General features: G+C 34.3%; 1 protein-coding gene across 1 annotated transcript; it reads left to right on the top strand.

Moving 5' to 3' along the window:
- Positions 1–56,602: 56,602 nt before the first annotated feature.
- On the top strand, positions 56,603–58,563 carry LOC145001992 (uncharacterized). The gene is made up of 4 exons (XM_078961310.1): positions 56,603–57,245; positions 57,325–57,471; positions 57,588–57,798; positions 57,901–58,563. Exons 1-4 carry the CDS (start codon positions 56,963–56,965, stop codon positions 58,283–58,285), a joined length of 1,026 nt encoding a protein of 341 aa, XP_078817436.1. The 5' UTR covers positions 56,603–56,962; the 3' UTR covers positions 58,286–58,563.
- The last annotated feature ends 13,526 nt before the right edge of the window (positions 58,564–72,089 follow it).

Genomic DNA, 72,089 nt, shown 5'->3' with positions numbered 1-72,089 from the left:
TATATTTGCAGTGTAAGGACAAAATTTTCCACTTATTATTAATAAAAGTGAATTTTTGATTTATTTACTTTATATTTCCTTGCAATTGCATTTATGAAAATTGGTGGTTATATTTCTATTATTAGCAATATTAAATATGGATTTGATTCTTAGTTATATAATTTCTGGTAGTGTCATAATTAACCAAGTGATAAAGAATTCTCATTGCCCAAGCTTCTGGTGGATAGAAATTTGGAATCATGCAATTCAAATTGTGTGATGTACGAGAATCTTGATAAATTGAAGATTATGATTAATTCGTTGATCACATGTTTATGCGAGTCAAGTGAAGTACTGAAGGATCTAGTACACACAGATGTGGACTATTCAGATCCACCATAAAGGACGATAAGTCTATTCGTCATGATTTACTAATGCTTCAGTAAACATGGTTATGTTTATAAGATTAAGCATTATTCAGATACTTTGAAAAGTTTCAAAGAGTGGCAGAACGAATAAGAAGAATCTATTATGCAGAAAGATAAAGGTTTCTCTAATCTGAAAGGAAAGGATAGTACTTTAGTATCGTGTTTTGTGATCATCTTAATGATTGTGGAACTATGTTGTGATTGATCCTTGAAGAACATCTTAGTGCAATTGTTTGACTAAGAAGAGGAATCAGATACTGTTGAAATGGTTCAAATCAAAAGATTTCCAATCAAGTTTTAGAGTAATACTCAAGTAACTACAAATCATATATTGAAGCTTATTACAAAATAAGTAGGTTTGTAACACCTCATGAAATGTGGAGTAATAATGTTTTCTTACTCTATCACATTTGGAATTGCTATTTGTGATTTTTTGGTTAAAACAAAGGATAAACTAAGACCAATTATGGGAAGTGTTTTTCTTGTTAAGAATCTACGATAACTTTTGAATATTTGGTTTTTCTTGTTAAGGAATGTTACTTGAAGAAAGAAACTTATATGTAAAGAAGTCAGTGAGATTCTTATTGATCTTGAATATTTTCAAGAGCCAATAAAAAACAAACCTTTTCCTTATCACTAGCACACGACATGAGGTTGATAACCTATCGTGTTAAGTTGACATATTCTTGTTTCTGTGCCTATTCCAGTTGAGTTGGCAACACTTATGAGTTCTATGGTTCTCATTTGACTACAAAAGTCAGAGCACGTTGGTTAGTGATAGTACATTGATCAAAATGAGTGAGCTGTTTGACAACTTGGAAGCATTGGTAGGACCTTGTGCTACCAAATGGCAAGAAATTAAGAATAAGAAAAGTTCAGTCCATGAAAGGAAAACAAAATTTGATTTTGGTTTGACCTCAACCTTATCTTATGATTGTAAGTTGGAATTGATAAATTCACAAGGATAGGAGCGCATACACCATAAAATCTAGGTGGAAAAAGGTTTCGCTCTAGTTCATGAAAATGATTATGAGGAAACACTTTCACTAGTAGATTTTAAATTTGGCAGTTGTGATAATTGCATTCTCAAATTTATATATGATTACAACATCACTTTTCATAGTTCGAATTGTGAGAAATGGCAAGAAATAGTTTAAACATTCAAGACATATTTCTATAAGTTCTGAAAGGGTTTGAACACACACAAATGCTATATAATGATGGTGTATGAGCTTGAGAAGTCTGCCTGAAGACTTATCGAAGCACCACGTATCATAAACCTGGACTTTAATGAGTAAGTCAAAAGTGTTGATTTCTAAAAGGTCCAGTTGATTTCTGGATACATGTTAAAGCTAGTGGGAGCATAATTGTTATGCTAAGTATTGCAGGTTGATAATACTAGTTGTAGGAAACGAAGATTTTAAATTTGCAAAATTGCAATATTTGGGAATTGCTTCACAACAAAAGGATTTAGGGGAGAGGACACTTATACTTCATTTCATATCTAAAAGTTTGGATTTGAAAGAACTTAGTCATGGACATATATGAATATCGTGGTGAAATGATTCAACATAGGAAATTCTATAGATGGAAATATTATAGAAAGAGGGTAATCAAGTATCATGTCTTTATGTAAGACACTATGCATCGAATCTCATATGCTTCAAATATAGGATTGATTACATATGCTATAATATTCACTTGTTATGATTTTATAAATGCCTAGGGCATTAAGAGGGAAAAGGACTAGAACTTGGTATGACTAAAGTTATTGAAAAACTATCAAGAATAATCTGACGTTATTCTAAGGGATTGTTTTCTTGTGGACAATTGGAAGTATAGTGATATTTGGACGGACCATATTGACATAATTCTGAGTTAAAGTGATTCTTATTTGTAATTGATTCTTATTCAGAATTGATTGTCGTATGGAAATATGGAAAGGTTTCCATAGTGGGAGTTGATGATTAGAATCTATATGTGAGTTAGGAACCTTAATGCAAGAAGGTGTTTAAGGAGTTATCTTGAATTTGAGACTTTTTTACCATGAAATTGTTTGAAGTTACAAAGTTTCAATGGAGTATTTTGTGACATTGTTGGCTAAGTCCCGGTGACTTTAACGCCACATCATCACAAAAGGATATTGCATGCAAGGTTAGACTCTAACACATTTAGTAGTGACAGGAATTTGGAATTCTCACACTTGTAATAAGGATTTGGAATTGCGATATGAGCATCATTGGAATTTTTTCCAATTGATCTATTCACAAACGAAGGACCATAGAGAAACATAGTATGCACGTTTAGAACATGGCATGGATGATGTTTAATTCAAGAATTTAGTTGATTAATCGAAACATTATACAATTAGTAAAGTCTAATTAATATGGTGATTAAATAATAAGTGTTTTATTTATATTCAATAGTTTTGAGGCCATAGTTAATTAGGTTATCATTGTGTTTCACTTCGCATGTTTTACTTCCCAAATAATTGGATTATTATTGAAACATCCACAGTCGCTCGTCTAAGGATAACATTGCGGATCCGCTAACCAAAGTGTTAGACAGGGAGTTAGTTGCAAAATCGTCAAAAGGAATGGGATTAAAACCCATGAACGAATAACTTATTGCGAAGGAAGACCCAACCTAGTTGACTGGAGATCCCAAGATATAGGTTCAATGGGACAACCTACTCGCATATAACATATATGGATTATTGTGGGGGTCAACCCTAACCCATTCCTATAAATAACAATGATGCATGTTAAGCTTATAGTAGTTGGTGATAAGTTGGAAATCATCGTGCTTTAGCTTTTAATGATTATGATATAATCACCTATGTGAGAAAGAAGTGGGGTCGCTTCAAAGGGAATTGAATGGGAAAGTTCCTAAGAGTTCTTACAGAACCATGCAAGTGTCGATGATCAAAACGGACACATCAATGAGAACCTAACTAGGTCAGGTAGAATCATGTGAGACATCTATTGATTATTTACAAAAATGACAGAACAGTTCAAGGACGTCGAGTCTACTAGTGCGCTAGTAAAATAAATATGTATCTTAAGAAAATGTTCAAAGTGTCAAACCTACATATCATGTGCATTACTCAACTGCTCGATTTTACCTAAAGCAGCTTGGAATTGCGGATGCTGAAGCAATTTTCATTCATGTGGGGGATTGTTGGAAAATTAATTTAATTAATTCCCAAAAAAGGATTTTCTCCATTTTTAGCACAAATTTTGGATTCTAAATATAATCAAAATGAGTTATTGATTATATATTCGTGCTCTCCTCTTTGATATCTACGTTTCGATATATCACACATCCAAAACGGATTAAAAATGAATGACAAATTACTTGTAAAAGTAGGGCAATTGGAAGAGAAAATAAAAGAGTTAAGTGGGTTTAAAACTCATCCCACATTGTTGGGAAGATGAAAAGGAAATTGGTTTATAACTACAAAGACTAGCTACCTTTGTAAGACTTATTAGAACCAAGGCTCTCTCTTACGCGCATCCTGCGGGCACGGATGTACCACCGGTCGACTAGAAAAGTTCATGGACCTTTTTTGCATTTTTTCCTTTTGGTTAACAGTTACAAAAAATGAATTAAGAGCAATTAATCATAGATTTTGGTTTTTATTTCTTGATTAATTTTCTTATTTAATTGTGACAGTTACGATTTCATTTTAATTGCATCGGTACCATTGGGTAGTACATATACAATGTATATGTGACTGATTCAAGACATCGGATGAAACGAAATCACTCTCTTCCTCTCTTACGCTTTTGCTTCATCTTTTCTCTCTTGCTGCAGCCAAGGTATAATTCGGGCCAAGTGAGAGTTCGAGCAATCTAGAAGAATTTTTTTCTACTGTTGTATCCTGGGAAAAAAACACCCATATAGGACGAATTTGTTTTAAGGAAATTGTGTTAAACACAGGCCTCAGTTAAGAATTTTATGCTTTTGTTCTTTCGTACAATTTTGGGTTATATTTTCCTAACAATGCACATAATATGTTGAATTATTATCTTGTAATATCAAAGTTGTCAGACCGTAGAATGCACCTCAAAGATTGTTTTCCTCATCATAGTCTTGTCCTCTTACCTGTTAAATAAAAGATATAAGACATTAAAGCTAATAATATTCAATTAAACTTCATAATAAGAAAAAAAATGTTTTAATTACCTGAGTCATACTCAACTTATTATTAGTAAAAACTTTATATATGGACACTTTAAGAGTCAAAGAGGATGTATCCTTCATGTGCACGATTCCAATGAATCTTTTCTTCACAATTCCAAGGTTGTCGACATATCTCAAAAGTATGGTCATTTGTTGCTTTTTCGATACATCACTAGATTCATCAACCGATAAAGCAAACACATCCTTACCAATCTAATTGTCACAACTAGAAATTTTGTGTCTTGTAATCACTACACTCAAGTAAAATGTAGAATCAAAAACTTAAGAGCATGTATGATGCTTACTCTATGAAAACAAAACTTCAATTCAATACACCATACAAGTACTACAAATAGTCAACAAGCAATTGGAAACCCTAGAAGTTCTTGTTAGGTCCATTTTGGGCTAGGACTTCCCTATTGGACTCAATGGACCAATAAACTTCCAATTTGACTATCATGGGATTAGAACCTTTAAATGGGCTCTAATTGGATCCAAATTCATTTATTTCAACATTTTGGGCCATATTGGGCCTAGAATGAAATAAATTAAATACTATGAACCATAATTAACCTAAACTAGCCCAACAAAGTATAAAAATCTCACTTATATTTTATAGGACCAACAATCATTCAACTTAACTCCTATATGGGCTTAGGGGCAATAAAGCCCAAAAATCTCTTCTCCCCTCTCCAATCTTGGCCCAAGCCCAAAGAATAGGAAGAGTTGACCTTTGTTGCCACCTCACAATTATTCAAGGGTCTTCCATGCATCTTGTCCCATATATCCATGCATACATCACTTCAAGATCTCTCTTCTTCTCCCTCTCTCTCATTCTCGGCCGAAAACACACACATACACTCACAAAAATTCATTTCATCCTCTCTAAGTTTTGAACAACATCTCCTCCCTCCTTCTTCTAAATTTTCAAGATTTAAGGTCATTCCAAGGAGATTTTTCACAAGGACTACCGTCCAAGGTAAGTTTATACTTAAATCTATAATCTAGGTTCCTTGATTTATCAAACCTCTCATCTTAACTCATAAAAATTTATGGTCTAACTCCCTAGAACCATCTAAGTCCGAAAATCTCCTCAAGAAGTTGCTAGGGCCGAAAACAGCATCAAACTTCTTCCATTCTCCTCTAAAATCGAAACCACACCCAAAGGTGAGCTTCATACCCCCTATTTTTCGGTTTTTATAAGTTTTTTTTTTGGGGGGGGAATACAAGCAAATGTGTAGACCTATGAGTATATGTATGCTTTGTATGATTTCTATGTTTGTTTACATGTTCTTATGTGATTATGGTGTTGAAACTAGTCAAAAAGTCCTTAAAATTGAGATTTGCATTAGGATGTATGAAACAAGTGTTAAACATATTATTACACACAAATCATTTCTAGAAAAATAACCAAGTTGGTTAATATGAACTCATTGGGCTAAAAATCCCATTTTTAGACTCAAAATGTTAAAAATATAAGGTTAAAGGGCCCAAAATGACAAAATACAAATTCTGATGGATGAAATGAGTCAAAACAGTTTCAATAAGGTATTTTTCTGGAAATATTCTCTTTGAAGGATTAAATGTGAAAATTTTAAGCATAATGGGCCAAAAATGAAGTTTTCGGCCCAATAAAGCCCAATACGCGAGATTTTCAAATTAGAGGGGCTAAAACTATGATTTTCTGTAAAACAGGGGACTACTAATGCTCCAAGTCCATTTCAAGGGTTAAAAATGCTTTTCATATTTAAAAGGGAACAAAAATGCAAAAAATTTCTATTTTGGGCCAAAAGTGTAAAAACTGCGAACATAAGGGTTTCAGCCGAGAAAATTTTCATTTGGTGGACTAAAACTGTTTTTCAAATAACTTTGAGCTGAAAAATAACTTTTCTACAAGTTTTGATACTAAAGTGTCAAGAAAAATGGTTTGAGGACTAAAATAGAAATTTATTTTATACAAAGGGTTAAATGTGTAAATTATCCAAAAGAAAGGGGCTGCAATAATGAAACATCCTAATGTTTTAAACAATAAATCCGTCATGATGAAATACTAGCACCTCGACTATCGGCAAATTATAATACACCTTCAACACCAAAAATCGTATCCAAACGAATTGATTCGGTCTCGAATCAATAATGAATCCGAAATTATTAACACGGCGAAACTTCAATACACACGCGGAAATTTTGGGAAGTCAATACACACGTGAGAATACACCAGACGATGATACACCATCTTTGGGCCCAAAGGTTTCAAATCATGGTTGTCGGGCCTAGCTAGCCCAATGACATGATCTTTAGGCCCGAAGGAAACTCGCTTACATGTAGTTGGGTCTTATATGACCTAATTTCGTGTAAAAGGACTTTTACAGGCTTTGTGCTGTTGGACCCCAAGGGCCCTCTGGTGCTGCTAGTAAAGTCGAGAATTCACCAAATGCGAGTCGGGCTAAGGGCCCTTCGCATTCACGATAGCCTTGAACGACTTACGAAAAATATCGGGGCTTCGCACCCTCTTTTCCTCCTTGGTTGTGGGGCTACACGAAGTCCAGGTGTTTGGATTAAGTGAATAATGCGAGCGACGCCTAAGGGATCGTTTGTATGGTTGTAAACTAGTCATTTTCATTAATGTGTGTTTATAACAATTCACAATCCATAATTAATCCAACGTCACCGGGACTCAACGAATACACCTGTCGTAACGAAATAACAAGACATAAATCATTTGATGCAAAGTATTAGGAAAACATCGGGTTTTCCTAGGATTTTCAATTAATACACCTACAAGTTACATACCGAGTTTTACAAACCGTACTTTTACATTTATAGAAACAAACAAGCATACTTACGGATCTTCACACTTTTTATACTAAGTTATTTTCGGAAAATATCGGATTTTCTGGTGATTTTCAAAGCAATACAAACCACTATATTTCAAACATTACTTATGAACTCACCAACATTTCATATGTTGACGTTTTTCAAAATACTTGTATTCTCAGGTAACAGGTAAATCTAAAAGGAAAAATGTACTCAGTAACGTCTTGCTGTTGTCTTAATTAGTACCGAACAATTTACTTTTGAGCATGTAATATTATGGATCAATGTACTGAATGTAAACGCTACCAGTTGTAATATTCCAATGCTTGGTATTGTATGATGTTATGTTTCATGTATATTCATTGTGATGGTATTCAATTGAGTCACAATAGCCCTCGGAAGTTTCCGCCGTCTGGTTCGGGGGTGTGACACTAATACTTATAAGGGTCTAGAAGTAGATGAAGGTTGAGATCTTCTGATTCAAAGCTCCAATACTCAATATTGTAAGAAACTTCATTCCAAAAGTCACCAAAATCACACAAAATGGATGAAAGGAGAGAAGAGGGGCTTAAAGTGGTGAAACGGAGGCTAAAGTTTGCTCCTAATTAAGGAGCTTTTGATGTGATGGAGGTTTCCAAATTACCCCAAAACACAAACCATTCCTTTATATATGGAGAAAACCTTACATTTTATGGGTTTGGGCTACACAACTCACCACGCCATGGTAACAATCTTATGATGTCGTGGTTACAAGCTTTCCCAAAGTTCATTCCAGCTTCAGACAATCGTAATTTCTTCATTCCAAATTTGTTTTCAGTGATCTTTATATGAACACGAAGGTATTAAAAAGCCCCACAATTTTATTGAATTACTTTTGACTTATCGAATATTGAACTTAATTCACTAATACACATAAAGAGCCTAAAATATCACTTTTCCCCATTTTACCCTTTTTGGCTCCAAAACACAATTCAAGGCTTAAATCACTTAATCAACATTATCAACATCCAACAAGGTCTAAAATTTATTCCCTTTAAGCCCAAGACCTTTAATCGATCGAGTTACGGTCCGCAACCCCAAAGTTAGAAATATCCCGAAACAAGGTGTTACAATTCGCCCCCACTTATACTGGATTTCGTCCTGGAAATCTGACTCGGTTAGAATTTCTGAAAACAACACCAACACAATACATATGCTTCCTCCAAGCACTTCATAAAATCAAAGCATCCATAAAGAAATTCGAGAGACCGCTTGGAACCCAACTGATGCCATCAAACAACCCAATCACTTGAAAAACATGCAACTGCAACAATTACCTCTCTCTCCGCAACTGTAAGGCCCAAATTATAGCAAAAACCACTTAAACCGGGAAACTCTCAAAACTAGAACTATAGACCGAATCCATCAATACATTTCACAAAACCTGGCACCCATAAATCTAAACTCCAGAAACCATACCTAAGACTGATGGTCATCCACTCGATGTACCTACCCCTAACCCCTTACTAGGAACACCACCAAACCATGCAGAATAAACACTCACAACACCTTGATCGTGAATTTCATCCAATCCAAATCCGGAAATTATGCCAAAACACCTTAAATACACACTTGACTTTTTGACAAGCCATCATTGACCCACCGTTCCTACGAGTGTAACAATGGTCAATCCAAAAATCTCATGTGACATCGAAACTCCCATGACAACTCAGGTGCACAACCATATGAAAAATCATCGAAGAGATCTACAATGACCTCCATCATTGGTAACTTAACTCACACGAAACCATTCTCATAAAACGAACAAGTATGCACTAAGAAGAAGTTCACACGAAACTACCAAAGAATAATTGTGACTATCAAACGAGTCAATAACCTGCAAATGCATGAACAAACCTGTCAGTCACTGAGCCACCAATAGCAACACCATACCTCTCTAGCTCTTAGTTATGCCAAAAGGCTAATGAACCAAGACCCAAATGTCTCATCCACTTAATTCGTAAGCTCACTGGTTGACGATAAGTAATGACACCATCTAATCATTGGAATCATAACATCACAGTTTCACTCCTTTTTTCCATCATCCAACCACGAGTATAAAGTATAACGATCATCACCTCAGTGGGGCTATAGGCACACAACCATCATCTCACTTACCTACAGAAACCAAGTCAACATCCCTCCCAACACTTGCCAACCACAACACAAACCATACAAATCAATAACACGTAAACCCTATCAAAGTGTAGACTGCTACGGACACAACACCAGATGATAACATGATACCAAAAAATAAGATAGACAATTGAACACTTGTTCCAACCGAACGCAATAAATCAAATCAAAACCATTCCAAAAAGTCGGACCAAGTGTTCTTAGGCTATCATATTTTGTCCACTTGAAATCCTCATGTCAATAATTAATGAACTGCAAAGATTACACACTCCCGAGGAGGACACACAACCCGCATTAGATCAATTGTATTCTCTCTTCATCACAACCTTACCCAAGGGGTGAAGTACAATCAGATCCAACTAATTGACGAACATCAACTGCTAACAGAGACATTCTCCTATATATCTAAAACATTATCCCAAGCCGTAGATAAATTTGAACCGATCTCCATCAATGCACAACTAACCCGCTAAAATTCTCATTCCATAGGATAATTCTTAGATCACCCAAAATACTATCAGAACCCTGATCAAATCAGGGTGGAGCACTGGTGGAATACCGGTAAAAATGAACCGATCTCCATCAATGCGCAACTAACCCGATATAACAAGTTATACTAACAACCATATTGAAGGAGCACCCAATCTATAGTTCAAGCGTAGAGGGTAGGGTGAGGATTGGCGATGTCCTTTTAATTAATTAGATAAATAAATATAAATTTGAGAACAGACAAAACAAATAAGAGGACAAAAAGAAGTTAGTTTCATCTTTTTACATGCATTTAACATAGCAATATGGATGGTAACTGCCAAAAGGATCAAACATGATGAATTTTGCAACTGTAATGACAATTGGAATCAATTTCTCAAATATAGTATCAAAACTTCAAATAAATGCATATCACATGGGCCAAATATGTAATTTAATTTATACGCTTCACACATACTTATAAAGATAGCATTTTTTTCTTAAATCTCATGCATTTGAAACCTCATTTTTTAACTTCCTTAAACAACATTCATTTGAAACCCCTTTTTTTAACTAATGCAACTCAAAAGTTTTCTTAATTATGATTTAACACTCAAAAGTTTTATAACTTATATTATGTTTAATTAGCATTTAGTAAAAAATTTACTATAAAAAGGTCAATCTATTGGGAAGACATGCATACAATTCATAAACAATTTTCAGAAAGAAAACAAAACTTAAAGGTTTTTGTGTTGGGTTGAGGTCTTATAACCACTTTTGGAGATATGATATTATATTAGAACTTTTAATATGTAAGTTTGTTATACTAATTTGTTTTTATATTTTCTTTGTCTTTGGGTTATTGTAACACAATCGTTGTATATATTGTGGTTTAATCGTTAATATATTGATAATATGTTACATAGGGTGATGTCAAAAATATTTAATTAAATATTTTAAATATGTTTTTTTTGTAATTGGACATTTTCAAAAAGACAATTAATAAAAACTCATACATATGTTATACTTTCTGTCTGTCTGTCTGTATGTCTCTCTCTCTCTCTCTCTCTCTCTCTATATATATATATATATATATATATATATATATATATATATATATATATATATTATAATAGAGGTCAAAACAATTCAACCAAAATTCATTTAAAATATAATATTTCGGATGCTTTTTAATAATGATTGTAAAATTTTCAACATGTGTTATTTAATTGATTGATTAATAAAAATATTAATGTTTTTCAAACACCTAACTCTTAAAATTATATTATTTAATTTGTTAGTTAACTAAAATATTTTTCCTACATAAAGATAACATTTTTATGTTTGGTTACTCATATTTGTTTATGTAATTAGAAAACAAGGTGTACATAGAAGAGTATTTCAATTTCACATAGGAATCAATACCACTAGAGAGGTTTGTTGTCTTTAACAGGTGGTTGGAGATCCACATACGTTTTTTAATTATTTATATTAATGCTTAGTAATATCTATTTATATTCCTATTCACATTAATTTTTTAGATACAAATTAAGGAAGAGGATTCTCGGTGCACCAACATAAAGTCAAACGTACACCTTGCAAAATATTTATATAAAATTAAATATCATATTTACTAATCGACTTATTTTAAAACTCTTGATGACATTTATGTATAATGATATATTTTGTATGACTTCATTCTTAATTTCAATGTTTAATATTTGAAAGTTCATATATGAAACGTTGGATGTTTTGGTGTAATATAAATAGTGCAATACAAAGTTTATTAGTTCAATATTGTTTATTAATAGCTCATTCAAAACAACTTATTGTCACACCCCAAAACTAGGAACGGCGGAAACGTTCTGGGGCGGACGATGTCATGTATAATATCAACAACAATGTAAATGAGTAAACAAGCAACAACATCATCCATTGCATTAATAATATAATTGTTATACAAATATGTTCTGTCAAATTTTGATAAACACTAAAGCATAAATCAAAATGAAAGATAAGTCTTGAACAAGCTCCATCTTCCTTCCTCTTTGCATCGGTACCTGTCTATGATGACCTGAGGATACAAGTAATTTTGAAAGCGAGTATCAGCTTTGAAGCTGGTGAGATCATAAGTATTTAGTGTCTTAATTTGTATGTAAGAATTTGTAAGTGTATATGGATTGCAAGTGTTTGAAAAACCCTAGAATCCCGATGATTCCTTCTAGTATATAAAGGTGTCTTCTACCAAGACCTAACTGTTCTTTGTGTGTGTGTCTCTTGTAAGAGGATGTATTTTCCAAAGTATAACTATCATTATCTAAAAATATAGTTTGTACATTTATGTTTAAGTGAGGTTATCACTAAAAATATGTAATGGAAAAATCTATGCAGTACTATGGTGTAGTGCAGAACTACAACCGTACCTATTGCCTTAAATCTAGGGTAATACTTCCAAGTACTGTAGTATTTAATATAAATAACTACATCGGTACTCAACTGCCTTATTTGAGGGATAAGGTATAATGTGATGTCTAGATCCCAGACTATACGCTCCCCTATCAAAGGGATTTTGGGACCTACCCACGACCCCTGCCTGAATGCAAGCCGTGAGCATCCACATTACTAATGATCATGTATACTCGATATAACTGTCACAATTGCGGTGTGATTCATCAGTATAGTTAGATCTTGAACTGGTTCCGTGCTATAGCCCCTAGTGACGTCTATTCTATGTATATGTAAGTGTACTCATGTAAGTGTGATCATGTAATTGTACTCATGTAAGTGTGATCATGTAATAGTACAGTAGTGTACTGTAATGTTCTACGTGTGCTAGTTGTAATGTGTGTTCTCTCTATCTAGCAAGTATAGTAATGTAATCATTCTAGTATAGTTGTATAAGTTCTCGTCCTAGTATAGTTGTATATGTAATGTACTGAAAATTTCTAGAAAGTATTGACTCATGAATGAACTGACTCATTGTATGATATCGCGTTCTAGTAATGGTTCTAGTATCTTCCTGAACTACCCATATGGTAGCTTTCTAGTAATCTAAATGGTACGTATGGACATGGATGTATACCCTTGCTACCCAAGGGCATAGGATGAACTGGAAGGACCTTTTATGACTATATATGTACACATGATATATAACTAATATTTAAACAACTTTCGGACGAATACCCAATATCCCACCAGACCACATCTCAAGGCGCGAAAAGAAAATAGGGCGGATAGCCTTCCTAAGTCTTTTAAACATTTCTTATATAACTATACATATAGAGGCATGCAATTTATAATATAAAAACATAAATAAGTTTTGTAAGAGATTTGAAATATAAGTATTATTTTAAGAAAAGATCAACTTGATGTCAATCTATAAAACAATTTGAAGGCATAAGTTTAATAAAACAGTTTAAGTATAAGGAAACATTTGTTTGAAACACAGTTGTAAATAAGTTTGAAAGGTAATGTACGGAGTAAGCTGTACAGTGTAAAAAGGAGTTTAAAACATATAAAATGTTTATAAAAAGTCATTTGAAGGAAACTGTTTGGTAAAACGGCTAATGAGTAGCCAAATCATTTGAATGCTGTATATTAATCACACGTGATTGATGTAATAAGTAATATAATTCTACTTACTAATCACATGTGATTGACATAATAAGTAGCATGATTCTACTTGTATCCCCCCCCCATAAAACATTTAAAAATAGTTTAAAACACTAATTAAGGGGTATGAACTCACCTGTAGTAAGTGACTAAAATTGAACGGGCTGTTATCGTACGGAAGGATCGGACAAGTGTTTGGTGTTAAATGGAGACTTAGACACACACAATGATCCTAATTACATATGAAAACATATGTATATAAATAATTAGTGATTATAACACTAATTATACAAGTAATAACATTTAAGCACGAGGAAGACACTTTTGGTCAAGTGCTAGGAGGCTAAAGGGTTGCAACAAAGGAGTGCAATGCCCCTAATGTGAGTTTAAGGTCAAAAGACCATATTCATTGGAGTTTATGGCCCAGGGGAGTAAGCTCCTGGCCGTAAACTCTCAACCAAGGCTTGGGATGGTACTTTCAATTACTACAACCTTAGCGGGAATTGTTTCAAGGCCTATACAAGTGTTTGGGCACCATATTGACTCCTTTGGGGAGTTTACGGCCCAAAGACCCTTTTCCCTTGGAGTTTACGGCCGTAAACTCCCTTGGGAGGGTGATTATGGTGCTTTCAAGTCTCTATAATAACTAGGAACAATTCTAGGCTTTAGTACTTGGCTTTAAGAGGGTTTATGGCACCATTTGGTACCATTTCTTGGAGTTTACGGCCATAGAACATTTTGGGCCGTAAACTCCCTCACACATGGGGTTCTAAATGTTTTTAGCTAGTCCATAACTCATCTAGGTACATGCCCAAATTGTCTCATGGCCTAAGGAAGTGTTTAGGGTGTCCTTTGACCCCTTTATGGGAGTTTACGGCCCAAGAATTACTCTTGGCCGTAAACTCTTCAACACTTGTGCTTTCCTTATGTTTTCTAGGTCCTAAATACTTTATGTTATTTGTCTAACATAAAGTCCAAGCTTTAGGTGCCTTAAAAACACCATTTGAGCATGTTTCAAGGGAGTTTACGGCCTAAGCTTTTCTTGGGCCGTAAACTCCTAACTTTGGGTGTTTCTTGGCTGATTTCTTGTACCTAAAACACTCCTATACATGTCCAAGGTAGTTACTAAGCACGGGGGACAATCTAGGCTCGGTTTCGGGAGTTTACCGCTCAAGAACACCTTGGGAAGTAAACTCCTAAATTGGATGATTTAGCTATGTAATCTATGTTATGAACACATTTAAAGCTTTCTAACACTACTAGAAAGAGTTACTCACAATTTGGGATAAAAACCCGAAGATCCGTGAGAGAGAATTTGGCTTTTCTCTAATTGGAATTCAACTAATGAACCAATTTGGTTCAGAATTCTATTTGTAGTCCTGAGATTTTTAGCAGAAAATGTTTCTATTCTCGGAATGGATTCTAATGATCTAGGGTAATGGAATTACAGTGTTGCACAAAATCCTAGTGCAACCACTCTCCTAATATCTCTTTAGGTGTAAAACCCTGAAACTGCCAAACTTATATTCTAAGTCTGAACTTTCACTGTAACTGCTCTACTTCTATTGGATTGAAATGGTTTGATTAGAATGGAAATTTCGGGTTGTCACATCATCCCCCTGTTAAAAGGAATTTCGTCCCGAAATTAGAATTTAGGCAAGGAAGAATGCACGAATGATCGAGTTGTGAGGAGAAAACTTCCTAATCGATTGGTTCTAGCGCACTTAAGTGAAATCGGGCTCTCGGTTGGCATTCCAACGAACCTTCACTAACTGGCGACGGCGTTGCTTCGTCCGCTTGACCTCTCAGTCTAGGGTCACTACGGTTCTAATACGAAGGCGAGGATCTCGACGACTGGACTTGCAAGAGTCCTAACGGAAAAGTATGGTTTCACGATCGACATGCGAAGAGTAGAAAGTATGTTACTGAGTTTGCGGAGTAGGTCTAGTTTGTGCGAGGCACAGGACCGATTCTGATAAGAATCTAGGAGGTCTTGTCTAACTTGGATTTAGCTTTCCACACTTTACAAAGCGTATTAAGCCATTCCCAGAGTGATTTATCCTAAAGAACTTGGTCACTCACTTGGAATCTCAAAGGTTCCTTTTCTTGCATAAGTTCCCAGTCAAGGGCCACCCCTTGCTGGGTCAAAGTCGTACGAGTCTCTGTAGCTTGCGAGGAGTTCTAAATGAACTAAGGCGGTAGGTCGGTAAGACCTATAATTTGGTGAATGACTGTCGGCGTCTCTGGTCTCGATAAATGCTCAACAGTTTTGACAAATCGAAAGAGTACTCAAAATTTCCCACACTACTAATAGTGGGTCTTAGAAATTTGACTCTTCAATTTCAAAACTCGTGCTTTGAGAACATCGCTAAAAGTTCCTCTGAAGGGAATGCTTTCCCATGGGTTCCTTCTTACTACAAGGGTAGACAAGCAAGCCATTACATGGAGAAATGATGAACTGATCCAGGTAAGAAAGACGTACCCTACTCGTTTTAGCTCATAAAAGCTATGGGTGTGTTGGTCCTATCCGAAGGGTATCACTACGGACTCGAAGTGTCCGTATCGAGTTCAGGAGATGGTCTTCCAGACATCTTTCCCTAACACTCGAACTGGTGATATTCGGATCCCAGATCCATTCCTGGAAGTAGTTTCTTTCTTTGCATTTGCTCAACCATTTTGTCTACGCGCGGCAGAGATAACGATTTCTAATGAAAAATCTTGACGGAGTCCTCGATAACCGAGGTACATGCAATGCGATCCGTCGATCTCTGGAAGAATATGACCGAGGTTCTCTAGGGTGAGAAACCTAGTCTTCTAATTCTATTTATGTGTAGTTCGCTAAGTTGTCCAAACTGTTCTTGTATCTCCATGGTTGTTTAAACTATAAGGTGATCTGTTTACGGGAGTCGTACTGGGTTATATGCTTGTTCTCATGACGATGTGATTACTCGTACTTAGGCAATTCTCCGTCCTGAAGTTCATATTAGAATTCATACTGAGTTTCACAATCACCCTTTTGTGTATACGAGTCGTATATAATTAAGGTTGAAAAGGTAGTCGAATAACTGGTTCTTCTTTAAGTTCACATCCCATCGGGGAAAAAGAATTTAAAGTGGAATCATCAATTCTAAACCTGTAGAACCTTGATTATATATCACTCTTATGCATACATTCCTCAGTGATAGATCAACCGCATGAATCCCTGGATTAAACTTGACGTATTGCTCGAGTGGTACTTCGGGGATTTCTTCGGAAAGAGAATAACTAATAGGTACTCCTGGCATGAGTACTTCGGTGTTCTGATGTGACGGTTTCGCTGGAAAAGTGATCTAGAAGAAAGAGGTGTACGTATGAAGTTGTTTTCATGAGAATCAAATTGAATCGAGTCGTATGAAAATGTCGAAATCATACTGAAACTTAAAGACATTAGATTTCAACATAAGACGTTTACAGACAAAACACAACCGTGCAACCATGGACAGAGTTACAGTACTTTAGATTTACCACAAGACTAATGCTACGAATAAGATATACTACAAAAGACAAGTATACGCAGCACGAGAATTCCTATACAGACAGGGTCTCGCAAAAGGTAAGACTCTAGTTGCACTAGTTCTAGATAGTTTATAAGTCTGTTACAACGAAACGCCTAAATTACATTTAACGTGGTTCCTGAGCAGGCTCTCCTACAGCTGTGATCCTGAGAATCTTCCCGTCTGCGCCAGAGTTTTGTGTTATCGGGCAATCCTTCTGGAGGTGTCCAATTTCACCGCATTGGTAACATATATGGACAGCACCCACATTGGTGGTGGAATTGAAACGTCGAGTAGGAGTTATGGGGACGCGGGTTCTTTCCTTTTTCGGGCAATCTCTCTTATAGTGCCCAAACTCTCCACAATGATAGCAAGTCTGGTTCCCATCGGCGTTGGGAGAATTTTTGATCGGTTTTGATAGGCTCTTGCAGTAACATTTGGTGTGCCCCTTTTTGTTGCAATTTTTGCATTGCAAGGCTCGGCAGATTCCCTCGTGAGGGTAATTGCACCGGTCGCACTTCGGGAGTGTTCCTTTGTATGGTCTGCTCGGTATTGGGACGACAGAGGTTTCCGCTTGATGTTGTTGCATGGAAAGTTTTCGGGGTTTCTCGCGTTCTTTCTGAGTTTGACGCTTCCGTTTCTTGTTCTTTGGTTTTTGGCTTTGCGGGCATGAGGTCGTTACCGTTTGGTGACTTCCTGGATGGATACCACGATTGGAAACTTCATTCCCATCAGTAGCATTGACTGTGCTGTTAGCGCTACGGTGCGCAAGAACCGCGGTTACGGCAGCCACTACGGCAGCTGTAACTGCCGTTTGAAAGGTAGCGGCATCCATAGGAAAAGTAGAGGTCTCGTTGCTTGGCTGGTTGTTTCCGGATGACGACATGATTCTGTTAACACGAAAGAATAAAGATTTTGTGAGCGATTCTGGTTGACCCTTGATGTACTTAGATTGTTCTTGAAAAGAGTAAGAGTATGATCTCGAAAGTTTGACCTACGTCCCTATGATGCAGTCCTAGTAAAGAATGAAAGTATGTTCGCGAAGGTTTGACCTACATCCCTATGATGCAGTCATAGTACGGAATGGGAGTATGTTCGTAGAATGGTCTCAAGACATTTGTTGTTCGAGCTGAGGTATCGTGGGTTGGTGAATAACAAGATCCCACCACGGAAAGAGACTTGGAAGTGTCTCCGGAGATAAATCGCTATAGTCCAATGACTTGACTAAAGCATGATTCAGATAGACTCTTATGAATGAATGACAAGAGTACTTGAATGAAGAATGACACAGAAGTTAGCCGGCTATCAATATCTGTGATATTCACGATGTAAAGATTCTGGAAAATGACCTTGTAAAGGTCTTACATCATATCCACTAAAGATAGTTCCTGATAGCACAAAGACCTAACTAAAGTACTTACGGTACAAGATAATTTCATAGAAAATGCCACATCGGGCATAGACAGACTAATATGATTCCTCATTATAAGGAAATAAAGTAAAGCATCTACTACTGGCGACGGTCATCCCTCTGGTGAACTTCTCAGTTTAGCCAATTGACGTTCCATGTCAAACGGGTGTCTTTCGAACACCATTTGGCGTACTCGGAGTTCTAAGACTTCGGCTCGTGATTAAGCCAGTGCTTGCAGCAGGGTTTCATGGATTCTCTCTAATCTCTCGTGTGCATCTCTTAGATGAATGGTGTGGAGGGTATGCATTCTAGCATAGGCGACTATTTCTGAAATCTGATGTAGGGCTGTCCTGCCTTGAATCTCATTTCGGGCCTCTCTACGGACCAAGATTGGCAAGACTATATCTGTTAAGCCCTCATTGCTCAAGTCGTAAAAGCTTCGGTCGCCATCAAATAGCATAGGCTGATCTTGTCCTTGGCTCCATATTTCCAAGCATTCCACTCACTCAGGGCGGGCCATGAAAAGCCGGACGAGGGTTAGGAATTGGAAAGGGAGCTGCTCGGGGTAGGTTTTCAACTTCTGCTTCGGAGTTAGCATCATACGAAAAGTTTTCATCATGGTGATCATTCAAAGGGAAAAGGATGTTCATTTTCTGGTTATTCTCCAAACCAACCAGCTATGACTTCTTTAGGAAGATACTGGTTTTTCGAGGGGATGGAGTCCAGTTATGTTTTCTATGCGAGAATTTAGGGTAAGAGAATAATTATTAGACGAACTATCTATGTATAATTATTTAGAAAACCTTCATTGGTTACATCGCTATTTGTGAAGTGCATACCAGCTATGTGTAATCTAAACAGGATAGACCTTCGAATAAGTGACCTTAATTCCAAATTCACACAGAATAGGGGTAAGCCAAAATTATCACAGATTCTAAGTCTATAACATCCTAATTACATGTAGCCTTAGTGTATCCACTTAGCAACTATCAACTTAGTAATGAAGATCCCGTTTTAGTTCTCAAGTATAAAGTACTTATAGTAACAACAAATAATCATATAGTATTTTAATTTTTAATGTTATGTTCTATTGTTCTCATTGTGTTAGGGTTGGTAAGATTTTTGAATTGTTGCAACCACACACTTAAACTTAGGCACATGCTAGTCAACCCTCGGATAATATAGGTGATCAGGCTATATCTTCCCAGTTTTGACCATATGTCTCTAAGCCCACTTGTGTTGCCCAACAATCGTAATTCTTTTTGTACTGTCCTAGTGACACTGATTTTAGTATGAATGCAGCACGTATACTTACTTAAATATTTTACTATTTAAAGTATAAACTCTTGGTCAGAGTATTTTTAATCCCTTATGTATTTATAGTTAGTATATCTTTTAAGGGTTGATATACTTAATTCACTATAAACAATGCTCTGATACTAGTCTGCCACACCCCAAAACCAGGAACGGCGGAAACGTTCTGGGGCGGAGGACGTCATGTATAATATCAACAACAATGTAAAGTAGTAAACAAGCAACAACATCATCCATTGCATTAATAATATAATTATTATACAAATATGTTCTGTCAAATTTTGATAAACACTAAAGCATAAATCAAAATGAAAGATAAGTCTTGAACAAGCTCCATCTTCCTTCCTCTTTGCATCGGTACCTGTCTATGATAACCTGAGGATACAAGTAATTTTGAAAGCGAGTATCAGCTTTGAAGCTGGTGAGATCATAAGTATTTAGTGTCTTAATTTGTATGTAAGAATTTGTAAGTGTATATGGATTGTAAGTGTTTGAAAAACCCTAGAATCCCGATGATTCCTTCTAGTATATGAAGGTGTCTTCTACCAAGACCTAACTGTTCTTTGTGTGTGTGTCTCTTGTAAGAGGATGTATTTTCCAAAGTATAACTATCATTATCTAAAAATATAGTTTGTACATTTATGTTTAAGTGAGGCTATCACTAAAAATATGTAATGGAAAAATCTATGCAGTACTATGGTGTAGTGCAGAACTACAACCGTACCTATTACCTTAAATCTAGGGTAATACTTCCAAGTACTGTAGTATTTAATATAAATAACTACATCGGTACTCAACTGCCTTATTTGAGGGATAAGGTATAATGTGATGTCTAGATCCCAGACTATACGCTCCCCTATCAAAGGGATTTTGGGACCTACCCACGACCCCTGCCTGAATGCAAGCCGTGAGCATCCACATTACTAATGATCATGTATACTCGATATAACTATCACAATTGTGGTGTGATTCATCAGTATAGTTAGATCCTGAAATGGTTCCGTGCTATAGCCCCTAGTGACGTCTATTCTATGTATATGTAAGTGTACTCATGTAAGTGTGATCATGTAATTATACTCATGTAAATGTGATCATGTAATAGTACAGTTGTGTACTGTAATGTTCTACGTGTGCTAGCTGTAATGTGTGTTCTCTCTATCTAGCAAGTATAGTAATGTAATCATTCTAGTATAGCTGTATAAGTTCTCGTCCTAGTATAGTTGTATATGTAATGTACTGAAAAGTTCTAGAAAGTATTGACTCATGAATGAACTGACTCATTGTATGATATCGCGTTCTAGTAATGGTTCTAGTATCTTCCTGAACTACCCATATGGTAGCTTTCTAGTAATCTAAATGGTACGTATGGACATGGATGTATACCCTTGCTACCCAAGGGCATAGGATGAACTGGAAGGACCTTTTATGACTATATACGTACACATGATATATAACTAATATTTAAACAACTTTCGAATGAATACCCAATATCCCACCAGACCACATCTCAAGGCGCGAAAAGGAAATAGGGTGGATAGCCTCCCTAAGTCTTTTAAACATTTCTTATATAACTATACATATAGAGGCATGCAATTTATAATATAAAAACATAAATAAGTTTTGTAAGACATTTGAAATATAAGTATTATTTTAAGAAAATATCGACTTGATGTCAATCTATAAAACAATTTGAAGGCATAAGTTTAATAAAATAGTTTAAGTATAAGGAAACATTTGTTTGAAACACAGTTGTAAATAAGTTTGAAAGGTAATGTACGGAGTAAGCTGTACAGTGTAAAAAGGAGTTTAAAACATATAAAATGTTTATAAAAAGTCATTTGAAGGAAACTGTTTGGTAAAACGGCTAATGAGTAGCCAAATCATTTGAATGTTGTATATTAATCACATGTGATTGATGTAATAAGTAATATAATTCTACTTACTAATCACATGTGATTGACATAATAAGTAGCATGATTCTACTTGTATCCCCCCCCCCCATAAAACATTTAAAAATAGTTTAAAACATTAATTAAGGGGTATGAACTCACCTGTAGTAAGTGACTGGAGTTGAACGGGCTATTATCGTACGGAAGGATCGGACAAGTGTTTGGTGTTAAGTGGAGACTTAGACACACACAATGATCCTAATTACATATGAAAACATATGTATATAAATAATTAGTGATTATAACACTAATTATACAAGTAATAACATTTAAGCACGAGGAAGACACTTTTGGTCAAGTGCTATGAGGCTAAAGGGTTGCAACAAAGGAGTGCAATGCCCCTAATGTGAGTTTAAGGTCAAAAGACCATATTCATTGGAGTTTATAGCCCAGGGGAGTAAGCTCCTGGCCGTAAACTCTCAACCAAGGCTTGGGATGGTACTTTCAATTACTACAACCTTAGTGGGAATTGTTTCAAGGCCTATACAAGTGTTTGGGCACCATATTGACTCCTTTGGGGAGTTTACGGCCTAAAGACCCTTTTCCCTTGGATTTTACGGCCGTAAACTCCCTTGGGAGGGTGATTATGGTGCTTTCAAGTCTCTATAATAACTAGGAACAATTTTAGGCTTTAGTAATTGGCTTTAAGAGGGTTTATGGCACCATTTGGTACCATTTCTTGGAGTTTACGGCCATAGAACATTTTGGGCCGTAAACTCCCTCACACATGGGGTTCTAAATGTTTTTAGCTAGTCCATAACTCATCTAGGTACATGCCCAAATTGTCTCATGGCCTAAGGAAGTGTTTAGGGTGTCCTTTGACCCCTTTATGGGAGTTTACGGCCCAAGAATTACTCTTGGCTGTAAACTCTTCAACACTTGTGCTTTCCTTATGTTTTCTAGGTCCTAAATACTTTAGGGTATTTGTCTAACATAAAGTCCAAGCTTTAGGTGCCTTAAAAACACCATTTGAGCATGTTTCAAGGGAGTTTACGGCCTAAGCTTTTCTTGGGCCGTAAACTCCTAACTTTGGGTGTTTCTTGGCTGATTTCTTGTACCTAAAACACTCCTATACATGTCCAAGGTAGTTACTAAGCACGGGGGACAATCTAGGCTCGATTTCGGGAGTTTACCGCTCAAGAACACCTTGGGAAGTAAACTCCTAAATCGGATGATTTAGCTATGTAATCTATGTTATGAACACATTTAAAGCTTTTTAACACTACTAGAAAGAGTTACTCACAATTTGGGATAAAAACCCGAAGATCCGTGAGAGAGAATTTGGCTTGTCTCTAATTGGAATTCAACTAATGAACCAATTTGGTTCAGAATTCTATTTATAGTCCTGAGATTTTTGGCAGAAAATATTTCTATTCTCGGAATGGATTCTAATGATCTAGGGTAATGGAATTACAGTGTTGCACAAAATCCTAGTGCAACCACTCTCCTAATATCTCTTTAGGTGTAAAACCCTGAAACTGCCAAACTTATATTCTAAGTCTGAACTTTCACTGTAACTGCTCTACTTCTATTGGATTGAAATGGTTTGATTAGAATGGAAATTTCGGGTTGTCACACTTATTTCTTATTTTATCCAAAAAATATTATCGGACATAAAAAGTAGATTATATTAATGTTATACAAAAACTTATAATATATATTGGATATTATAAAAGTAAAAGTAAACAGTAGACTCAAAACAGTGAAAGATAAATGCCTTTCGGGTGATTGGCATGTCAAACTGAGAATCTTTGGAGTTTTCAAGACCTAATGAAAGGGTCGGTTCAAGCCAATACGTGCTTGGAGATTCGATTGCCTCCTTCAAAAGTTTTTCCATCGTCCACAGAGGGAATATGGATTTCCTTCGTTCCAAGAAATCATTCGCTTCTTTTAGCTTCTTCTTCTTTTCAATTTCTTCGTTCGTCTTACTAAGCTTTTCCTCAAGCTCTTGATCATTGTGTTTGAGTTTGGGATTTTCAGGTATGGAGGCTTTACCTTCAATTTAAATCACGTCTTCAATCACCACCTCATCTTCATCATCAACTTTCTTCTTTTTTTTGTCCTTCATACTACCCGAAGCTTCATTACCCTTCGGGTCAGCATTGACTTTTGGTTGTGGAATGGGTTTGCTTGTGGGGGTGGTTGAGATTGAACTTGAACAACATTGTATCCCCTAGTTTCGGAGGGACAACAAACTCCATAACACCCTCAATCCTACTTAATTTGTCCAGAGCAGGTCATAACTTTTCAGCCAAGTGACGTCGAGTCATGATAGTAAGAACGGAATCGTGTGCTTCCAGAAGATGCAGAAGAATAGAATGCACATCACCAACGCTGCTCTTGATGACAACTTGCTCTGTCTTGAGTTCATCGTTTTCCTTCTAAACATGGGTGAGCTTTAGAGCTTGAGTTTTGACCTATTTTGTTTTGAGAGCCAGTTCATCCCTAAGTTTCTTCTCCAGGGCGAGATCGTCTTGCAGCTTGTCAAGGCAAGAAGAGATGGATGACAGAAGAGTAGTCTGATCAGTGATAAGAGTGTCATGCACTAACTCAAATTTATGTTGCTTGGCTTGAAGAGACTTGGAAAGTGACTCAGTAGCATAATTAACCTTATTGGCATTGGACTCTGCAGCTCCTTTAAGAGTATCTAGAAAAATCTTCGCATCTTCAATTACATTTGCCACATTTTCGGATGCATTCGTACAAGACAAAGTAGAGGCATCTACCGCCTTGGTTGCCATTTGGATGGACTCATCATGATTTTGAATTGTTGTTTCAATCAGAGCTTTGATAACAGCATCAAATTAAGTTGATGTTGAGGAAGAGTAAGCTGAAGCGAGCAACTTCTCAAGTTTTCCATTAAGATCCTTTAAGTTTCGCTTGTTGAGAAGAGCATTGTCATCATCATCACTTTGAACACGATATGGGCTAAAATAAACAGAGTCAAACTCAATATCTTCTCCACCAAGAACAGTGTCAGATTCGACTGAGGGAGGGGGGGATAAAGGTTTTGAGGTAATACACATATCAAGACCGGAGGTAGGTGCCCCCATATCATATAAGTTGACATCAACTGAAGGTTCGGTTGTAATGGTAGTAGTGGTTTCCTGAGTGATGATTGATGATGGAAGAGTACCAGTCGAAGTAATTGGTGGAGTTTAAGTAGATTGACAGGTAATAGGCGGTGGACGAGGTGTAATTGAAATAGGCACCGTAGTATAAGATGGAAAAGAAGGAGGAGCTGGAAAAAATTCAGTCAGAGGTACCTCAGGAGTTGGAGAACGAGGAGGTGTATTTTCTCTTGGTGAGATTTCAATGTGAAAATCTTTACCTTCGTTTGAATTCTCTTGATCTTGATCAGAAGGAACATAATCTGAACCACTAGGCGAATTCACCTTCAGTTTCTTGGCCATCTTTTTAACCTTTCGCTTTTTATGAGCAGAAGGAGCTTCTTTTTCGGCTTTGCGCTTTTTGGGCGTTGCAACTAGGGATGATTGACCTTCTATATCTTTCTTTTTCTGATTCGGTTTCTTTCCCCTCTTTGTTGGTTTGTCAACAACTTCTAATGCACTTAGCATTTCAGGAGTCAGTTGTCTCGACCCCGTTAGTGGCAATTTCCTATAATCAGCGATAACCTTGCTTTCAGCTGTAACACATCTGTACATTGATTTAGGAATGGAACCAATTAATATGAATTTTGTGTGATCGGAGACCTGAAATCGATGATTTCAAAGCATCTGCCATGACAGGAACCTGAAAGTGCTCAATTTCTCTTTGAGTAACTAGCATCCAGAATCTTCTACAAGAAATTTCAGAGTGTTTGGAAGAGGAATTGAGACTCTGCACCAGTTGAGTCTAAATCAAGGATCCATAATCTATATTGATCCCATGGTAAAGACGATAAAGAATGGTCATAAATCCCTTGCTGGCACCATCAGACCCAGCAACCCGTTCTACTAATCCTTTGAATAGAAGAGTAAAAAGACCATTCCAATGAGAAGGAAAACAAGATTTCTTGAACTTCATTATTGTGGTAAGCACATTAGTGTAACCCATATCATAGAACATTTAAAACAACTGTGTGGTGGTGATGGAATCAGGAGCTACGACGGAGTCATCAGAAAGAAGCCCTAACAGAGAACAAAATCGGGCTTTTGAAACGGAGGACTTGTGATTGAAGATCTCAATGTAAATTCTCTCCTTGTGTTTATCATAAGAAGTAGATGAATAGACTTGGGATAGCATAGATATTGGTACCGATTCAACTTGGGTTAAGGCAATCACCTGCGGTGAATATTTGAGGCATTCAACCACCTGTAGCATGTAAGGATCAAAAAGGAATGGATTCAGTTCGATAATCAGATTTTGGTTAGGTTTGATGGTCAGAAGAGAAGATGAAGCGGTTTGTTCATGAACTGATGATGATTCCGCCATTGTTGCAGGAATGAAGAAGATGAACAGTAGAAAATCGCATGTTGTATTCTTGAGTAAGTTTGGAAGTGGTAAAGAGGTACAAGGGGTGTGAGAGACCCTTATATACCGTTTCCAAGAGAGAGATAAAAAATCCGGAGTAATGATGATACGATCTTCTGAATCGACGCCTGAAAAAGTGCGATTTGATAGTTTGGTTTCCCTAGAAAGATGTCATAGGCGTGATATTAGGAACCGTTTCAAATTCACGCGGCCGTTGCAAATCTTATCCAATGGCTCGGTTTGAAATTTTATCCTGTTACCGCCTTTTCATCTTCAAAAACATTTCAAATTCCTTTACAAACTATGACAAACCCCGTTCACTTCATATAAGGGTGGCAATGCTCGCTCCTTAAGATAGAGTACCACCATAGTAGTTACAACCGAAGCATCAAATCTGAAAAAATTGCCATTTGTACCACGAACAAGAATTGAGAAAATCATAAAGTTCTTCATGCAAGAGTGTGCCAATAGAAAATAAATAAAGCAAAGTATTTGTGGGATTTAAGTGATGTCTAGATAGACACGAAAATGTGGATCCTGGGCAAGAATCGCTTCCTTCAAAGTCAAGATAGACTTAAAAGTGCCTGTGTGGTTTCCCTTGAAATATGATCAAATGTTTATTAAGAAACATTGAAAGGCATCTTTTCAATTTTAAACTATAAAGGGTAGCTCAGCTTCAACCGAACTTCAACACTTAACATAAGACCGAATGTTGGATGAAGTACTTGTGAGATCGATGTGGCCTATAAAACAAGTAGGTTAGAATAATTTTCAGTGACTTGGTGATAATTGAAGAAATCTCAAAAACAAAAACAAACTGGATCTCTCGAGAAGAAAAGTCTTGGTAATTAGACAATATCATAAAGATCGCTCAAAAATAAAAAGAGATATCTTGGTACCTTCCATGTAAAATGAATTCGTTAAAGTATGGGTGAAAACTAGAACATGTTATTGTTCACTGTCAATTCATTATAGGTATTGGATTTTGGGTTTTACTCATCATGTGGTGAGACGAAGCTAAGATCATTAACACAGATGTTGTGTAACCATAAACTTCAGTGGTAACTTCTGAGAGTCTCAAGGCTTACGATTATCAAATGAAACGATATGGAGAAATAATGATGAGATGGCTAAAGGACCGAAAGTACCTCTGTTGTGTGAAAGTGACCAAGCAATCAACTCTTTACTCAATATGAGAACAGTAAGGTTGCTCGTGACTTGAGTAAATTTGTCAGCCTAATTGGGAAGAATCGATTGGTGTAAATCAAATCATTAAGGCTTCACTTCAAGTCTGTAAGGCTTCGATCAACATGCAGCAGCATGCTTCTAGGGACACTTAGCTAGTTAAACAATAATTTGTTCACCATATGTCTTAAATCAAAAAATAAATCATAAGCTGTTTGATTTTCTCCGATTTATCTTTTCCTAATTTACCAAACGTACACTTAAAAAGTAATTTGTCATTTTGTCCTTAGAGGGAAATAATACGATTTAAAAAAAGAAAGAATTTATTTAGTTATTTTATATTTTTGAACAGAGAAAGTATTTATTTTTCTATGTTTTAATTTTCTCAATTAGATTTTGTTTGACCATTTTTATAGGAAAGAGCAAATGCCATAAAATGGCCATTGCTTTTGATCGATATTTGTGTTATGATAATAACAACTTACCTCAAAATTCTTAAATTTTGGGACAAATTAAGAATAGAAATTTTATGAGGTGGTAGCACTAAAAGCAGTGGTGACCTTGGGGTGATGAAAATAATAATAATAAGTCAATTAAAATAGAATTGCATGTTACAAATCTCATTTATATTATAAACAATAAAAATTGTGTTTGATCAAATAGTGGACTCTTTTTGTTTTTAGCGGTAAAAATTTTCCTTAATAATATTTTACAAAAAAGGTATGGGGCCTAATTTAATTTTTCCATAGGGCCACCAATATCTCAGGGTCGGATCTGACTAAAAGGCAAATTTTGGGGGTTTTTAGGATTCTGCAGAGGTGTCTCTTCGAATCTTATGAACACCTCTGCGGATCGCTTAATTTCTCTTTGGAATGGGTATGAACAATTTTTTAAGAGAAATTTTTTTGGTGGGTTTTAAGTACTTACCCATTCATCAGAGAAATTAAGCGATCCGCAGAGGTGTTCACAAGATCCGTAAAGACCTCTCTACGGAACCTTAACACCCACCCACCCCCCCCCCCCCCCAAAAAAAAAGTTTTTTAGTGCTACCACCTTATTTCCGTAGAGATGTGTTAAGTTCATCAGAGACGTTAAACGGTTCGTAGAACCCCTTCCCTCTACGGATCTGGTGGTCATTTACAAAACTCAAAATTTTGTGGTTAAATATTTAAAACACCTAAGATTTGGTTATTTCATGAAATTTCACAATTAACAAACAGGATAATCCCAAAAAAAACTGATATATTGAGATGTTTAATTTGATTTTTTTTAATGAAAATAAAACAAAATAATAACCACTCTCACAACTAGTCAGTTACAACTTGCAACTTCTGAATTACCAAAAATAATAAAATATGGTCACCAATATTTAAAAGGGGGATAATGACTTATAAGAGTAATATATTTTTTGATTTGTACACATTTAGTCACTGACTTTTTTTGTCCACATTTATCCCTTCAACTTGTTAAAGTGTACACCTTTAGTCCTTATGACCGGCTACTCCAGCTTAGCCGGTAAAAATGATTTAATAAGGTAATATATTTCTCACTTTGTACACATTTAGTCGCTAATATTTTTGTACACATTTAGTCCTTAATATTTTTTTTATTGCAAAATAAGCTACTTTTGTTTTTGTACTCATTCAGTACTTTTGAATGATTTATGTAGGTTTTTCTCACGATATCTTACGTGAGATAGCCATATGGTGGTGGGATAGGTTGAGGTGGTCCTGCTATATGTTGTAGGCCAAGATACCTGGTGCTGGCCGGTTGTAAGTCGTAGGCATGGAGGCTCGAGAAGAGTGGTTGGGTTAAGACAACATACCAACAAACCCTAGGTATTCTAGTCCGATGACTGAGTGGATCTGTTGTATGTTGGCATTCCAGTCTGATGACTGATTGGGCGAAGGCATTCCATAAATATATTTTGAAATAAACATTTTTTTCTTAATAATTGATTTATAATTAGAGACTTTTGCCTTATTTAAAAATAAAAATGTTTGATTGTGAAAATGAGACTTTACACATAAACATCAACAACCTCACAGAGTTCATGTGTACAAAATGAGAAATAGATTACCCTATTAAGTCATTTTTCTCGGCTAACCTGGAATAACCAATCATAAGGACTGAATGTGTATAGTTTAACAAGTTGAAGGGGTAAATGGGGACGAAAAAAAAAACAGTTACCAAATGTGTACAAATCGAAAAATATATTACCCTTCTAAGTCATTATCCCTTTAAAAGGAAATCTTGAACGACCTGCGAGATAATAAAATATGGTTTGATGATATTTAAAGGGAAATCTCGAAATTTTTACATACTACAACTCAACATCAAATTCTCCCTTGGTCCTGCAACGAAGCAATCTTGTTGCTCAATACCAAATCCTTCAAAATCGGCACAAAATGACAAAACAAGTAAGGTTTATGTGCTTAATCATCATATAATCATAGAATTAAAGTTTTCAATAATAGAGACAATATTTCCATGAAAAGATTACGATATACTACACATAATATTTGCAGTTGTAAACATTGATATACTATAGAATAAGAAATACATTGGTTGAAAGCCTAAACACACACACACACACATATATATATATATATATATATATATATATATATATATATATATATATAGAGAGAGAGAGAGAGAGAGAGCAATGATCATTTGAGAACTCATATTTTCTCGAAAACTAAAAGTGGACCGTCTGATTAAAAAAAGTTAAGGGCTAAGATCTTTGATGGTAGTTTTTTAAATATATAGCAAAAAAACAAGGAAGGGTATCTTAATAAAATAAGACAAGAGCATTTAAGGGATCTCGTAATTTGCTCCCCAACCTAATTAGTCTTTCTATCGCTCGTTTCCTTCTCCCGATTCTTCACCAACTCCATCTACCTCCTCCCTAACTCCATCGAGCACCTCCCTCCGCCCTCCACCTCCAACGCCCACCCCTTCCATCAATCATCTCCTCCCTCCCTCAATCGACCACCTCTACCTCCGTCAACGATCAACAACGGCTACCAATCAATAATTAATCTGGAAGCAAGCATATGTTCACAAGTCGCTCTCGCTTGTGTTGCTTATGCTTCGAATTTCAAGCTCGAGAACTCTAAGCTCGTTAGTGTTTTGAATGATCTTTCACGCAACTACACGGATCTCATCTTGAAACCGGCTTATAGAACTTTGTTCGACTCGGATGCGGAATCAAAAGGCGAAGTGATGCTCCGGCAGAATTGAGCGATATCGCCTTAGCATCCGTCAGATATCGTCGTTGCCGCCCACGGCTTTGTCAGATCGATGTCACGACTGCTCCATCTTCTCCATCTCTTGCGCCTATAAGTAAGTCTCTCTCTCTCTCTCTCTCTATATATATATATATATATATATATATATATATGTTATGTAGAATCGATTGCGTATTTACCATCGATTGAGCTGTCATCTGAACCAATTTTTAGTGAGAATCGATTGATTCCTGAAAATCGATGGTTCGTTACAATCGATATTGATTGCTAAGTAAACAGAGGTTGGTGAAAATCAAGTTTTTGCGGTAAATCAATGCTTGCTAAGTTGTTGTGTAGAACTGAAAATTGATTGTTTGCTACGTACCACGTTACAATTACTTTCTAAAATTCGTTTCCCATACTTGGTGATTCACTTGTGATTCACATATGAATTACATGTGATTCAAATGTAAATCACATATGATTTACGTGTAAATCACATATGTATTTTTGTGAGCGTTTTTGCATCAATCAAATTCTTTTTAATTTTATTGTAGATTTGGAAGAAATTGTGGTGAATATTGAAGAGCTGGAAATGATAAATCGAAGAAAATATGGAAATATTGACACGAAGACATGAAAATACTTTGAAATTTTGTAGCACTTTTTTGTTTTTTATATTTTATATTGTATAGAATAAAATACTTGTATTGTGTTTATAGATTAGTAAATAAAATGAGTTTTCTTATGATTTTCTTACAAATATTATAGTATATGAAAAATGCATACATGCATTTGTAAAAATATGCATAAATGTACCAAATATGTTGATTTTTTTGGTTAAAAAAATATAGTATTTTTTAAATATTCCAGTCTTTTTTATTGATTTTTAAATATTTTTTTTTAAAATGTAGTGTTTTTTTTTTAATATTGTTTTCATTTTTTTTTTTTCAAAAATTCAAGTTTTCTATAAAAAAAACTAAAAAATCTGCACTTCAAAAAAAACTGAAAAATACTATTTAAAAAAAAACTGAAAAATGCTATTTTTTTAAAAATCTGCAAAAATTTGATTTTTTTTTTCAAAAATTCATGTTTTTCTTTAAAAAATTAAAAAATCTGCACTTTAAAAAATAAAAAACCGGAAAAAAAAATACTATTTTTAAAAAAATTCGAAAGTTTGATTTATTGTGCAATTTTTTAGACATTTCTATTAATATGTAGAATAACACAAAAAATTAAACATTAAATGAAATGGATAAGATTACGATCATGCCCTTAATGAATTAGTTTTGATCTTACGCTCCACTTTTAGTTCTTGGGTTCTCGGGAAACTATGAGTTCTCAACCGATCTCCACTATATATATATATATATATATATATATATATATATATATATATATATATATATATATATATATATATATATAGTAGGAATAATATTCTGGTAATGTACGAAAACAAACAAGAAATAAAAAAAAGTCGAGGCATGTGTTTAACACATTGTCCTTAAAACAAATTCTCCAACTATCGGGTATTTGTTTCCCATGATACAACAACTAGAAGTGGTTCTTCTAGACCACCCGAACCCTCATTAGGCCTGGATTTTACTTTTAATTCAGCAAGAAAACTAAGAAAATGAAATGGAGAAGAAAATAGTTTTTGTATTCTTATTGGTGTTCTCAAATGGTTGTATAGTAGTAGTGTTTATACTACACATTCTATAACCTCCCATTTAAACATCTTTTTTAATCACAAAATTAATGTGTGTTAATATGTAATTAAATTGTAATATTAATTACAATTTCAGTTACAAAGGAAAGAAATATTTGCAAGAAAGGTCCCTAATCTTTTCTTTTCTTTCTCCCAACCATTAAACTCTTTTATTTACTTCTTCAAACACCCTTACTTTAAGGATTAATTTCTCATCCATATAAATCCATTTTGGATGTTTTAAAAAATGGAAAAAAAAACCCATTTTTATAAACAGGTTAGCACCAATTTTCCAACAATCGCCCACATGAATGAAAATTGATCAAGCATTTTCAAGCTACCTAGATAAAATACAACAGTTGAATCATGCATATGGTGTTTAGGTGTTATCCTTTGAACCTTCCCTTAAGATACATATTTATTTTACTAGCGGACCAGTAGACTCGATGTCCTTGAACTGTTTTGTCGTTTGTGTAAATAATCAATATGTATCTCACATGATTCTTCCTAAACTAGTTTGGCTCTTATTGATGTGTCCGTTATGGTTATGGACACTTGCCTGGTTCTGTAAGAGCTCTTAGGAATGTGCCTATACAATTCCTTTTGAAGCGACCTCACTTCTCTCTCACATAGGTGATTCCATCATAATCATTAAAGCTAATCCATTATGATTTGCAACTTATCATCTTCGACTATAAGCTTAACCTGCATTACTGTTTGCTTTAGGAATGGGTTGGTGTTAACCCCCACAGTGATTCACAAATGTTATATTCAAGTAGGTTGTCCCATTAAACCTAGATTTTGGGTTCTCCAATCAACTAGGTTGGGTTTTCCTTTGTAATAACTTATTAATCAATGGGTTTTAGTCTTATTCCTCATAAAGACCTCTCATTCCAAGCATTTCGTTAACGGATCGACGATCTTATTTTGACTTTATGTAGTCATTAAAGATAATTCATCTTGAGAGTCATTGTTGAATGGTGTTATGTATTTGACAAATATGTCTAGACTCACCATGTACACATATAGGAGATATTGACTTATCATGGGACGTCTCCTAAGAACTTACAAAGCCCTTTAGTTTCATTAGCTACCATTGGTTAAACTTGCAAATTTGTTCTCCTACATTTTCCAACAAATGTTGACCATTATGAGTTTGGTTACTCTTACACCATAGTTACCACAAATGAATATGCATAATTGTGTCAACATAATACGATAAGCATATGTACTACATATATTTGTCAATTCACAATAACATTGGCCAGATGTAATTATGAATATTCCATATACAAGTTTCCTTGAAAATATCAGATTTTTTCATGCAATTTCTTGCTTTAACCATCTACATGTAAAATTCTTTAGGCGTCCTCTCTCAAGGATCCTACTATGTCATAAAATAGAATAACACTTTAAAGTGTCATTTATATAGATCTATTTCATCACACATATTGATGTTGAGTGACATATTCAAACTTTTGATACCCGTTGTTCCAAAGCTTGCTTTAATCATATGATCAATTTACTACTCATACGTTTTATTACTTTCCATTGGGTAAGATAACTGTTTGGCAGTTCCATGTAGATTTATACTTCTAAATCTATGTTTAGAAGTTTTAGTTTCATATCAGAATGATATGCTTCCAAATTTTGAGAAGTTAAACCACATATAATTATAAGAGCATACAAATTAAATTAATCAAGACATTCTTATGTTTGTAATCCAAACATGTATTTCAAATATGTCATCAGCTCGTACTTCTCATTTAGAATTCCACTAAATCACGGTAATCTCTCAAGCTTAATATTTCAACCAAGAGAACCATTATTAGTTTTTACAAATTAATCCAATATAGATCATATGATTCCAAATATAGAATACTCATATTTCCATTCATAGTCCTTTCAACTTCATGTTGAGTATCTTAATATTCATCAAAAACATTATCTTGTTTTGATGAATTCCAACCAATTTTATTGGATTTAGTGGAAATAGTTTCATGGAGTATAGAAGTATCATTTGATTCTAAATTTCTAAACAAAGAATCGGTATATATATTTCTATTGAAATCATAAACCATTATGTTCTAAATGGTTCTCATATTCTTTGGATATATCTACTTTCATTTGCCTCTTGACAATCCATTTATAGCCTAGTGGTTTACATACTAGAGGTATATCCACTAGCTCTCATGTGTGATTTGGAAAGATAGAAACCATTTCACTTTTTATTGCCTCTTTTCATTGAGATATGTCAAATGAAGTGAATTCCTTTTTGAAAGGTTGGGGCTCTCTTTCAACCATATACATGCATAAATCATATCCAAATGATTTCTCACTTGTCCCATTTTACTCCATCATGATTTATTTATTCCTCCATTTCTTCTTCACGAGAGGATTCGTTGTGCCCAATTGTTTCAGAGCATTTGTTTTTTATTTATCAAGACATGGAAACACATTTTCAAAGTATAATCCATATGTTGATTCCATTAGTTAAGAAAACAATAAACACTATTGTTTTGTGCATAACCAATAAGCATGCACCCAACAATCTAGTGTCCAACCCTTACAACCCTTGGGTAAGGTATCACTCCCTTTACACCCCCACATTCGAATGTATTTGTAAGATGATTTTATACCCGACCATAACTTAGATGGTATTTTTTTTCCTCTTTTCTTTTGGGGCACCTTATTTAAAAGGTAATTAGTTGACAACATAACTTCCCCTCACATTGCGTGTGGCAACCCAAACATAAGCAACAACATGGCATTCATCATTTCATTTAAGATATGATGTTTCCATTCGGTGATGCCATTTGTTATGGTGAATAAGGTGCCTTAAGCTCATGTTTAATACCACGAATTGCAAAAAAAATCCTCAAATGGTGATGCATATTCACCTCCACATTTACTCTTTTTGTTGAGATGATTCTCAACCTAACTTTTGTACAATTTAAACTTGTATATCTTTACCTTTAAGTAAATTAACTTAACAGAGTTTAATGCAATTGTTAATAAAAGTGATAAAGTACTTATATCACCGTTATATGGATTCGACTTCATATCACACACACTTTTGTGAATTAATCCAAGGGGTTTAGTTGTCCTTTCAACGAACCTGAATGATTGGTGTGTTAAATTTGACTCAACACAAGTTTTACATCCATATTTTGACTTATATGAAAGTGAGGTATGTGTTCAAGTTTGATTAACCTTCTTAATGTATCAATATTAACATGTCCAAAATCTAGCATGTCACACATTATAAATTTAAGGAAGTAAGCGGAAGAGTTATCCAACTCATTGATAGTACGCTCATTAGCCAATATATGGAATTTAAACATTCCACCATTCGCATAACACTTGCCTATAAACATACCATTTTAAGTTAGTACAAAATTATTGGACTCAAACACCAAACAAAAATCAATTTTTGTTCAACAACCATCCAAACACTAAGTTTTTCCTAATCAATTGAGCATACAACATATCATTAAGTGTTAGGTCTTTTCTATGTGATACCATTTCTGGAATGTTTTAAACACCAACTTTAAGTGTTTAGAATCACAATTTCAAGAATAGATTTCTGCCTCGACTTGGACAACCTTATAATTCCTGAGTCACTCCCTCTTTAAGCACACATGGTGTACACCACCCATATCAATCCATCACTCGATGGAGTTAGCATCGATAGAGTTTACTTTGGAAATCATTCCACTTTGGATGGTGACATTTGTGAAATCATTTACACACTAAATATAAATGTTTAGAATTCTAATTTCTAGAAAATATGTTTGCCTCTTGCTTGGACAAAACTCAAAATAATTAAAATTTATATTTGAATAATTATGAAACTTGATTTTTGATGCATGAATTCTAAAATTTGATTTCTCATGCAGAAAACTGATGCATAAATTATGATATCAGAAAACTAATGTTTTCTTTCAACAAAATTATTTAAAATGTGATGTTTTTAAGTAAAACCAAGGTGTTTTCTGATTTCCAAAGTTGTTTTACATAAAATTGAAGTTGTTTCTGACTAAACAAAGCCTTTTTGTTTTTAAGAAAGCAATGTGGTCTGTTCAAGACTGCTTTAGCCCCACTTAAACTTGTCAAAAAAAAATCTAAGTTTATAATCCAGTAGTACTGCCCCTGTGTATCATAGCTGTTAAAATTTAACCAGTCAGTCAAAATGTTATTTTTCACCATAGTTAGAGTTGTTTCCAGCTTTCGGCCAAAAGTAATGAAATGAAGTAGACTCATATACAAAACTTTGAGAATTGGTTTCAACAAAAAATGAGCAACCATGACAAAGTTATGATTTTTCAAAGATTGGGACATATTAGAGCATTTCATAGTAACACGTAAATTGTGTTTTTGAGTTAAGTTAGCTTCTTAACTCATTAAGTACTTAATAGAATCAGTACCAAAGTTGGAAAATTAGATACTTAATTACAAATACATCTCTTAGTGACTTAATGACCAAATGTGCTTCAAAATCACAAAACAATCCTCTTTTTTTTCTTATGAAAATCGTATAATATTAAAAAAATACAAGTAAAATTGTTTCCGATTTCTAGTTCGATTCGTACAAACGAATTTTGTTTCAAGATTGTAGGAATAATATTCTGGTAATGTACGAAAACAAACAAGAAATAGAAAAAAGTTGAGGCATGTGTTTAACACATTGTCCTTAAAACAAATTTGCCCGCTATTAGATGTTTGTTTCCCAGGATACAACAACTATAAGTGGTTCTTCTAGACCACCCAAACCCTCATTAGGTATGGATTTTACTTTTAAGTCTACAAGAAAACTAAGAAAATGAATTGGAGAAGAAAAGAGTTTTTGTATTCTTATTGGTGTTCTCAAATGGTTGTATAGTAGTAATATTTATACTACACATTCTATAACCTCTCATTTAAACACCTCTATTAATCACAAAATTAATGTGTGTTAATATGTAATTGAATTGTAATATTAATTACAATTTCAGTTACAAAGGAAAGAAATATTTGCAAGAAAGGCCACTAAACTTTTCTTTTTTTCTCCAAACCATTAAACTCTTTTATTTACTTCTTCAAACACCCTTACTTTAAGGATTAATTTATCATTCATATAAATCCATTTTGGACGTGTTAAAAAATGGGAAAAACTCATTTTTATAAATTGGTTAGCACCAATTTTCCAACATATATATATATATATATATATATATATATATATATATATATATATATATATATATATATATATATATATTAGAATAGGGTAGCATGTATCATATAATTAAAATAGGTCAATTAACCTATTTTAAAAAAGAAAATTTTCAGATTTTAAGTGATCATTAATTCCCTTATTCTTAAAAAAATATGAATTTTTATATTAATTCTAATTAAATTTTAATATTATTTTTAATAATAACCGATTTTATTCTGTCAGAATGACAAAAAGTCAACAATAAATTAGTAAATATATTTGTGGTTTTATTCTTGCATAATATGGTTTCATTCAATATACTTTTTACATTCATTTTAAAAAAATTATGAGTAATAATGGTTTAAGGATTACATTTATTCTTAAAGATTAAAACTAAAAATGGTTAAAAAAGAAAAACAAAAACATTAATCCATTCCGAAATAATATTATTGTTAAGAAACACTTTATACATTCTAGCATAATACATTTTGCAAGAATACAGTCTAGTTCTCCACGTTTGTCTCCTTTTCCACATCAATGACAGTCTTTTCAAAACCTAAATTCATAAAAAAAAACATAATCAACTTTCAGATATTAAAAAATTTAGAGCATTCTAAAATAATAAAAACTATAAATTCTGATAGAATGTAGTAGACATTAAAAAATTGTAATTTAACTTATATTCTAATAGAATTTATAACATCTTTTTTATAAAATAAAAACACCAAAATGCATTTATATAAATAAATTCTGACAGAATACAAGCAAGTATACTTGTTAACAAATATTCTCAAAGACATTCTTACAGAATACAAGCAAGTATACTTGATGTTAACAAACATTCTCAAAGACATTCTGACAGAATACAAGCATTACTTATTTAATGGAAACGATATAATGGACAGTGATAGTGTCACACCCCGAAACCGATGACGGAAACGTTTTGGGGCGAAGGACATCATGTAAAGTATCACAACAAATGTACATAGCAAGCATAGTAAACACGAAACATTACATTACATACATTCATTAAATTTGTTTGAAAGTGGAAAAGCAAAGTAATACAAGTTTTAGATACATAAGATTAAACAAAAGTAAAGACGAGAATTCCATCTGCTCTGTCTTCTGCAAAAGGACGCGAGATACATGTCTAAGGAGAACCTGAGAATACAAGCAGTTTAAAAATCAGCATAAAGCTGGTGAGTTCATAAGCTGTTTGTTTTTGTAAAAAGATCATATTTCCTTTGGTTTTCTGAAAAGTTGTTATCCAAGAAAATCCCATATTTTCTTATAATGACAGTTTAGTTATATATCTAAATTTTCGTTCGATACAACAGTAGATAGTTTAATACGTAAGACTATATATTGAAAATCCACTGGGAATACCATCCAGTACAACAGTAGATAGTTATAATATATAAAACTATAGATTTAAAGACCACTGGGAATACCATCCAGTAAAACTATAGATTAATAGAAAATATAGATTTAAATCACTGGGAATACCATCCAGTAAAACTATAGATTAGAGAAAATATCGATTTAAAACCACTGGGAATACCATCCAGTAAAACTATAGATTAGAGAAAATATAGATTCAAAACTACAGGGAATACCATCCAGTAAAACTATAGATTAGAGAAGATATAGATTCAAAACCACTGGGAATACCATCCAGTAAAACTATAGATTAATAGAAAATATAGATTTAAAACCACTGGGAATACCATCCAGTAAAACTATAGATTAGAGAAGATATAGATTCAAAACCACTGGGAATACCATCCAATAAAACTATAGATTAGAGAAGATATAGATTCAAAACCACTGGGAATACCATCCAGTAAAACTATAGATTAGAGAAGATATAGATTCAAAACCACTGGGAATACCATCCAGTAAAACTATAGACTAGAGAAGATATAGATTCAAAACCACTGGGAATACCATCCACTAAAACTATAGATTAGAGAAGATATAGATTCCGTGAATAAGCTTATATTATTATATTAATACGTATTGTGAGTCGGATAACCAGGCTAATATGACAACGAAACCTCCTTGACGTTCTTCAAGCGTCGGACGATATCTAGAATTTGTCACCCCAGACGTGCCCGCCTAACTGTAGCTAGCAGTTTAGGTGTGGGATTGTCAGTCCCGAATAGATCTATTCACAAATTCCACGCTCTCCCTCCAGGAGACTCTGGTTACACTTACGGAGAGGATTTACTGATAACCCCAAGGGTTAATGAAGATAATCTCACAAGCTAGTATTAAATTATTCACGATGTACTCGTTCGTTATCAAACATAATAATCATTTTAAAACATAATACAGTAAACACAATTTAATACAATGAAATTATCTGGCAAGATACTTTAAATTAAACAGAGATAAACTGAATCAGACATAGTTTATCTATTAACTTTGCGTAAAATCTGTGTCCGTAAAACAAGAACTAAAGATCCCAAATTATTACCATAATAATTTGATTGGTTCGATTGTTTCCTTTACTGTAATTGAAATCTACTTAGTTATATTCAGTAAAACATCCCTTATGCTACGCATGATACAAAAGGGGTAAAGATATCTAAAAGTTTGCCAGATATTTATAGAATTACATTAGTTTTAGGTTTCGAAAACATTTATAGTTTGCTTGTATTCCCCCCCCCCCCCCCCCCCGAGAAAACATTGAAAAACACAGAAAAAGGTGTAGGGGTATGAACTCACCAGTCGAGAAGTGTGCCGGTTTGATGCTAATTGTCCGTTCAGGGATTGAAAACACACGAGGTTCCTATGTAATATGAATAGATATATAATTGTATCTAATTAGACTTCGAACCACTAGTTAGATAAGAGTAAACACTTCTAGACGTGAAAACACTTCAATTCAAGTGTTTGGAGTGACCCGGGTAGCATCTACGGACGTATAGGGCATAGATATGGAGTTTGCTCTTCAAGAGTAAACTACTTTAGGAGTTTACGGTCCAAATGACCAACTCTCCATGAGTTTACGGCCATAAACTCATGGTGGGGGTGTTCTTGGTTGCTAAATGGCCTTATAGCACTTTAGGGGTGATGCTAGACTTGGTTTTGTGGCATTGGAAGGGAATTTGGGCATCCTAATGACCATTTGAGGAGTTTACGGCAATAAACTATGAGTTTATAGCCGTAAAATCTTATGTACCAATTCTTAATGTGTTTTGATGGTCCTAGGTTAATTGCAATGCACAAAGGAATGTTCTAGGGTTGATTCCATGGCTTAAGAAGTGATTGGGACTTGAATTGACCTTGGAAAAGGAGTTTACGGTCTATGAAGATGTTCTTGGTGAGTTTACTACCTTAAACACATGATTTTATGGCAGTAAACTCATGTTTTTCCATGATTCATGTGATTTGGTGGTTTAAGGTTAAGCATGCTAAGTTCTAGACCCATTTCTAAGCCATACAAGGTGTAAGGGCACTTTAACACCCATTGGAGGAGTTTAAGGTCTAAGAATAGGTGTTTACGGTCCAAGAATGTTCTTGGGCCGTAAACTCAAGTTTGACCCATTTGTGTATGTTTTGATGCATTTCTTCAAGGATTATAATGTTCTATACTCTCGTGGAATCTTTCTGGAGGTGTTTAGGGGCAAACTAACACCTTAAATGATGTTTATGGTCCATGAATGAGCGTTTACGGTCCAAGCATGTTCTTGGACTGTAAACTCATGTATAAGCCTCAAATGATAATATTTTGGGGTCCTAAGCTCATGCATGCAAGTTTCTAAGTCATACTTAAGCACTAGAAGTGATTTGGAGGGGTTGTGGGGCTTCAAAACCCTCTTTAGAGGTGTTCACGGTTTTGGGAGGTGTTCCCAACCGTAAACACTTGTTCATGGGTGTTTTGAGTGATTCAAACATAGATTTTCATACCAATCAAGTTAAACAACAAGTTAGCATAGAATGCTTACCAATTAGAGGCTTGAAAGGGGGGTTTTTGGATCAAAATCGGATTTTAGAGAGAGAGTAGTGAGAGAAAGTGTTTTAAGAGAGAGAAAAAACTTCAAAATGATATCACTCAATCCTTTATATAGGGGTTGAGTTTATGGCCCGGTGAAATTCTACCTGATACTGACGTTAAACGGTGCTTTTGGTCGTACCCGACTTAATTGTTTATAACCCGACGGAATAAAACTAAAATTTATCCAATTAAATATCGAAAGTGTTTTTACGTGTTTCTAATGTGTCTGGATACTTACGAGGTCATAATTAATAAAAATCTTAAATTAAATGACAAAATACAAAATGTTAACGGAAAAATCAAAAGACAAACGGGTTTTACCGATGGAATGGGTTACAGCGATGGAACAATTTACGGGTTGTTACAGATAGCATATTCTACTAGAATGTTTTTTAATTTTCCTATCTAAAAATGTTTTTTTTACTTTTCCTATCTTGACAAATAAGAAGATTGAAATTGAATTCTAATAGAATAATAGGCATTATGAGAGTTTTGACATAATACATACAACATGACCAGATTCTCTTTAAGGCATTTCCACAAACACCTTTTGTGCAACATATATAATTAATAGAGAATTAAAAGCTTAAAGTATAAAAAAACAAATATTCTCATTGTTCTTCTAATGCGAATTTAAGGAAGTGTACAACTCAGCAAAACTTAACATCCATTAAAATAGGTTGCTTCATCAATTAGGGTTTAAGAAAAGTGGTTAGCGTCAATAATTTTTAAGATGTATTTCTTATAAATAGACGTGATTATAACAATAAATTTTACATAAAGATTTTAATTATAAATAGAATTGAAGAGATAATAAGCGGAATCAACTATTATGCAAATTATATCACTAATCTATGAATTATTTTTTTTTTGCCCAGAATTGTAAAATTTACGTTACTGATTACCTAGATTTGCAACTTGTCATTAATTTCTTCAATTACTTCTTCCTCAACAACACTAATGGAGATGGAAGTGCTGGTGAAGGATTTTAAACTTAATTGTGTCTCGTTTTTTTATTTTTTGTCGGCGACGGGTACTTTAGGGTTGTTCAATGGTGGAGGCATCAACATAACCATTTTGAGGATGAATGATAACGTAGTGAAATGATGTAGGGATTTAAATGCTATTTAAGGGAAATTGACCCATTATTTTAGCGATTATAATTTTGGAATATAATTAAGTGTACATACATAATGACTAAACTACCCTTTATTATTCAATTAATGATTTGTTTTCTTAAATTCTGATTGGTCAATTCATGCACACAATAGTTGTTGGAAACATTTGAACATCTCTCTCTCTCTCTCTCTCTCTATATATATATATATATATATATATATATATATATATATATATATATATATATATATACTTAAACCGTGTGAAACTAAAAAAAAAACATGAAAGTTAACCTTTTTATGAAGATGTTGGTGCACTGGTATTGTGACGGAATGTGGAATACGAACAAGACTGATTCCAACTTTATTACATGCAATTGGATATCGAGCTCAATATGTTTGACCAGTTAGTGTAGGACCGAGTTAAATGTTATATAGATTGCAGTGATGTTATTGCAATAGACAATAGTAGTTGAGTGAATTGGCATGTTTAACTCTTAAAGAAGATTGTGCAGCCAGGTAGTCAGCGGTGGAGCCAAAAAAATTATACAATGGTACAAAAATTTTCAAGTTTCAATATAGTAAAGGCAAACAGTTTATTAATATTTAAAGTCGTAAATCATATATATATATATATATATATATATATATATATATAATTTAATAAAAATTTACAATTAAACATCAAGAACTTGCAAAAACACATATTTGTCAATAAAAATGACAAAACAATCATTTAAAACATGATCATCCATGGTATTCTACAACTTATTCTCTCTCTGCACTTGCTTTGGCAACATGAAAATATATATTTTATGTAGTTATTCTATCCAAGACATTAAAAATATGGTACAAACCCTTTAGTTGGGGATGCAATAACATAAAGTTTGTTTAGTAATAATTTGTTTTATATATAAAACAATTTATTTTGGATGTTTCAGTACCCCCACTTCCCCATATAGCTCCACCACTGCAGGCAGTCTTGTCAATTGTAGTCGCAAAACCGTTGTATTTAATTTTGATGCTAAATCATGAATTTGTGTGCTGTCATTTGGAAAATCATGAGAAAAGATTGTCACAAAAAATCCCTAGTGTGGACCATTGTGTAATGTGGCATCCCTATAATCTACGTCGGATTAGGACGTAAGGGTCATACACTGGCATGAATAGAGGGGCAAACTGTGATTGAGGATTGATACGAATGTAGGCTTGGTAGTGTGGCACTTTAAGATCATATATATAAAGACACACCTCTCGAACAACAAAGGATATGTTTGGCCGATGGAAGGTAAAATTCTATAGTGCCACTGCAAGGATACAATATAGAAAAAGGTCAGAAATAAGAGTATTGATTGTGCTTAGTTTTGTTGTCGAGTCCACTAGTTTCTTGCATGGATTTCATTAAAATATGTAGGCTTGTTCGAGAATCTATATTGCATATTGATTTTAAGAGAGAAAGATGTTGTTTCTCACTATTGGAATTGGTGACAAAATTTTCAAGAAAATAATTCAACGCTCTCAAATTAGTCATATAGAACTCAAAGCTACCAAAGGGCTAATAGCCTAGCGATATCAGGTGGTTTCCTCCCTCTTTAAGGTTGAAGGTTCAAGTTTCATGTGGACATATATGAAATTATGTGTTAGATTAAGCGTAGAGTAGATTTTCCGTTTAAAAAAAAAACTCAAAGCTAATTCAGGAAATCATTTTTTGAAGGATATATGTGTTAGATGCGGTGAGACGATGTAGTTTACATAAAGAAGTAGGTGTGCCAAGTTATGTCTATATTTTAGAGAGAAATAAGGATGAAGAAGTCTTGTTATATGTAAAGTTGAGGCGTAAGACGAGACCAATTAAGTTGGAACTAGGGTTGAGGGCCTTGTTTCAGACCCTATAAAGATTTTCGCAAGTATCATTCATTAGTGAAATCTAACCCCTAACCCCAAATTAAATCCTGAAATACCTCTGAATCATGTAACAGGAGAGACAATCAATAACCTCTAATCTGGTGAATTACTATTACTTGTATTTCTAACCCATAAAAATGTGTTTGTCTTTACTTCATCAATCCACCCAGTTATTATTATGATTTTATTATTATGGATCAAATCATTTGTAGCTTTCCATATCATCCATTAGGTAGCTAAGAAAATTACATGAATACATTTCTTAGCTTTTGGATATCTATTATAATTTTTGGATTCATAACCAATTCCTCCACAGTTATTACTGTTAAAGTTTCTACACCACCATGAGGCCATGATTTCATATCTGTTGGTCAAAAGAACATGTAACAAGTAAATAATATGTAGTTTCTTCAACAACACCACAAAGTATACACCGACCTGGAGTAATAATAGCAGCCCTCCTTATAAGGGTCACCTTGGTTGGGATTTTATTCCATGCAGCTCTCCAACTAAAATAATTCACTTCATCAAGGCCCAATTATTGCAATAATTCATATAGCCATATGGATGATATATTTTGACTTAATTAATTTTCGCATAGAACTAACCATGAAAGCACCAAAATCATCTTCAATCTATTTCCGTTGGTCATTCTGATCCAAAAGATTGATTTGACTTATCTCTTGCATGCAACTTTGCATATGTGTATGTTAACCAACCTAGCTGGATTCACGTTTCCAACACAAAAACCAAGAGATATCCTCATTGATAATTTCATATCTTTTTTCTGAGGTACATAATTTCTTAGCTTCTATATCAAGTAATAGTGGATTTTTATCACAAAGAGGCTCTATATCAACCCATTGGTCATGCCAAACACATATCTTATCGCCCTGACCTACCAAACATTTAAACATGCCCATATGCAGCTAATTTGATGAATAGCCATGATTATTTTTTCCCACAAAGATGTTAGATTTACTTTTGCAAATCTCAGACTGGCGACTCTAAGGCCACCACAAGACTTCGGGGATAAAACCTTATCCCAAGAAACTCAACATATTTGGAATTTGAATCAATTCCTCCCTAAAAAATGTCATACTAAATCTTTCTAGCAAGTTAAAGACATCCAATGGTGCTTTGAATATGGAGAAGTGGTACTTCAACAAACTACCAAGGATAGAGTTTACAAGGGTGATTCTCCTGCCAATTGATAGTGTTTTTGCCTTCCATAATGATAACCTACTTTGTAATTTATCTACCACGGTTTCTAGTTCTTGTGAAGAGACGTATTAGCTTGCGTCGGGAGGCCAAGGTACAAAAATGGGAAAGAAGTTGATTGACAATTAAGGATAAAATCCATTGAATCCAATCGAGTGTACTCTACACCGATACCAAATACCTTACTTTTTGAGAAAATAACTATCAAATCCAATCGAGTGTACGCTAAGTTTTGAAAATTTAAAGTGCTCTATTCCCCTACAAATAACGCATCATTTGCATAAAATAGATGTGAAACAATTGAACCATTGTTAATGGATTGCGTCCCATAAAAACACCAATTGATAGGTTTTCCTAATCTTAACAAGAAAAAATACATGGCAATGGAAACAACAAAATTAATTCTAATGCAAATTTAAGATCTAAACCCTACAAAGTTCACTAGTCTAATAATATGAACAACAAAGATAGTCAAGAAATACTAACCTTTTTCAAAATCGAATTTGCGTGAAGATCCCTTGTGGTTTGTCGAATTTCTTGAAGCTTTAGGAATGATTAACACCCGAAGTAGAATGCCTCTAAAGTGTCGCACCCAAAAAGCTAAGTGATAGAACTTAAAGCTAATGGTCCTAAGAGTGGCCCACTAGATTTCAAGAAGAGAAAAGAGAAAAAACCAATCTCGAAATTGAGAAGGAAGGAAATGAATCTATGAGGAGGTTGGAAGGGTATTTATAATTGAAGATGACTTGGTTGAGAAAATAAACTGATAAGGATAAATACCTAATCTAAATCCTTATTTAATCGAATTCCACCTCTTTTCATAAATGGAAGAATTCGAAAATCAATAGGGATAATCCCTAGTTGATTTTCATACCCTCTCCCAAGGTTCCAGAATATTTCAACTAGTCAACTTTTGAATAATTAATATTCAGTCCATGTACTTTTAATTTATATCAAATTAAGTCTAATCAATTCCAATTATTTCCAAATCAGCCCAAACTATTTTCTAAATAATTTATCAAGATATGACAATTTAATAAGCTAATTGTCTCTCCCTTTTAATATATATCTATATATATATATATATATATATATATATATATATATATATATATATATATATATATATATTCTCTAACTCATTTAGTTTTTCAAGGAAGCCCTAAAAGGACTTTGTTATTATTTCCAAAGTTATACCAACTAGTTTTGACATTGGACACCTATTTCCAACACCAGCATGACATACTTGCCTTATGACTATATTTAGGGCCTCGATAGAAACTATAAATAGAAAATATGAAGGTATTGATTATGTCAATCAATGATACTTATAGTATGGGCTAAGTGATCCATGATTATGTAAGTGGGTTAAACTAATAATATAACATATGGATAGTCCATGGAGGTTAAACCTATGGATAATAGGAATGTGGAAAGTCATGGATCATTAGGGTTTGCAAAGTGTAACCCTAACACTTGACACAATTATAAATAGCCCCCTCCATGCTCCAAAATTGGTTGCACCTTCAAAAGAGTTAAGTAACTTATTATCTTAGAACCTCCTTTGCATATTGGTGTTTCTGAACCATTAGAGGCATCACACTTGAGGTGCTCAAGTTTCCAAAGGTCAAGAACTCTACCCTATTCAAGAGGTATGTATCCTAACTATGCTTTGATTATATATAGCTTCAATTGCATGCTAGCTAGGGTGTATGCTTTGGAAAATGAAAATGAATGTATAATTAGAGAAAACATAGATCCAAAGCATTTAAGGTTGCATGTGCACTTAGGAAGTGTTATAGTGCTCAAAACCCAACAGTGGTATCAGAGCCAAGGATTGTTGTCTATTATATTAGATGGTTGCTTGTTTTTAAACTTGAAAAAATTAAGTTTTCTGCATTGTGATCGATGAACTTGTCGAGTCCACTGGGGAACTCGACGAGTCCATGCAGAAATGAAGCTACTCGACGAGTCCAGTTCATGGACTTGCCGAGTTGGCTAATCAGAGTGCAAAAATTCGTGTTTGGCCAAAATTGGATATGATAATTACCCCAAACTGTTTTGAATAATAAAAAATATGTTTTTTAAGATATGGTAGTGATCATACTCATCCAATAGAAAAATAATTATCAAAGTTTTAAAATAGTTGTTGTTTGATATGATAAACCAACTTATTTTATTATTGTTGATAATAGTTAGATCAATAATTATATGATAATTTAGTTGTTATACATATGATCTAATTGATGTTTAATGACCTCCATAACTTGTCCTCAAGTTTTGGAAAATGAAAGGTCTCATCATTAAAATCAAATTAAACTCATAGGTTATGAATGTGAAGAGTTTTGACAAGTTTCAAAACTTGCCCTCAAGTTTTGGAATTCGCAAAGTATCATTAAATGAACTTTAATTCCAAACCCCAGAGTTTTAAAAGTTAAAATTCAACCCTTATACTTTATAATATTATAAGCTTAATATATATATATATATATATATATATATATATATATATATATGTGTGTGTGTGTGTGTGTGTGTGTGTATGTATGTATGTATGTATAAAACAAGTCGCTCTTACTGTTAGTAGGCCTCATTCACGTAGCCGGTCTATAAGGGGGGTATAAGGTTACTACCTATAAAATGGTGGTTTAATGGGTGTCCACTCTCACCCACTGCTTCCTTGACTGGTGGAGGTAGCCGAATGGGTAGGATAGGACACTAATTCTCCCTCATTAAAAGTATAATGATAAATATAAAGTAACTAAACTTTTATTTAATTCCCAATCTTAGTTACTTTAGGAAAAAGGTGAAAATGGTGCTAATCCATGAAATTACACTTTGCACCTTGTTAAGTCGTTAGTGGAGCATGTGTGGTTAACCGACACACTAATCTAGGACTGACAATGCGTGGAAAAGGGTAGCTTGATGTTAATCAAAGATCAATGGAGTGCATATGGTTAACCGGCACATTGATTAGGTGATTTGTAACATTAGGTGTACCATGTTAATTTACATGGTTATTCACACCTTGTTTGTGATCCTCGGCATCCCAGTCACAAACTTGAAGGGCACAATTGAGATTTAAACATCCCTTTGAAAAGTTCAATTAATCTCAAAGATCTAGGAATTTCAAACCAATTAAAACCTAATAATCTATTTCATTTTTCATGGTAGAAATTGGTAAATCGTCATTTACCTACCTTCAAATATTTTACAATTGGATTACAACATCCCTCTTCGTAATTGTAGAATATTGTGTTGGATCCTAGCCTTAATATTTGATATTGGGTGTACTATTAAGGATTGTCATCTAATCTAAACTTTTTTTCTTCTTCCTTTTCAGATGTCTACCCTAAACAATGCTTCAACACCAATTCCTTCAGGCTCTTTCTCCCTCATGAACCTATATAGGAAGGTCATTTTTGATGGCTCGAATTTCAGTGACTGAATTCAAAACATCATAATGGCTATTCGCTATGAGAAAAAATAATATGTCCATGATAAAGAGCAAAAGGAGATTGATGTCACCACTATTACTCCTGAACAAATCGATGAACACACTACTCATGAGAGGGATGCCACAAAGGTGCCGTGTCTTATGATTGCAACAATGACTGTTGAGCTATATAAGTCCTATAAGGACTACTATCCCTATCAAAATATATCATGATTTGATGGAAAGATACCATCAAAGTGTTTGGCAGGAGAGGTATGAGATCATTGCCTCCATGATCACAACCAAAATGAAGGATGGTGAACCCATCACGACCCACTTGCAGAAAATGCAGAGATATGTGGACCGCTTGCTAAAATTGAATGTTAATTTTGATGAAGAATTGGCCATAGATATATTTCTACACTCTTTACCTTCTTGTTATGATCAGTTTCGTATGACTTATCATATGAACAAGGAGGAGGTCACTCTTAGCAAGCTTCAAGGGCTTTTAAGGACTACCGAAAGCAACCTTAAAGGCAAGTCGGTTGTCTGTACTCCTACTACTACTTCTGCCCCTGTTTTGGTAATAGGACATGGAAAGGGAAAGAAGAGGAAGTCTCCCTCCAAGAGCCACAAGGGAAAGTCTCTTGATGGATCCTCTTCTAGTGGGACCAAAGCTGGTTCCGTTAACCCTTCTTCCAATCCGAAGGATGCTGACTACTTCCATTGTCATGAAAAGGGGAATTGGAAACGAAGTTTCCCCAAATACTTGCAGGACATAAAGGATGGGAAGATCAAACCCTCCTTTGCAGGTATTTACACTATTCAATATTATAACTCATCACATGCTAATTCTTGGGTCCTTGATACAGGTTGTGGATTTCACATTTGTTCTGATTTGCAGGGACTAAAAAGAAGTATGGATGTGGAGCACAAGAAGACAAACTTAATCATGGGAAATAGGAAAATGTCGCCTGTGACAAAAATTGGAGTTTATTCTTTATTTATTAGAAATGGTTTAAATTTAGATTTGAATAATTGTTGTTACTCGGCCGATATGGCGAGAAATATTATTTCCTTTCATAGTTTGTACAAACAAGGTTTTACATTTTCGTTTAATAATGAAGTTGGTGCAATTTATGCTTATTATAATGGTGTTTTTTATTTTGAAGCATTACCTTGCAATGGTGTATATAAAACCGTGAATATTGTAGATAACTTAGGAAATAATGTGTTGAATATTGATTCGTCCAATGCTTTAGACAAGGCATGCTTGTGGCATTATCGTCTTGGACATGTCAATAAGAAGCACGTAGCCCAACTCCAAAAGGATGGAGTTTTAGAGTCATTTGACTTAAAGTCGGATGACACATGCAAATCTTGTTTACATGGAAAGATGCCCAAGTTACCCTTCACTGGTACTTGTGAAAGGGGTGAATGTTTGTTAGACCTCATACATACCGATGTGTGTGGACCATTCAGAACCGCCACAAGGGATGCTAACCGCTTCTATGTGACTTTTACTGATGATTATAGTAGGTATGGCTATATCTACATAATCAAGCATAATTCGAAAACTTTTGAAAGGTTCAAAGAGTTTAAGCAAGAAGTGGAGAATCAATTGAGCAGGAAAATAAAGATGCTACGATCCGATTGTGGAGGAGAGTATCTTAGTATTGAGTTACTCGACTGTCTTAAGGAATTTGGAATTGTTTCATAATTAACGCCACCTACGATAGCACATCTTAATGGTGTGGCTGAGAGGCGCAATAGGACCTTCCTAGATGAAACGCCCATAAATCTAGGCTACTCAATTTAGAGATAATAGGGGTTGAAAACGAATTTTCCACAAAAGATTATTTATAATAAATAATCTTAACAAAGTTGTAGAATATATCTCAAGGATTCCGTACATATAAAGAGTGATGAAATCCGAGTTATAACGAATAAGTTATGACCCGTCGAAGTTTCACGACGGAACCGACACGACACCGGGAAGACGTAAATAGTGATTTTATGATAGAGTGACTTTTAGCCTTAGTAATCTAAATGAAAGTCGTAGAATATGTTATCCTAAGAGCATCCATAAAAAGAACTCCTAAATCTGACTTCGTATGAGGAAGTTGTGATTTTTCGAAGTTTCAGCTTAGCAGTGTACGACCCAAAACTCAAATTTTAGTTTGAGCGGTTTTTGGCCTACGCGACCTAAATGAGAGTTGAAGATCTCACTAATAGGAACTTAACGATAAAAAGACAGGTGAAAACGAAGTCTGTATGAAGGAGTTACGAATTCTTCGCGGTCATTTAACACTCTAATCTCCTCGTACTATTAAATTTAATATCGGTCGAGAATTAGCCGACAGAGTCTAAATGAAAGTTTTTGATCTTGTTTTTACCTATGTGTGGATATAAATAATGTCGAAAACAGAGTTCGTATGCAAAAGTTATGAATTTTTGAAAATCGGATGATTTCCACCCTGTGTGCGATGCTAAGTGTCAGCACCAGGTTGTTCCTGGCTATAGCCAGCCTCACGACATGAGCACCTTAAAACTCATGACGTGAGTGACCCTCCAAACTCCTATAAATAAGAGATGAAGCCCTATTCATTCCTCATACCTCCCCTCACTTCCCTCTCTCTCTCTAGAACTTCTCTCTAGCCCCGAAACCCCCCGAAAAGCCTAGGGAACCTCCCTAGCACAAGGAGGAAGACCCGGAGTACCCGACAGCTCCAAGAAAAAGAGTCTTTCGGCTTGGGAACGCTACTCCAGCGGAGCCCGGTTTTGAGAAAAACCCGTTGTAAGTGAGCTACGCTTAACCTATCTTTAGTATAGCTTATGATTCAATATAGTAATGTTATTAGGACCTTATAATAAATACTTGGGCTATTATTATGGGTTATATAAGTATTGTTTAATGTTTATATAATAATAATAGCTAGACTATTAATTAGTCTCAGTAAATAATAGACTAAACTCTAGTGGTAATGATATTAGGTTTTGTCAAAGGAAAATTGTGTTGAGAGTAACGAAGTGCTGTCCGAGTGCCGAGTCACCACCTTTTCAAATGAGTGCATAGTTACTTTTATCTTACACATAGATATGAAATATTTTATATAAACTACGTGCTATGTGTGCATATTACTTGAATACTTGTTGTTTATGCTGGATGAACGATTTTATATATGTTTTAAATGATTTAAACTATATACATATTTTATATCTACAAAATGTGTTGGGTAGAACATGAGTAGGTTAAAGATGAGATAAATGATGAGCGATGAGAGATGAGATGCATGATGAGTGATGATATATAAGTGGTAAAATATGGTGAGAAACGATGACCTAAGCGATGAGCCAAAACGATGAGTCAAACGATGACCTAAGCGATGGCCCCGTCATCTAGCAGAGTATGGATGACAACCGTGGACTATTCTAGACAGTCCAGTGGAGCACTAGCAGGCTCGTAACCTTTATGTATTGTGAACGATGTGTTCACCGGTGTACTCTAAAAACCCATTGACATGTATTGCGAGTGGATTCTAGGAAACAATATTGCCAATAAATGAGATAACCCTGACAGCTTTGGATTTAGTGCCTGTTGAGCAAACCCTGGCAACGATGGATTTTGTGCCTATTCCTTAGGATAATCCTTAGAAAATAATGAACAAGGAATAACTAATTCTTAGGGTAAATCCTTAAGAGTAAATAAGATAATGGGGATGGGTAATTCGGTTAATTGTTTGATGATTAAACATAATAACTATAATATTGTGGGTTGAAAACCCTATGTACTCACCAGGTTTCCCAACCTGACCCACTTAGTTTAGTTATATCACATGTGTTGATATGAAGTCACATTACACTGAGAGATTAAGGAGATATAAATCACTAGTGATAATGAATGTAAGTTCTATTTATGCTTATGTTTCTGTATTGACGATGACATCCCACATGTTTTAAAATGAATAAAAATACTTTTATTCGGAAATGCCTTGATAACGTATTTTTCATGTTTTACTGGGAACAAATTCCGCAACATTTTTATTAAAAGAGGCACTCTGATTTTTATAAAGCATAAACAAAATCGGTCTATTCTGGCAGTGAAAATGGGGATGTCACAGTAGACATGGTTCGTTCCATGATGAGTCGAGCTTCGTTACCAATCTCATTATGGGGGTATGCCTTAGAGACTGCCACCCATATCCTTATTCTAGTCCCTACCAAAAAAGGTTTCCAAAACACCTCACGAGATGTGGATTGGGAAGGTTCCCACATTAGACCACATCAAAGTTTGGGGTTGTGAGGATTTTGTGAGAAAAGAAACTCACGACAAGCTCAAACCTTGAAGTGAGAGATGTGTTTTCATCGGCCACCCGCAGAAGTCCTTTGGATATCTCTTCTATAGACCGAGTGACAATGTTGTCTTCGTTGCGAGGAGATGAGTCTTTCGAGAGAGAAAAAACTTATATGCTAGAAGTATAATGGGAGCCAAATTAACCTTGAGAGCTTCAAGAGTTAAGCGATGAAGGGACCTCAAACGCTAGCACTCAACCCGAGGAGGAAACTCCGGTTAAACCAATTGACAAGTCCATAGCTCCGAGGCGTTCCCGTAGACTTAGTGCTCCACCTGTGTTATATGATTTTCATATAACAGCTGAAGGTGATACATTTATCAGTGATAGCACATTGATAAATTTGGATGAACCTAATAACTACAAAGAAGCCATGGCAGGCCCTGAGTTTGCTAAATGGAAATAGGCTATGGACAACGAAATTCAGTCCATGTATGACAATCAAGTTTGGAACTTGGTTGATAATGTACCGGGCCGTAAGACAGTCAGGTGCAAATGGATCTTCAAGAAGAAGACCGGCATGTATGGGAATGTACACACATATAAGGTGCGACTGGTTGCGAAGGGCTTTACTCAAACTCTGGGAGTTGACTATGATGAGACCTTCTCACCAGTAGTGACGATTAAATCTATAAGGTTTATGCTAGCCATAGCTGCATTTCATGACTATGAAATATGACAAATGGATGTCAAAACCGCTTTTTTTAATGGATAGTTGGCTGAGGATGTTTACATGAGTCATCCAGAGGGTTTTGTCAGTGCAGAGTACCCTAATGGAGTGTGTAAGCTTGAGAAATCCATATATGGATTGAAACAAGCATCTCGAAGATGGAATCTTTGTTTTGATGAGAAAGTCAAAGAGTTCTGATTTTCGAGAAGCGAGGAGGAGTCCTATGTATATGTCAAAGCTAGTGGGAGTATAGTTAACTTTCTGGTGTTGTTTGTGGAAGACATACTACTCATAGGAAATGACATCCCAACCTTGCAGAAGGTCAAGTCCTGGCTTGGGAAGTGTTTCGCTATGAAGGACCTCGGAGAAGCTGCCTATATCCTAGGGATAAGGATATTGAGAAACAAAAGTAAAAGACTAATAGGACTTAGTCAAAGTACCTACTTGGACAAGGTGCTGAAACATTTCAGCATGAAGAACTCTAAGAAAGGCGACTTACCTATCCAAGACAATACCAAACTGAGTAAGACTCAGAGTACGAGTACAGAGGCTGAGATAGTAGAAATGAGTCATATACCATATGCTTCTGCAGTTGGTTCAATCATATATGCTATGACTTGTACTTGCCCTGATGTGGCTTTTGCTTTGAGCATGGTCAACAGATATCAAGGGAACCCTGGTAAAGCTCATTGGACTGCGGTTAAGAACATTCTTAAGTACCTGCGGAGGACCAATGACTGGGTCCTCACCCTCGGTGGGAGTGATGACTTGAGAGTAACAGGGTACAACGATGTGAGCTTTCAGACCGACAGAGATAATTTCCACTCTCATTCGGGCTGGGTGTTTATCCTGAATGGAGGATTAGTGACATGGAAAGGTTCCAAGCATGAGACTATAGCTGATTCAACGTGTGAGTCAAAGTACATATCAGCTAGCGAAGCAACGAAAGAGGCGATATGGCTGAAAAACTTCATCGGAGACCTTGGAGTTATTCCATCCATAATAGAGCCTGTGGAAATCTTCTACGATAATGAAAGGGCGGTTGCCTTAACCAAGTAACCAAGAGATCATGAAAGATCCAGACATATCGACAAAAAGTACCACTTCATAAGACATCAAGTAGAAGAAGGACACCTCGTGGTAAAGAGGATATCGTCAGAGGACAACCCAACAGATCCCCTCACAAAGAGACCGACTAGGGTTAAGCATTTGCAACATGCGAGGGGCATTGGGCTAAAGGACGATATTAGTTTTAGTGATTAGATAAACCGAAACTTGTAATAGCTAAATTTTAATTGACATTTGATGATGAATAAAACGAGTTTTATTTATAAGTAAAGTTATTGTCTTGTGTCAATTATTTACTATTGTTTCACTTTGCATGTTTTGACTTCCAGAATAAATAAGATTTATTCAAATTATCCACAGTCGTTCATAGTTTGAAGTAGGTATAAAAGAAGATTGTCATGAGTTGGCTTGTAGGATTGTCTAAGGAGTTAGACATTGCAACAGATTTGCTACACAATTCATGAGTACTTCTGAAATAAGATTTGAGTACTGGATCAACCCGCACTCACTTGTATCACTTTATGGAATTTATCATGAGTGATCGTGAGACGATAATATATATATATATATATATATATATATATATATATATATATATATTCAAACCTAGATATATGAGTTATTGACTATAAGTTAGTCATGACGGCATAAAGATGGACTTTTGTGGTGTAGCAAGTAAGATGGTCGATTATCATAATGGTAGTGAGCTGCGACGGTAATTGTAGGTGGTGCGACGGGTACTTGTGGTAGTTTTAATGGGATTAAGGGGTTTGATTCCAATGATTTTGAAAAAGAATGAATGAGATATGTGTTGTAGAAAAGATATTGAGGACGATATGGATGGGGTTAATTTTTTAATTTTTAATATTAAAATAATATTATAATTAAAAAAAATTATAAATGCATAAAAATAGTTTCAATCTATAATTACCTAAATTTGGATCACTGTAAATATTTTTGTAAGTAAAATTATATAACACATACTAAATCAAAAAATAATAAAATATAATAATAGCAAATTACAAAATGAGATAGTATAGCCACTAGACTCTAGAGAACATATGTGTAAAAAGAGTATAGACACCCATCCATTGAGATTCGCCACGAAACTAACACGGGTGACCTTGTTAGTTGTTATAGAGGTTGACACACCCAAATGTTACAAGCATTAAAACCAAGCTTTATCTGCACATCGTTTTGGCCCATGCGCAGCTATCCCTTTTATTTTTAAATAAAAAAGATCAATGGAATCATCATAACTACGTTCTTATCTCATTTCATGGAAGAGGACGATTGAGATCGGTATCGATACACGTTTCCATTGAAAAGGGTAACAAATTAAGAAAGAGACAGAAGGAAGAGGGGACCAAATTTTGGACTTTCTGTTTGTTGCTTTCTTCCATGGGCGAATGTTGGAACCATAGGAAGCAACTAAATTCTCTCTTCTATAAACCCTTTTGATTTCTTCGGGACGACAGACAAACCCCATCGGAATCTGGGTTTTGTATTTTCTTGAAAAATGAGGAACGATAGTAATAGAACCAGTGGCGCCGCCGGTGGCGGTGGCGGTGGTGGTGGTGGTGGTTATGGCGGTGCGGTGTCGCCATTAGAGTGTGATGTTGGGTTGGGTTTGAACAGCGAACCGTCTTATCCTTGTAAAAAGATGAGCTTGATAAACGTAAACCAGTATCGTCGTCACGATTTTGGTGGTGTTTATGGTAACAATGGCAGCCAACAGTTCGTCCACCAGAGTAATCCCACTAACCAACTTGCATCTGGGATTTCTTTCAAATCGCTTACAGGTTCTTAAATTAAAAAACTTTTTCTTGATATTGCTTGTGAATTTGTGATATCTTTTACATTGCATACACTTTGTTACAGATGGAGTTGTCGGAGCTTCTGGGAAAGTGCTTTTTACAGCGACACAGTGGCAAGAGCTTGAGAGGCAGACAATAATCTACAAGTACATAATGGCTTCCATTCCTATTCCTCCGCAGCTCCTCCTACCTTCATCCACTCAGTCCAACAGTACCTTCTCTTTCTTTCTCTTACATAATAGTAACTCATTCCTTATGCACTCCAACTGTTTGTTTAAATGCTCAGAATAAAAAAAGTTAAAAACTACGATTTGGGATTATTAATAGGGACGAATACGGGAATAAGATTCTCAAACGGGTCGGATCCAGAGCCATGGAGGTGTAGAAGAACAGATGGAAAAAAATGGAGGTGTGCAAAGGATGTGGGTCCCAACCAGAAGTACTGCGAACGCCATGCCCACAAAACCAGATCACGTTCAAGAAAGCCTGTGGATACAACTCATAATCCCACTGCAACTTCATCAAATCAGCAAACCAGGTGAGTTTTATACTTTAATTCACTAGTATAAATTATAAAATAAAATAATATGAAATGGGCTTTCTCTTGTTTGTTTTGATTTTGGTGTATTATTTTATGAAGGTGTCATGAATGGTTTATAAAGAGTAGTGAGACACCCTTGTCTCAATCGAAAAGAGATGATTGTTCACTTAGTTTATCAATGCAATCTAGTGGGAATGTGAATGGGAATGGAGTTGAGTTTGGGGATCAAGAGAGTTTTCAAATGGCTTTTAGAATGTTGGAGGGTGAGGGAGGAGAGTGTGGGGATGGGTTTAGATCAAACCACCAATGGCTGAACCAGGCGGCTTGGGAGGGTTCGAACCAGGGTTCGAACCCTTCGACGCCTGGTGGGCCATTGGGTGAAGCCTTGTGTCTAGGGATGAGTGGTGTGGATCATATGGGTCCAAATGTTGCATCTTCTTATGGGTCTTATGAAGGGGGTGATGATCGAAGTTGGTTTCTTTAGGTTAAACCTAATTTTAGGTTAAACCTAATGGATCTTGGATATTTCGGAGTCCAATTTTTACATGTTTTGTTGTTGGGATATGTTTTGATACTTAGATTCGGATAATGTAATAGTAAATCGACTACTATGGATTAGTGTTTATATATCAAAATCAAATGACTACAAAGTGAACTCATGTTGTACCACTAGAGATACAAATGTTGGAATTTTAAGTTATTTGTAATGGTTTTCTTGTTTGATTTCATACTAGTTTATGATATGATGGATACTTATTTATATGTGTGGGGAAATTCAATCTTGAAAGAGGTTGAAGATATAATGTTATGATATGTTTTTGAATCATTGTCTAATGGTATATGAAATTATGATGGAGAAATTAAGCAATTGATTTTGATAATGTTGTATGTGTATTACATCATCCATATCCGTGTAATGTTTGTATTTTAATTATTTAGCATCAAACTTTGCAATTGCTTCTTACATCTGTGTTTCTAACATTTTTTAAAAAATAAACTCATTAACACATAAAAAAACTATTATTATTAGATCATTATTGTTTCTCTTGCAAATACCAAGAAAGATTCAATTAAAATCCACCTCATAGATCCCTTTGAAATGGTAAAAACCTTGCAAAGCAATACTATATGGGTCCATCTTAATTAGCCTTATATACTTATTTTGGTGGTGAACGTATGTATTTGTATCTGTCTTACCTTATATATCACTCAATCTCTATGTCATAGACAAGTTCTGTGTGTATGACTCAATCTTTGTGTCTGTCTATGTTGTGTCTTCATTTGTCTCCATGTCTTCGTGTCTGTGTGTTTGTGTTTGTGGCGACCGGTAGGAGTGTTTGTTTGGATAGATCGGTTTTATCCAATCCAAGCAAGTGAATCCGAATTGATTTTGACTTTCAAAACATGAATCCGAATAATCCAAACTAAATTCAAATCCGATCCGATCCGATCCATTTACAATTCGTTTAGATCGGTTTTATAGTTCGTTTTTCAAAAACCAAAACCTTTTAAAACGATATATAATTATAATATTACTCAATTTTACATACGAAAACAAAAACAAATTGTTAGTTGTGATTTGAAATTTATAAACAACTACTAATAAGATATATTATAGTTAAATATTTTATAGATAAAAAACTTTTGAGAAAAAAATGTATATTAATGTTTTTTTATCGGGTAAAACATTTAGAACCTATTCGAAAAAATAAATTATAAAATTAATAAATAACTATAGATATATAATAACAATAAATAAATAATAAATGTTTATTCGGTTTTTTTGAACTATTCGGTTTTATTTTATAAATCAATCCAAAATAATAATTCAGTTTTATTGAAAACCAATCCAAAAATCTGAATATCCGAACCAAACAGCCCAATCCAAATTATCCAATTAGACAATTCGATTTAATCCAAATAATGAACAGGTCTAGCAACCAGGTGGGGTATACATGGACTGTGGTGAAAATCACCTCATTACCCACGATAAAACGGGTAAATTCCATTTAAGCTTTAAGCTCCACATTCGTTTGCTTTATCTTGGTGTGTGGTCGACGCCCATCTTGAAATTTAATGGTACGGTATATTCCATTTTATACAAAAATAATAATAACGTTTCCAAAATGAACCTATGTCACATAGATAATCCTAAGTATGTCCTCATATAAGTCTTTTCATTGGTGTCCATGTTCACACCATGTGTATCATACTTCAATCTACGAATCAATGTCGGTAAAAAGAAAATGCCTCCAATATCTACACCTAACAATTTATTCATTAAAAAAGTTAAGTACTTAAAATTAAAATTATATACCGAGAAAATAACAAAAATAACCATTTATATTAATTACATTACAAAAATAACAAAAAAAAATCGAAATCGCAAAAATAGCCTTCAATTTCGCAGATGGATTTTTTCATCTGCGAATGTACAAACAGCTAAAGCACAACTGTGCTTAGCTGCTTGTATATTCGCAGATGGAAAAGTCTATCTGTGATTTGGCATTTCCATCTGCGATTTTATCCCGACAATCCTAGATTAACTTTTTTTTCTTCATTTCTCACTTTTTATTATAGAAAAACTCTCTCGGAGCGATTTTCGCGATTTTGGCAGGTTTTTTAAGAACATGGAGGATTATTTCAACAATCCCGCAAATATGGTTACATTTTAACTCTTTAAATGTTTTAACTATTTTTTATTTTATTATTTATTGTATTAGTTAGTGTAAAAAATAGAAATTATAATGTTTGTGAAAGGGTAATTTAATTGTATTTGATAGTTTTAATATTTGTTATTAGTATACTTGAAGTTTAAATGTTATTTTGTTAGTGGTTGTTTTAATGTACAAGTAGGGACTGCGTAAAGTGTGCATCGTGTGGTTGTACATTTAGTAAAATGGTTAGAATATGCTAATTTTTTTTAAGTTATTAGTTAAATAAATTGTTAGAATAATGTTTACAATTTGTTATTTTTCGTTTGCTTATTTGTTGTATAAGTTGAAAAATTGTATATTTTTATCGTGTAATTGTTTCTATTAATTGAAAAATAATTAAATTACAGTATGTGCACAATAGTCGTATGTATATATATTTGTCGTGTAAGTAGAAAATTTGTATATATTTGTTTTAGAAGTATAATTTTTTTTTATACTATTGTTAGAAATTGTTTGTATTTATCGTATAAGTTGAAAATTTATATATATTTGTCGTAGGGATGAGCAAATGGACCGGGGAACCGGCCGGAACCGGTACCGAAACCGGAACCGGCACCGAAACCGGAACCCGATGGAACCGGTCGGGCCGGGACCGGGACGTTATTTTTGTAGATTTTTGGAACCGGGAACCGGAACCGATATAACCGGAACCGGTAGAACCGGCAAAAGCCAGTAGAACCGACAAAAACCGGAACCGTATGATGCTATTTTTCAAGGACCGGTTCCAACATTTGAAGACACGACAAGAACTGGTAGGAACCGGGAACCGGTAGAATTGGACCGATAGAACCGCCGGGCCGGTTCGGTTCTTGATTTTGGCCAAAGCCGGTTCCCGGTTCCGGTCCGGTTCGGGCCGGTTCGGGCCGGTTCGATCCTTTTGCTCATCCCTAATTTGTCGTACAACTTGCAAAATTGTTAATTTGGTTGTCATTTTATTTGAAAAATTGTATATATTTGTCGTATAACTTGCAAAAATTGTTTGCAAAATTGTTAGAAAATTATTTTATATAATTAGAAAAATTAAAATTGTTTATATATTTGTCGTTTAAGAAAATGTTATTTGGTTATTTGTGTATGTTATTGTTTTTTATCGTAAATATATTTGTCGTATAACGTGGAAAATTGTTTATATATTTTGTGGTTTAAGTTGAAAAATTGTTATACTATGTGTATATTATTGTTTTTTTTATTGCACTTAATAATCATATATTTTAAAAACAAAATATTTGTTTAGTTCTCTAATATGTTTTTGTGTTTTTTGCAACATGATTTTAGTTATTTCAATGTGAAAGCAATTGTAAACTTAAAAGGCTCGGGCTATAATATGTGGGAAGTATTTGAAGTTTTAGATGGTGTCAGGTGGGACATTTTTAGAGATATCGTATTTGGTTATTTGTTGGATGTCCTCGTTTATAAGGGGACTGATTGTTGTTCCATAAAATGTTCCTTCATCAGATCCGGTCGGACCTTGTTTTATCTCCATATGGAATAAAACGCTTATATTTTAGAGTAGGTAATACGAAAATGGTATACGAGCCAAAAGAGTTTTGTTTGATAATCGGCTTCAATTTTGGGGAGTATCCAAAAAACATTGGGAAAAAAGCGTCGGAAAAATTAGTAACTAGTAAAAAAAGATGTTTATTGCGTGAGCGGCTATTTCCGAACCATACAAATAGTTCGGTGAAAATCGACGACCTGAAAAGTTTAATTTTAAATCAAACATTCTTAAAAGTTGACGACGCCGATGCAGTTAGAGTATGTTTGATATACATTTTGTGTGAAGGTTTTTTGGAAAAAGAAATAAATGATCAGGTGCCACAAGATTGGTTTTTTTTGCTGAGAATTTGAATGTTTGGAACATGTATAATTTGTTTACGTTAAAAGTTTTATTTTATTAAAGTTATAATTTATATTATAACTAATTTTGTTTTTTTGTTTTGTTAGTTTCGCTTGTGGTAGCTATCTTTGAGATTTTACTTATGATGACCTTGAGGATACATGGAACAAGATAAATAAATATTTATCACTTCCTGAGCGTCGTCAAACTTTAAAATACTCCATCTCAGGATTTGCGGGTCCAATAAGGGTATACAAATTTTCTTATATTTAAATTGTTTTATTGTTATGTTTTTTATTTTAATTTTAACTTTTATTAATGTATTGTAAAAAATTGTAGATATGGATATATGAGATGCTTCCCACTGTCCGTGCATGTGGATTGTATTGAGAAAAAATAGAGACATGCCTCGGATGAAACGATGGAGTGGGACAAAAAAATTAAAATGAGTTCACGTGAACAAGATTTTTTCAAAGATACAGGTTTATAAATATTTTTTTATTATTATTTATAAACTTCATTATTATACTTTTATATGCATTTTTAATATGTTTAATTTTTTAGGAGGGATAACCACCAAGACAAAACATTTTACCGAGTGATGGTGAAATGACATCTTGTTATTATATGTCATTTCAAGAGTATGTATATGGTGAACGGAAATCAGTTTCATCCCCAGTACGGGACCATTTTAGGAGACAAGACGAATCTTCGTCTAGTATGTCGTCTAGTGGTCGCTCTCATGGTAGAGGTAGGGGCAGTGCGAAACACAACCTAGACGAGGTGTTGAAACGGCTACATGCACTGGAGCAACATGTGTTTATGAACCGATAACCTACAGAGGTTTTTGTTGAAGAAGTGAATAATGAAGAAATTTGGAATAACATAAATTTTGAGGAGCCTGTAGTATTCCAAAGAAAATATGATGAACGGGTTAGTTACACGCTACATTATTTTTTAAATTTTATTAACATATATGAATATTTGTGTTCATATTTTATATTTGAAAATCTAGGTTGTACAAGATGAAGTGATGAATAAAAATAATACAACTGAAAATATTTTTCGTGATATTGAAGACGAGAAGGTTGTTATAGATATTACCTTTACGATTTTAATAATTAATTTTTAATGTGTCTTTCGTTAATAAGTATAATATTTTATTTTTAATGTAGGAGTCGGAGGAGAGAAATGACAATGCGGGGAACAAATTTGATGATGATGTGTTTGATGTAAATGATTATAATGAAGCTAAAGAGGTTCTTATACTTACATTTATTTTTATTTTGTTTTTAGTAGATTGAAACATTTATTTAATTAGAGATTATTGCTTATTAAATTAGGTTTCGGACGAAGATGAAGTAATAATTACGAGAAATGTTGATTATTATGATGATTATGGTGTTGATGGCAAAGAAGTTACACCCGATAAACCGAGGACTCGAAAACCATCACAGTATTTGTGCCCTACTTACACCGATGTATTCGTTTAATTTATAAACTTATAATTTTTTGTTTATGTGAATTATCTGAAAGTTAGAGATTTAAACATTTGAATATTGTTTTTAGTTGCACACGACACTGAAGCAAAAAAGAAGAGCAAAGAAGAAAGTTGATATCAAATCAACAAGCCCCGTTCCTCCTCCAACTTTTGATGTTGCTCACGACTTCTCCGTGTTGCGCCTGCAACCTTACGTAGCAGGCGGTGAGGTTGTCATCCAAAATTATTTATTTCATTCATATGATGTCCAACATCGTTTGTTTAATTTCGTGTTAGATAGAGATTTTTGGAGCGCCTTGTTTGGGCATACACACGACGGATGGTTGGAGTCAACGGTAAAGTAATTGTTAATTTATTATTTTAAAAGTAATTTGTTTTTTTAGTCAATAACAAAACTATCATAATTTTGTGCAGCATATAGACTATTGATGGAGAGACAGTTTGAGGGCCACCGACATACAATAATGTTTCCAATTTTTTTTGTTTGTCATGCTTTGGAAGAAGGCCAGGATTGGAGGGCGTTTATGGATTGTATTGCTACATACCCCAACTTCATAGTTGCTTGGTGGGATGTCGATACGATAAACTTAATTTATTATATTCAAAATATTATACATATTTTCGTTATGTTTTTGTATTGTGATATAATAAACATAATTTTTTTTCTTATCCTTATACAGGTCCTATTGCCGATTCATTCATCCCCTAATCACTGGCTATTTGGGGAACTACGATTGGCGTCAATGGAAATCCATATTTATGACAGTCTTGGTAGAGTGGCTTATCAAAAATTCAAATCTGATGGAACCTTTACCAAATTTGAATCTCGGGTGGCAAATTATTTGGACAAGATTAACTATTGGGCCCGAAGGAACATCCCAAAGATTCCATTGAATATGCAATTCATTTATGATGAAAATGTTCCCCAACAAAGTAGTCATTTGGGAGATTGCGGTGGTTTTTTTTGTATGTTTATGGAGCAATTAGTCTCAGGTCAACTAATCCGTGAACTTATTGACCCAAAGAACGCAACTTTAAAGTTTCGCCAACGGATGACAAATTTTTTTTGGGGGTCGAGTCTTGGTCCTATGTAGTTGGATTATATTTTTATATATGTAAACTAATGTTGGATTTGATTATTAGTTTTAACGTTACAACATAAGAATGACAACAACATTCGTTTGAACGTTACAAGTACACAGTTCTAAACATAAGTACAAATACAACAATTTATTTATCTAACAACTTCAAAACTATCAAAATAATATTAAAAAGCTTACAACTTGTAAACAACAACTGCCAAGAACAACACCCAACTACAAACCAATGCTATCTTCAACTTCTTATTTTCTGATTGTAAGAGCTTATTAGAGTTAATTACTTTAGCTATTACCATAGATGATTGGTTCTTCTCTTCATCAACCCAACTGATAAACCCACATTTTGGTCCCAGTAAATTTAAACATAGACAGTAAGAATTGTTGCCATGTAAACACGAGGGTTTAAATATGAATGACGTTAAGAAGATCATACCAAATATGGGCAAGCGTAAAACAATCTTCTTGGGTTTTTAGCTGTACCCGAAATCCTAACGATACGTTCACCTCCGCAATTGCAGTATGCCATTAACGTTATTTTTCTATTAAATACGAGTTCTTTTCTCAGATAAATTTCTCATAATGACTTACACCCATTTATAGAAGAAATTATATTACATACAATTATGTTTGACTATGAAATGAACTTGTTTGACTATGAATTGAAAAAGTTGAACTATGAAGTGCAGACAAGTGCATTGTCTTGACTTGGCTTGTCGGTTAGTTAATGATGTTTGACTGTGAAATGAATTGGTTTGACTATGAATTGGAAAAGTTTAACTATGAATTGTAGACAAGTACATTGTCTTGTCTTGTCTTGTCGGTCAGTTAATGATGTTTGACTATGAAATGAATTGGTTTGACTATGAATTGGAAAAGTTGAACTATGAACTGCAGACAAGTACATTGTCTTTTCTTGTCTTGTCAGCCAGTTAATGATGTTTGACTATGAAATGAATTGGTTTGACTACGAATTGGAAAAGTTGAGCTATGAACTGCAGACAAGTACATTGTCTTGTCTTGTCGGTCAATGATTTTTTACTATAAAATGAACTGGTTTGACTATGAATTTAAAAAGTTGAACTATGAAGTATGAGCTGTAAAGAGACACTAATTTCAATATAACTATAATTGCATTTGTGTCATGATTGTAAAATACTTTAATTGCTTGTGAAAATGAGTACTTACACCGAAAGAAGCTTTTCTCAACTACCAATATTCTTGCATAATCTTCAAAGAACAAATTCTAATACCTTCACAACCATTAAGAAAACGGATACCAACCACTTTCAATTCTGTTTTGTGGCTTTAGGTTGCGTGGTATAATATATTCCTTTTATTGAGTTATATAATATTTTATGGTAATGTATCTCGATTACTTTTTACTTATCACTAATATATGTTTGTTTATCATGTAGATTCGTACCTTTCTTAGGTGCATGATACCGTTGATATATCTAGGTTACTTACCCCTTCTTGGGAGCTATCTGACAACAATGTACTTCGCAGTGGATTTAGATGGAAATCATGAATCCCTACTCTTAGCAATTAGTTTGGAAACGTTAGAGTGTGAAGAATCATGGAGATGGTTCATGATGAGGTTAAAAGATTGTTTAGGTGAGGATACAGAGGTTGGTTTCATAAGTAACCTATGTGATAAAATAGACTTGTCTGGTGGGTTGACCCCTTATGTTGAGAGTAAGGTTCAAAAACGTGTCAACAAGTCTTATAATTGGATGGCAAGATGTTTGTATGGGGATACATTTGAAGTCGATGACAATTTTGCCACCACGAACGTACAACTTGAACGAAGGGTATGTAGTTGTGGGAAATGGCAAAAAAGCGGTATACAATGTGGCTACGCTATAGCATGTCTAAGAACCCGTACGTATGAAGCCAATCACAAAATGGTTGATTACAAAATCACGCTATAATAATTTAATTCAGGATGATGGAAACGAAGACTAATTCTATATTTGTCTAACAAACCAATTTTGCTTCTCACTAAACATACAAAATCACTATAAGTAATATACTCATAAAATATCAAAGCAAATTCAGAAATGCCTCCATGTGGACATACGTATTCCAGATTTGTTCCAATAACTTGCCATTTCCCACCGGTTACAAGAAAAATCAAATATTCAATCATTTTTTAGAGAGAATTTTAAAGAAATTTCCTGAACAAATAACAACTAAACTGATAATTTTCTACATAAATTTTTATATAGTAACATTATTTCATAGTGAAACCAATTGATTTCGTAGTCAAACTAGAAAAAAAATTAAAAAACCAAGTAATTTCGCAGATGGACACAGAGTAAATCGCAGATGGACACAGTCCATCTGCGATTTTAAGCTTCATATGCCTTATATATAGAGAAAAAAAATCCACCTGCGAATGTACAAGTTGCTAAAGCACACTTGTGCTTTAGCCACTTCTCCATTCGCAGATGGAATGTGCAAATCGCAGATGGGGCAATTGCATCTGCGAAATTGAGGGCTATTTTTGTAATTTTGATTTTTTTGGCTATTTTTGTAATGTAATTAGTATAAATAGCTATTTTTGTCATTTTCTCTTATATATATACTAAAAAATTACAATATAATTTTAAACATACCTTTTAAGGAAACATAAATTCCTAGACATTTGTGCATCTACTCGTAAGTGCCTTGACAATAAAAAAGTTATGTATTTTAGTGGTTTGCCAAAATTATTATTCTGTAGTTTATAGCGCTGAGAGAAAGCAGTTTTTATAAAAATGTTTGAATTAAAATAAGCAATAAGCTATAAACAATGGGGGATGGTTATTAAAATTAGCTTATTTAGCTTATTCCCACCGTAATAAACTGATTTTTAGTGTTTTATATCCAAACACTTAAACTTAACTTATAGCGGTAGAAATTAATAATAAACTATAAGCACCCTCTTTTTTCATATCCAAACACTCTCTCAATATATATTTTTATGTTTTGGCAAAACACTTATGCATAAGTGTATGACCATAAAAACTGCCTAGGAAAACCTGTTGCAAATGAAATAAATTATTAATAACAACATTAACTAAATAAAATAATTTAAAAAATTTAAACTTTCATACATGTTCCACTCCTTTAAGTCTTCGATTAGTGAAAAACCATTGACATGTTATAAGGTTGGGTTTCTTCTCTTGTCCAAAAAAAATCCATCATATAGGATATGAAGCAGAGAAGCATTATCCTCATCTTATATGTAATGGAAAGCGTGGTTAGATAAAATGTTACACAAGTCATCTAATTGCAACTATGCCTTCAAACATGCCATAACAATGACGATGAAAAAATGATTTTAAATTATTTCTTAAGGCCAGGAACAAGCCTGAATCAGAATCTAGCGACGGGACAAAACTCGAGCCGATGGAATGATAGAGAGTAACCTCCTATTGAAAATCTCATCTGCTACGTACGATTAAGCCTTCATATGGAAGGACCTCGTGTAGCATTAACACATGAACGAATAACATGTCCCTTAACGTTGACTGTATATCGATTATCGAGCCAAAGTTTGAAACATATGGTCTCAAATAGTGCTTGACGTGATTCTAATAGACGAGCTAATACATGATAAAGACTCCCAAATCTTATTTGGCAACTAAACTGCTTGTTAGGATACTTGATCGGGCCATTTTGGGTTAGAGTAAAATGTTTTAAATTGTTTAAATTTATATATGTTTTTCCAAGAATGACCTTACTTTGATGAATGATTAAAATAAATATACATGCAAAGGAATTTGGCGGAACCTACAAGCATCACGAATAAATGAAGACAAAATAATGTTGATGTAACGTCCCAAAAATTACAAAGAGACTTTTGATTCATAAAATAGATTAAGCAATTAAGAGCTTAATCCTTACATATTACGTTGTGGTGATTTTTTGCTCACGTCGTGGTTACTGGTAGATTCAGTAATTCTTCATTAAAAGCTTAATCCTAACAAATCAAGGCTCAAAACTTTAGATTTAACCCTTCACATTGACTTAATGGATAAAGTTTTCAAATTTATCCATTAGGACCTCACTCCAAGGCAAGATCTACAACTGTAAGTTCATTAAGTCCTTATTATGTCCAAAACTTACTCAAGAAAACAATATAGTCCCAAACATGACTATTTTCTCATTATCAGAAACCTAATGACCATTTGAGAGCCACAACAAGCTCTGGTGTTCCTAAACTCCAAGAACATCCATGAAAGGGACCAAAATCAACCAAAATGAACTCAAACTTGAAATGAGAAGAACCAACGTCAATGTATGAACTTTATACCTTCAATAACTCATAAAACATAAGAGGGTGATGGATCCAAGCTAGCTCCTTGCTTCCTTGCATCAATAAAAACTTCTTCCTTCCTCAAGTGTGACATCCATAATTTTTCGACCAATTAAAAAAACTTTTTCTTTATATTTATTTAAAACAAAGTATTCTTTTATTAGTGTAGAATTTGTATCAAAACGTTATTAATGTGCAATGATATCAATATCAAAGCATTTCCGAAAAAACAATTTTCATTAACATTCAAAAACTTGGGATGTCATGACCGATACAAAAACATAAGCATAAAATAGTCTTTTCAGGCCTTACAACAAGTTATTTAATGGCCGAACAACGCCTTAAATCCCTTGGCAGTTTCATACATCAATATTCCTATACCTTTGTACTGCTACCTATGATACAAAGAAACTGAGTGAGTCAGGATTGAGAGTCTGGTGAACATATAGGATTTTCAACCCACAATAATTTAATTAAAATCTCTTAAATATATCTCTTTTACACCAAACAAATAACCCGATTACCCATTCCCGTTATTCTCACTCTGTGATCCTAAATTGACGATCTTAAGGACCTATCCTAAAGGATCACTGGAAATAATGAGTAGACAATACTACTTCGGGGATTCCATAGCAATATATGTCAATAAGGAAACCATGAGGGGGATTGAGTACTCGAATGAATACACACTCCATACTCCCAAATTATATGATTCATTAACACCTATAGATTTCGAGTCTGCTAATGTTCCACTGGACTGTCTAGAAGAGTTTGTGGTTATCATCAATACTCTACTAGATAACATGTCTCAGTAGTATAATAGTAAAATGTTAGGCATGGTCTCTCACGATTATTTTATCTCTAGCATGGTCTCTCACGATTATTTTATCTTTGGCATGGTCTCTCACCATTATTTTATCTCTTTCTCAACCCTTTTCTACATAATATGTCACACCCCCGAACCAAGGATGGCGGAACATCCGGGGGTGGATGACTTCATGTATAGTATCACAACAACGAATATTATAGTGCTCAAAGTAAATACAACCATCATAAATATAATCGAAAAGGTTACACCATCGTATGTGTTTACATGTTTCAAATTAATTACACTATGATGATAAAATGAAATGTTTGACAATTTAACGTCCCATCCTCAAAAGCTGTTAATTTCCTGTTTCACTAATTTCCTGAGAATACAAGTAGTTTTGAAAGAGTGTCAACAATTAAGTTGGTGGGTTCATAACCTTTTGCATGTAGTGTTTGAAAACCTTTGTTTGTAATGGTAACGTATGCTTCACGAAAAATCCTTTATTTTCCTTATAAAAAGTTATGTAGCCTTAAATCCCAAGGCCGAGAGTATGTGCATGTTTTGTACTTATAATGTTTATAATAGTGACGTGTTCCCAAAGAAAATCCAATATTTTCCTTATAAAAGTCATGTAGTCTTAAATCCCAAGACCGAGCATATGTGTGTGTTTTGTACTTATAACGTGTTTATAGTTTTAAATAGATAAAACCCCTTTTTAAAGTAGAATTCTCCCCGTAAACTTGAAAGATTGTTAACTACCTATGTGAGTCGTTATAACCATACTACAACGAGAATTAACCCGCAATAATGTTTTTCAGACGTCAAGATCCTATGACTCTTGTCACCCGTAGACTTGCAGGTCCGACTGTAGCTAGCAGCGAGATGTGGGGTGTCAATCCCAATATAGATCTATACACAATTATCACGCTCTCCCTACAAGAGACTCTGGTTATAACTTACAGAAATTTGAACCCGTACTCTAAGAGTACGATGGTAGAATTGTCTCACAACTTATGTTAACTAGTTTACATATAGTTTGAGTATAAAACCTCTTCCATGGTGGAAGTGAAATCACCCTTTGTGTAATAAATTCTTGATGTGAAATCCATAAACTATTACTATTATAGTTTAACATGTAGTATATGAAAAACTTGTTTGTATCGAGAGTAAATCCTTTTTCATGTAGTATGCTTGTATTGTAAAATCCATAAACTATACTTATTGTAGTTTATTGTATGTGTTCGACATGAATGGAAATCCTTATCATGAATGACTGATTTCTGTTTATCATGATAAACTAACAAGAAATGCATCCTAACAATTAGAAACTTATTGTTATGCACTTTGCTCAACATACTACAAAATGTTGTTAAATATTTTAAGCTATGTAAGTAGTCTTTAACCTATCTGCACTGTTTTAGAAAAATAATAGAAAAATCATACGAAGTCGAAAACTAAATTCTTAAAATCTGAGAGTTTAGAACATGTGTCTATTTTATTCATAACTTTTATTATGATTTTTAGAAGTCCCTAACTTGTGTGAAAATGTTCATATTCACAGACTGCTCCTAATTCGTTTATGAATGATAGGCAGTTTTGTAAAAATCATCATAAATTGTAGAAAAATCGTATGGAGATGTGCAGGTAGTCATTTTAAAGGTATGAACCTGAAAATTTTGCATATTAATCAATTTTGAAAGATATTAAGTCTAAGTTGGTCAAAACAGTCCGTGAATAGGACTCAACTTTTCTGATGAAAGATGTTGTTTGAATTTAGTTAAGTTTTTGGTGTATTAACTTGTATCCCCCCACCCCTAAAACTTGAAGAATACATGAAAATGTAGGGGGTATGAACTTACCTTGAATTATCTCTTAATATGGATAAGGAAGAGAAGAAGTTTCCAAGTCAAGAACACATGGGGGATGCTTGAAAATTCGAAGATCTAAGAACAAATATGTCGATATTTGTGTAAGAAATCTATGATTTGAGTGAAGGAGTGTAGAGTATTCAAGTATAGG

The sequence above is a fragment of the Lactuca saligna genome, chromosome 6, assembly GCF_052625555.1.
Source record: "Lactuca saligna cultivar CGN05327 chromosome 6, ASM5262555v1, whole genome shotgun sequence".
Lineage (NCBI taxonomy): Eukaryota > Viridiplantae > Streptophyta > Magnoliopsida > Asterales > Asteraceae > Lactuca > Lactuca saligna.
This window is presented reverse-complemented; position numbering and strand designations above follow the sequence as displayed.

What these genes read in the sequence shown, in the direction of transcription:
- LOC145001992 (XM_078961310.1), top strand. Translation starts at nt 56,963, where the DNA reads ATGAGGAACGATAGTAATAGAACCAGTGGCGCCGCCGGTGGCGGTGGC. An exon ending in TTCTTTCAAATCGCTTACAG is followed by an intron (nt 57,246 to 57,324) that starts GTTCTTAAATTA and finishes ACTTTGTTACAG; the next exon opens with ATGGAGTTGTCGGAGCTTCT. An exon ending in TCATCAAATCAGCAAACCAG is followed by an intron (nt 57,799 to 57,900) that starts GTGAGTTTTATA and finishes TATTTTATGAAG; the next exon opens with GTGTCATGAATGGTTTATAA.